The sequence below is a fragment of the Panicum virgatum genome, chromosome 6K (genome assembly GCF_016808335.1).
Source record: "Panicum virgatum strain AP13 chromosome 6K, P.virgatum_v5, whole genome shotgun sequence".
NCBI classification, from domain to species: domain Eukaryota; kingdom Viridiplantae; phylum Streptophyta; class Magnoliopsida; order Poales; family Poaceae; genus Panicum; species Panicum virgatum.
Genome location: NC_053141.1, coordinates 19,309,884 through 19,381,226, shown reverse-complemented (window position 1 = coordinate 19,381,226; position 71,343 = coordinate 19,309,884). Strand labels below are relative to the sequence as shown.

The window sequence follows — 71,343 nt, the reverse complement described above, 5'->3', positions numbered from 1 at the left end:
CACATATCACATAAAAAGATATAATAAAGCGAATACGAATATTATTTATTACAATAATGACAAAATGTCTGATACAGAGTATGCGGAAGCGTAAAACATATACGAAGTCTCTCGGAAGCTGGGCACCACAGGAACATCGACTGGGAGACGAACGCCTAGAAGTCCTCATACTCCTGGTAGCTCTGGGTGAACTCCCTCGCGTCGGCAGGAACTGAGCAGCAGTAGAGTATCCCCAAAAGAACAAGGGGAAAAGTGTAGAGGATGCAAGTGTGAGTACAAAACTCATACTCAGCAAGTATAACACAAACTATGAGGCTCTAAGGTTGGCTGACTCAACTGCATTAGCTTTTAATCTTGGTAAAATTTTATTAAAGCTAATTACTACAAGTGGATGAATTACCATAAACCCAGTTACATAGTAATTAATCAAAATTAATCATGAACTACAGAGAACCAAACCGAAACCACAAGGTAACCCCACTAATCAAAAGGAGGATCCGGGCCGCTCATGACCGTGAGCACGGCTACTATACCAGTTTTACACTCTGCAGAGGTTGCACATCTTTACCCACAAGTCGTGAGCTACGCTAGTTGTTCATCACACTTCCGTAGGTGAGATGGCTAGCAAACTCACTACGAGGCCGTTACAAAGAATCTCGTTGGTAAGGAATAACCGCGAGGGTTGGATCGGCGACTATGGAGCAGGTCAAGTGGGCGTCAAGACACAGAGCACAGACGAGGCCACTCAGTACGAGGGCCATAGAAGCTTACCACCCTTGCCCCACAGGTAAGTTACTCCAAACCAAAAAGACGTAAGCCAAGACCATCCCATTCCATTCTTGTGGTTGCGTGGTTGTCCCAGGTTGTCGCTCTAATGACGTACGGTTCTTATGGAGAGTAGCTAGCACAAAACACAGTGCGAGCCCCCTAAACCATGTTTCTAGAAAAACCAGTTTTTAACGAGACGTGAGCCACTCAAGCACAGATCACAGAGGGCCACTCCCATAATTAAGTTACATATACCATTAATCAAATTAATTAAAAAGGACCAAGTGTGTTATAGCACAGCAACCTAGCACAACTAACCAAAATGCAACCCAAGGGATATATATAAAGGATATAAAGTGGCTAGGAAAGTCCTTATAGTCATATAGTATTAAAATACAGTATGAAATTGTATTTAAAAGTGATAGGTGGTGTTCATGTTATACTTGCCTTCCTCAAAGTTCTCCTGCTACTCAAACTGCTCAAAGGAAGGTGGCTACTCCGGGTACTGGTGCTCCTCCGGTAGCTCAACGTCTACTCACGAACACATGGCCAAAAACAATGCAACAACATAAACATACATGCAAACAAGAGCAAACACTAAGAAACAATACAACAATATGTAAAAACAGCAAACAAAACTGGTCTAGAACTATTCTACGCGTTACAACGATCGCGTGGACATAAAGAACAACTAAAACAGAGCTAGAACGCGAAAACTATGCTTAAAATAAGATCCAGGGACCTGACTGCGAGAAAAACTGAGCTACAGGGGGGTTCTGGGCTAAACCCGGGACTTATACATAATTAACCCATAGACTCAGGGGCTAACGCGCAAAAAGTCTGGGGCTGGACTGCGGGTTCTATATCCGAGAAGCTCAGGGGGTTCCGTGCAAGATTTTGGGCAGATCTGAAAATACTATTGAACTAGAAAGGAGTGCGGGTTGATTTCAAAAGAAAACAGGGTCTCTTTAGCAAAGTTGCCAGGCCGAACCGTTATCTAAGGGTGTGGGCCATTGGATCACAATCGGGCGGATCAGATCGAATTGGCCCACGATCTAATCTGAGCCGTGGGCTCCGGATCGGGCGGTGCAGGGAGGAAGGGTGCGTGGGGCGGTGGCGCGACTCGCCGGAGCTCTGCTCCGTGGCGGCGCTTCATCGGATCAGGCCTAACTCGGCCTTCCCGGGGTCAAATCAACCCGCGCCTGGGTCTGGGGTGAACTACACGCCATGCGTGATTCATCTAGGCTCTAAACAGGGCTCGGGGAGGCCCGGGGCGGCGCTAGCAGCTGCGGCGCCGGGTCTGCACGGCGTGACTCACCGGCGTGCGTGTTCACGCGCTGCTCTGGGCTCGGGAACGGGGCAAAAGGTTGTGGGTGCATGCGCAGTGCAAGAACAAGTGGAACCAGGGTGCGCAGTGCAAGAACAAGTGGAACCAGGGTGGGTGCGGTGCTGCGCCGGTAACTGCTTAACCCTTTTGCCACATAGAGTAAGAAGTGAAAGATGATGATGATGATGAATATGGTTGGTTGGATGATGAAAGATAATTGTTTCCCACCATGTATGCTATTGGATAGATGCTCACCTAGAATGGTTAATTAAACTAGAATTTGGAAGCTAAAACCTGAAATTAAGGATATATTCTTTATTGCTTTTCGGCAAAACAAACCCCTCAAGCCAAAAGCCTTGCATGTCTAGATTAAGGGCTAAGTATACCCTTAGTCGGGTAAGCCTTGCTGAGTATTAGTATACTCAGCCTTGCTTGTGGCTTTGTTTTTCAGGTGGTACATCGGAGGTTATGGTTGACGTCATGTACGGGCTTCATCATGACGTCTGGTTTCGACGCTAGACTATCGTTCGTTTTTCGTCAAACTTGAACTTTGTTGTACTATTATAAATTCAAACTCGGTTTGTAATAATAACAATCAGTTTTCATACTCTGTACTGTAAAATTTGTGGAATGTTGCATTCTCTAGACTGTTTTGTCGATCCTGTTTCAAGTGGTTTAATCGGGATTTTACCCGACAGCACTGCCGGATTACTCCGTTTTAAGTGCGTGTTAACCCTAGTTACCGTTTCGGTGATGGTTAGCGCACTTAAGCCGGATTAATTTAGGCGGGACTGCCACAGCTGGTATCAGAGCTGCAAAGCATACTTCCGAGAGTGTGACAAACCTTAAAAACCTGTTTTCTTAAAACTTGATCACAAAAATCACAATTGCAAATACGTTGGTCCGTTAAGGATTGTGCATAGTTCGTAAAGCCCTAGGGGAATTATGGGAGTATTGTTAGGTGGCTACCTACTTATGGTTTAGTTATATCTGACTTCCAGCACTTTACATTTCTGTCAAACCTTACTTTTGTGCACAACCAACTCTTAAATTCTGTAACGACGCACCTACGCTAAGGTAAGAACGTAAGGATCCTCAGTCAGCTGAGGGAGTCTGACCTTCCCGTCGGTGATGCGAGCCGAACGCTGCTCTCGAGCAGTGGCTTACTTGAGGTACTGCCAATATACCAACTATCGGTTGACTATATTGGGAGTAAAGTATACTCAGTCAGCTGAGGGAGTCTGACCTTCCCGTCGGTGATGCGAACCGAACGCTGTGCTCAAGCAGTGGCCTACTTGAGCTGCTGCCAATATACCGACCATTAGTCTATTATATTGAGAGTAAAGAAACTCGTGAATACGCTATCTCGGTGGCGTATGTTAACGTTGGCCATGCGACGGAAAATTGTATGGTTGCCGTTTCTATAGTGAACGGTAATGTATGGGTGAATATGTGGGCAACTGCATATGCGTTACCCATGTGGCGTAGGACACATGGGAGCCGTTCATGAATGCTGCACGAAGGGTCCAGTCGTGAATATATATATATGCTGCCAATTCTCTGCAGGTACGCTAACCACGATTGCGATAGGTTAAAAATGAATAGAATTCGGCTAAATATATATAGAGAGAGACGTAATTTGTGCCATGCCACCAGCGCTAACCCCGTAAGTCCAAAGTTATTTGGCAGTTCTTTTGTTTTGTGAGGATGTATAGGACGTGCATGTATCATATCATATCATGTTTGATTTGAAAATTGGTTAATGGCAAACAATGTTATGTTTCTTATCAAATTTCCTTGTATGATTCCTACTTGTTTCGGATCATGCCATGGGTTGATAACACAAATTTAGGTGACTACCTGTGATTTGCACTAGGAAATGAAATGTCTTTATGCATGAGCATTTTTCAATATCAATGCATTTCACCATTCCATGACAGCATATCAGCATCATTGTTAGATAAAAAGCACATGATCTAACCATTACATGTGCATTTTGGAAAAAATATAATTTAGCTGTCTATAAGCATTTCTGATCTCCTATTTTTCTCCTTTGTATCTAGATGCGATATCCTTGATTTTGTAATTATTTTCTTTTGCAATGGGTCCCTGAGCGACAAACTAAGGTGCCATGATACAACCAAGGACCTCGTGTATCTATCTATTCTGTTTTGGTGCATGTGGACTTGTACTTGGACGGTCATCTGGTACCATGACAACTAGTACATCTCTACTTGTACTGAACAATGGAGGTTGCACGATTGTGTCATTTGGGATGCGTTGGTATCTTGGATTTATGTGAATACGGCCCTACTGTATTGATCTTCGTATCCCTATTCCACCTCCGCATTGCACCTCTAAGTTTTCGTAGTTGATACATTTTGTTATTATATACCAATTCAAAGGTACCACTTCATCGGAATCTCGGGACGAGATTCTTTTTAAAGGGGTAGGCTGTGACGGCTCTGGTTTTTAAATATCCACTTCAGGGTAATTAGCATCAAATCATGCATCATTAAATAGGAAACCTTGAATTAATGCATGTGTATGCATGAATGTCTATGTGTATGTGTGTCTGTGTGCATTTGAAAACAGGAGAAAAAATTAAATAATTTCTAAAATGATGCAAGTTTGCAAATGAAATTGCATTGGCATGTCACTAATGTCACGATAAACCAAAGTCTAGTTGAAGTCAAAGTGAGGAAGTAAAATTTTGTACATGAAATGACGAGTTCTTCAAATTACAGGCTCGAAACGTTTAAATTATCTTTCAAATTTTAACAAATAGGTTTTAAAAATAAATTTTAAACCATTGCTCAAATGGACTTTTTCCTAAAACTAAAGTTATGGGTTTTCAAAAGACGAACAAATTTCGTGTTCAAAGTTTTTCGAGTTGCCACACAAAAATGGGAGAAAATTTTGAATTTCGAAGCATATAGTACCTTTTCAAATGCACTCAAGTTTCAAATTTTATCTTTCAAACCATTGTTCAAATGAAAAAGTTCTTAAAACGAAAGTTGTAGATCTTGAAATTTTAAGCAAGTTTGGTATTCACAAGTTTTTCATTTGAGGTCAAGAAAATGGAGAAAATTGAGTTTACAAAATGAAGTTTTGGAACTTCGTTTTAATTACAAAACTGCCCTCAACTTTATCACTCTCTCTTCCTCACGGCGTTCGCACGCCGGCGAACGTCGGGAACGACGCCCGTCTCTGGCCGCCGGCCACGTGCCGTGCCCCGGCCAAAACCGCCTTCCGCACCCCCAGTTTTTCTCCAACCCGCTCCTCCCTGGCACCTCGCGCCGGCGACACGCGCCCCCAGCGCCCCTCCGCGCGCCACGCCGCCTGCGCCGTCGTCGATGGCCGTCGCCTCGCCGTCACTCTCCTTGGCCGCATAGCACTCCCCCAGGCAGCATACCCGTGCCCAGCTCGTCCTCCTCCTCCTCATGCCCGCGCCACGCGTCCTGGAAGCTGCCAGATCGCGGCCACCGCTTACTGCCGCCGCCCGCCATGGCGACGCCGCGAGCCATGGTCGCCGCCCCTTAGCAGCTCGCCGTGGAGCCCCCTCCTGCGCCCCTCCTCCCCCAAAACTGACCCTCTACCGAGCTTCCCCGGCCTTCACTGGTCCTCCCCGACCCCTCCACCCACCGCCCAGCCACAGCGGAGTGCCACCACCCGCCTCCATGAACGCCGGCGAGCCCCAGCTCGCCGTGGCGCCGTCCGTCCGCTCACCCATGGCCCAAATCGAGTACCCCAATACCTTCGTAGCCTCTTCGTGAAGCTTCTCAGCCCAGCCAAGCCGCATCCCCATCGCCGGAGTGGCGCCGCCGCGGCACAGGGCCGCCGGCGGCCGCCGGCGCCCGAGGACAGCCGCCACAGGCCACCCCAGCCCCCACTAAGACCATCTACAGGCGCGGCTCGAACTCCTCTCCATTTCCCCCAACCTAGCCCCCACCGCCGGTGCCTCTCCTCGCCGAAAACCGGGCCGGAATCCCTCCTCTATTCCCCAATGTCCGTCCAGGGACCCCAAGTTAAAATAAGCAAAGTTTTCAGGGGGCTAAACGCAAAAATGTAAATGGACTTCAAAACAGCAAATTTTGAAAATGTCTAGAAATTCGTAGAAAAATCATAAAAATACAAATCTAAATGTTTTGGAATCTTTGCAACAAGATGTACAAGTTTCATTACATGCAAATATTTATTTTCTGTCTATATTTTAATCTAGGAAAAAGATTAGATTACATAGGCTATAATTATTCTAGGAGTTCTACTCAGCATCTATGGGTGATGTTTGTCTGGTAGCTACTTCATGCCATGCTTAGCTTTGTGTAAAAATTTGAGCACCAGTTAACACATGTAACTAGATGAAACCCTAGTCTTGGCTAGATCTAGTAGAATAATTTACTTTTTATTTTTGGATGTTCTGTTATGGATACATGTATGAAATTTTTTGTGTACTTAGAATACTAGATGAACACCATTGTCCAAGTTTAGTTATTTTTAGATTTGTGTAGCTAGCTCTGTGATTTAATCCTTAAAAATGGTGCTATATTGTGATAAATAGTTGTTGCTTCTGGAAAAATCTAAAACTTTTACCATTGCTTAGTCTTCAGAAGATAAGCTAGAATACAAACTTTGAGGGCCAAAAATACTTTGTAACTCTATGTACTAATTAGTCTTGTTATATGTGAGTTAAATTTGTCAATTTTATTACTCTGGTATTATGTCTATAAAAATTCTAGTAAAATTACAGTGTGTTTATAATTGTAATTAGACACCTCTGTAAAAATGTGAGATTCAGAACTATTGTATTTTAATCTGTGTAAATTTATCTTGATTCTAGCATGTGCTAATTTTGAGTATTTTTCATGTATCCATATTTTATTGTTTTTGCCTGAAATTTTTACTGCAAGTTGCTGATCTGATGTGCTACCTTGTGTAAATTTTGTAGTTGCAGAAACTGTTCCTAACTTTTGAAGTAAAATAGTTAAATAACCTCAAGTATGTTAATCCGAAATAAAAGCCACCATCCCAATTCATTTTATGAAGTAAAGTAAATCTGAAAACTACTCTATAAATGACTGCCCAGTGAATAGAAAATGAAATGGTTATTTTCTTGACTTGAGTTTTATTGGCCTACAACTTTATCGTGAAGGAAAAATAATAACACCTAAATCGCTAAACAACTCGGTGCATTGCATTCATACATATGCATTGTTGCATTTCATTTAGGTACGATAGATGAATCACGTGAAGGATGTGACGTTGGAGCCGAGCTAGAAGACGGTGAATGGTGGACACATCTAGAAGATGGATGGATGGATCCCGATGTGCATGACCGAAGGAAGATGCTCGCCGAGCAGTTGTTCTCTAACTAACACTGACCTAGTGTTAATCCCAGGAAAGCCCCAAAACATGTCCTATATATTTTAAATTTATGCAACTTATTATTATTCCTATCTACTTGGGCATTTAAGTTTACAGGAGTTGCTTGGAACCTTAGCTGCATGATCCTAGGTATCTATGCTTGAACACTAGTATGTGTAGGTCGCTAGTTGGCTAGGCTAATGGTTCGGTAGAAGTCGAGTGATTTTCTGACACTCGCGAGAATTATAGGAGTTGAATGTTTACTACATGCTGCAACTATAAGGCCTACGGACGGGGTCAGGGCACTATATTTCTGGATGAGACCCCGTCTGTTTAGTGAAAAGTTGATAAGGTCGCAGTGTATGGTAGTGGTGGTTAAGCGTTTAAACGTACTAACCACATGCCGAGAAATATGGTAATCGGTAAGCTTAATTACTGGATTGCACCAAGGCCGGAACATACTCCCCACCATCTTTGAACGTTGTTCTCATGCGGCCACATGCGGGTGCAAGAAGGCTCACGACCCGGCGTCGTACCGTGGCGTGGATTCTTGTAGTCGAGGGCGGTGGGCCTGTTCCGTGCAGCGGGAATTAAAGGAAAAAGTCGTGTGGGCGAAGCGAGACGTCGATCCCCATGTGTGTGTGTTAGGTCTGCCTGGCCAGGTTAACAAATTCGATTCGAATCGTCCGCTTCTCACGGTTTGGGACTGCTTAACCCTTTTGCCACATAGAGTAAGAAGTGAAAGATGATGATGATGATGAATATGGTTGGTTGGATGATGAAAGATAATTGTTTCCCACCATGTATGCTATTAGATAGATGCTCACCTAGAATGGATAATTGAACTAGAATTTGGAAGCTAAAACCTGAAATTAAGGATTTACTCTTTACTGCTTTTCGGCAAAACAAACCCTCAAGCCAAAAGCCTTGCATGTTTAGATTAAGGGTTAAGTATACCCTTAGTCGGGTAAGTCTTGCTGAGTATTAGTATACTCAGCCTTACTTGTGGCTTTGTTTTTCAGGTGGTACATCGGAGGTTACGGTTGACGTCATGTACAGGCTTCATCATGACGTCTGGTTTCGACTTTCGACGCTAGACTATCGTTCGTTTTTCGTCAAACTTGAACTCTGTTGTAGTTTTATAAATTCAAACTCGGTTTGTAATAATAACAATCAGTTTTCATACTCTGTACTGTAAAATTTGTGGAATGTTGCATTCTCTGGACTGCTTTGTCGATCCTGTTTCAAGTGGTTTAATCGGGATTTTACCCGACAGCACTGCCGGATTACTCCGTTTTAAGTGCGTGTTAACCCTAGTTACCGTTTCGGTGATGGTTAATGCATTTAAGCCGGATTAATTTAGGCGGGACTGCCACAGTATGCATCTCATGGATAGAGACATGCATGAAGTTGGTCCGAATTTAGGTGATATGCCTAATTCAGAGAAGAGAGAAATAGTAATAAATACTTATTAGTTGTCTTCCTTCTCTGTAAATCAACCGATTAGAGCATGAACGATCATGACACTTTTCCAAGAACACGCTGTTGATCTCATATAACTTCGACATGGATGACAGGATGAAGTCCACAGCCGCTTTTCATCCCGTCACTTGCCCTCAGTTGTCGCTGTCTCTTGAGTGTAAACACCCCTTCTCCTTGTGTTCCTCTTCCCACTGTTGCTACCTCCTGCTAGTGCCTGCTCTCGTGGCAGTTTATTAACTGCTTGTGAGTGGCAACATTGGAGCATGTAGTGGGTTGGAAGGCCAACAATCCAATTAAAATGACTCTAAACTTTTGAGTAATGGTTGCCGTCTTTCAACAATCAATGGGGGCAAAAGTGGGTGTTTCACGCTGCCATTTTTTTGGATGCTCGCAACAATGACTTGAGTGGGAAATTAACTGGAGAAACAACATCCAACGGCCCAAATGAAGACACCATGTTACATCCAACGCACCAAACAATTGAGGTGATGTGGCTGCATGAGGATTGAGAGAAATAGCATTTAATGCTTTGTAGTGGGGACCAACTATATATGTTTTATAGACTAAGTAATTATGCCCGTGCGTTGCTACGGATAAAGTTGGTATAAATATCAGATACGTATTGGTGCCCGTGGTCCAATTCGCATACGAGATGGACTAAGGCCCACCTGTTAATGATATAGACGGACCAAACCACGTACTAAACCAAAAAATTGGGTGGAAACCTTACTCGCTTTAGTAATAGGTATATAGATTAGACAGAATGCACCACATTACTGAAAAAAGCACAACTATTTGCTCCTTTTGCTAGAGTACTTGACTAAACAGAAGCGAGATCTCGAACCTCAGGATCAAAACAGCACAAGGACAACAGACTGTCACAAAGAAAATGGAGCTGCTACTACCTCAAGTTCAAAACTTAACAGAGTTGATACTCTACAAACTATAATATTTAGCCGATATATCTCCATTTATGCACCTCCTTATAAGCAACCAGAGTCCAGATCGAGACCAGAAACCAGAGTAATCAGGCAATCATACCTATTAATATTCTTAATTACTTGGCTTTGCTTGCTTGTAAAACGAAAGGTGACCCATCATGATTGTTCGACCTTGTACTCGACCAGAATTGTATGCAGAGCATCTCAACTCGTAAGGGTCTGACATTGCCGTCTCATGAGTTACTAGACAAACATTGTAATAACAGACTTAAAAATCCAAATTCCCCCAGTATGCAAAATAACCCAAACTTCACTCAAAAAATCATACTCAGATCCCAATTGTCAGACAGTTTACCTACTGCAAGTGCTAGTAGGTGAGATACCAAATATTTGTCATGCAAGAACAAACATGATTAACACGTTTTTACCAAAAACATTGACTTGGATGACACACGATCATTGTATCACACAAAGTAAGTTCAAAGGTAATATTATTCCAGAAGCAGCAACACAAGCAAATGCTGTGTTAGATTCACACAAACATTAATATATGCGCAATAGTCAGGGTTCAAGCACAGGTCAAATAAACGTACCTCACACTGGTCAAAATTCTACTTTGTTGTAATTAAGTCCCCCATATCAGAAAACACAGTATAACTAAATTCGATTGAACACATTTGTTATTGCATTCTTGACCGCATTGTAAAATGTTTGCTCCGTTGGGGAATGATATTGTATTTGCCAGGTCCTCTCCAGTGGTCTCTGTTGGCCAAAAGAAAGGTTTCGAATTCCTTGTCAAGTTGTGTATCAGAAGCAAAACCCTTTTCTTTCATTTCATCATAGTACTCTAAAGCTCTTGGTATACATCCATGCTTTACTAAACCTTGGACCACGGTCATATAGTGTGAACAAGCAGGGTTAATGTCATATTTTCTCATTTCATTCCATACTCTGAGAGCATTTCTAGACTCGTTCAGTAGAAAAAATTTATCTATAAGCATGAGAAATGTATCACCCTTAGGGCCACAACCATCTTCCTTCATTTTTTGCAAGAGCTTCAGTGATTCGTCAATGCCTTCTTGCTTCAAAAATGCATGGTACGTCGAAATGGTTGGAACAATGCCCTTATGTATCATGCTTTCCATCACCATTCGTGCTTCATCAAGCTTAGAACTTTCACAAAGTGGAACTATCATACTATTGTATGTTTCAACATCCGGTTGGATACCTTCATCTATAAGTTTGCTGAATATATTTTGTGCATCCTTCATGCAATTCTCTCTTGTCAGAACATAGACAAGTGAATTGTAAACACCTATACCAGGAGTCCAGCCCCTCCTTTTCATTTCATCATAAATCCTCAATGTATCAAAAAGGTTTCCTACTTTTGAGAAACAACTGACCATGAGAGTATAGGATATATTATCAGGAGTAATACAGTAATTGGACATTTCTCTCCAAACTCTCTTTGCTTCAGCCACATCAGTGATCACATTACACCAACCATCTAGAATTATATTGAAACCTTCTGCAGTAAGTGGGAAGAATTTCTTTCTCAGAAGAAGCAACTCCTCAGCATCCTCTATGTTTTTGCTTTTGCAAAGAGCACGGAGAAGGGAGTAAAATGCAGTTGGATCTACTTCGACTTTAAACTTCTCCATCACATCAAATGTTTTGATTGCTTTATTCACTTCATTGGCAGCTGCATACCTAAAATTTCATATCCAAATCATTCCAATGTAAAGTACATGATGGGAAAATAAAAGATAGATGAACAAAGTCCAATTACTGCATTATGACAGCCAAAACGGCAGAAACGCTCTGCTCAACAAAGCAAGATGCTAGTTAGGCACTTGTGACAGCTTTATATTCTGGAATATCAATCTAATATTTGATCTAAGCATTCGTACTATCGACCATAATTGATTAGCAATTATACAATAACCACAGAAATCCCGACAATTGGACCAATATTATCTATCATCTCCAACTATACTATCATCAGTATGATTTGTTAACACTTACAATGCAGAAGCCACAAAATGAAGACATATTCCGTTCAAGAGACCGCACCTCTCCATCAGGATGACCATGGCGCGGCGAGTGAGCACCCCGCGGCGCCGCATGCGCCGCACGACCGCCCACGCGAGGTCGAACCGCCGCGCCTTTCCCGCGGCCCACACGGCCAGGTGCCACGCCTCGGCCGCCGGCGGCCCTGCGCCCGCCCCATCGGCCCCAGCCACGGCGCCGCACTCGTCTCCGTAGCGAACCGCGAGCGCGGCGGCGTCCGGGTCGCAGCGCAGCTCCCAGACCGTGCGGACGAGGAGAGCGGGGGATGCTGGGGCTGGCGATGAGCCCGTGGTAGGAGAGTTGGAAAGGAGGAGAGAGAGCGCGTCCTTCGGGGAGGAAGCGGAGGAGGCCGCGCTGGAGATGCGTTGGACGAAGGAGGCGAGCTCGCCGTCGTCGTCGGTGGCGGCAGGCAGTGGGAGGGGGTGGTCGGGGTCTGGCTCGAAGTCGCTTTGGTCGGAGGGGGAGTGGGAGGAGCAGAGGCGTAGGTGGTGGGACGACAGGAGGTGGCGGAGGTTGGAAAGGGGAAGGCGGTGGATGGCGGCGGCGAGAGGCGGCGCCATGAGAGAAGGGCGAGTGTTTGGAGTGGTAGCCTGGTTGGAGGCTGAGACCGGTTTGAGGAAGTTTGGTACGTTGATGTGAACTCGCCGGTGCCACATGCCGCCATCCTGTCCGTTCGTTTGTCCTATCTGTTTCTTAAGCCTTTCCCTTCTCTCGGACTCTCTCCTCCCTGCTCTTCCTTCCCTGGCGGCGCCGCCTGGGCGAGCGGTGGCGCCATTTTTTCACGTCTTCGCCCAGCCCTTTGCCGGCGACGAGCATCCTCCAGGTATGCCCGCCCCTTCTCTTTCCTTCTGCTGCGCGAGACGGAGCACCCAAACCCTAACAAAACTATTTTGTATTCGGATCTGAATCCAGTTACAATATATTACCTACTAACTTCGATTGCGTTTGCGAAAATCATCGGGTGTACATGTGTACACCCATGTCCTATGCTGGGTCCGCCCCTGTTGTGGTCCTGGTCAGATGCCGGGTTACTACGACATCGATGACATCCTCATGGAGGATGACGTGATTTCGGATGCCTGTATTTTATCTTCTCTTCCTGCATGATGCTTGTGTGTATATATGTGCTGAGTAAATGTTTCTGCTCTCCCTGCAGCCTATTTCAGTTGTTTTCCATGTAACTGCAAATGGTGTCGGCCTGCTAGATCCTGGCGCTGAAAGTAACTGTGTAAGTGTCTGCCTGTTGAATTTTATTTGTGGCTGCCTCTAGTGCTAGGGTATATAAACCTGCTTAGATATGTCGAGCGGTCCTCTTATGTCCTATGCAGTTGTTTAATAATGGTTAGCTGAGAGGCTTCTTCTGTAGTCTTTGACTTGGTTAAACTGATTTGGAATACTGGGTATTTTTCTTCATTCTTCCTGGCTTCAGTATTTGTCATGAGCCCCAACTGGGAATCGGATGCTTTGCATTGTGGACGAATTTTACAAAAATACTACTAGGGATGATCATCTTCTATAAAATAGGATCTTAGTCATTCCCTTTCTGTATCCAGGTAGAGAAGGGTGCCAAGGTGGAGCTCCCATTTTGGCTTGCGCATGGGCTGCTGTCTTTGGAACAAGCAATGTCAATAAATCCGCCTCCATGCTTCACACAGAAGTAGGTTCTTCGGTCTCTGTTGTTGCATTACTGCGTACAGAAAATTTATTAGAGCAGCAGCAAAGTACGAAAGCGCATGGAATATTCTTTTTTTTTCTTTTGATAAGCATTCATGAAATTTCATGTCAAACAACTAAATGTTAGGATCATTTTTTTTCTTGCCTCTATTGCAGCCTACTGTAGTTTTCCACAGTAATCAGTAATACTAGAAAGTAGGCGCGCCTTTGGCACACCAGCAGTAGGACCAGTGAAATAAAATGATACCGTACCATTAGGAGTTTGTTTCAGTCAAGAAATATAGTATATTAAGATTAGAAGTTAGATATATCTGAAGTAATGAAAATATTTTAATTTTATTGTATACCCATGCTTGCATTTGTTAACCGCTTAGATTTATCGATGCTTAAATGGATTTATTTATCGATAACGATGAAACGATGAGCCATATAGTGAAGGAGTCAATAGGAACTGTTGATCCATGGAAGAAGCTACTTTTGTTCTGGTTCAAGAGTACATGGCAATATCATTATTTTGGGAAATGACTTTTAGTTGTGATTCAGGGGTGCACACAATATTTTTCTAAAGTCCATATAGCTTTACTCACTTATTCTAGTTCCACAATGTAATACAATTTAAACATTTTGATTCACCAACTGTTGTAACGTAAAATTACTGTTTTTTTAATTTAGTGCCGTCGTACCTGCTAATGATTTCTTATAAATTCAAGAATTAAATAGAGTCTCAGATTGTTGTGGGTTGATTCTATAAAATGTGGAGGTTCCTTTTCGAAGAATAACGTGCCATGAGGTGGAGCATTGGTTGATTTTAGGCAAATATGAGATTACTTTTGTGAAGTATTGAAGAAAAACGGATTGTGGATTCATTGCTTTAGTAAATGTGGTCTATTTTGTAAGTTAACGAGTGGTTTGCGGGTTTGTTTTGTAGACATTTGAGGTTCCTTTTGTGAAATAACTAAAGATGAAATGCGGGTCGATTTCAGAAAAATCTGTGGGGGTGTTCGCAAACAATATTGAGAGGGGACCTTGGACTACGGGTTGATTTAAGTGAAAGTCGAGGGGGTTTGTGAAAAAAGATATGAACTGCCCTGGACTGTGTGTTGATTTTTAGTAAATAGAAGAGCATTTTTGTAAGAAAACCTAAGATTTGTATGATCTGGGACGGCTGCCCGGCCGATCCAACGGTTGGGAAAAGCAGACAACGTGGCCTGCTTCACTGATCATCTTTTGGTTTGTGAATCGTATTAAGAGATTTGCAAACCTTTCTTTTATAACATAATTAACAAATTTATTAAAGATATGAATCAATCGAAGGGGAAACTATTTTCAATTACACTGAATGTTCAAACGATTCCCAAGAATTATATTTTTGCTGAATGGATGAGTTTTAGCAATTGAAAATTAGAGTATGGAACACAATTTCTGCAGTATTCTCTTTGAAAACTTGAATGCTTCTGTCTCAATATCTTATCTAATACTACAGAACTCGAAAAGAGATCCAAGCTGATGCGGCCTGTGTGGACTTGAGGGTTCGTTGCCCCTACTTTTATGAGCTAGGGTGCAAGATTGTTCCTTTGTGAGTTTCCTCATCACTTCAGTAATGCATACCATCAGATTTCATGGTTATCTAAGTTTATTTGCATGTTCTTTTGACTAGACATAATTTTCTTCTTAGAATACCGATTCATTTGCTTTACATAATTAGACATAAGTCAATTGAATTGCTACCTTTTGTTATCGCCTAGGTCAGTCGGTACTGCAGGGCTCTGAACAAATGTGATTTCAGTATCTGTGCTCCCAATTTTTAATGTTCTTAGTGTTCATTTATAAATTCCTTAGGAATCTGTGGAAATGTGATGACCTGTTTTATTCAAGTAGCATTGTTCATGTGACATGTCTCAGAAAAATATTGCTCTATGGCTTCAAGCTCAAGTGTGATGCTTCTATTTTTTTCTAGCCACAAAAGCACCTAAATTCCCCTTTATCAAGGAAAAAAAAACAGCTGTCGACAACGTACTTTGACACGTTTCATTAAGAGAAATGGGGGAAAGAGTCACGCACTCCAGAACTGTTCAAGTGTTTCATTAAGGTAAAAAGGATAACTGAGATGCCATGATGGAGGGATCACTGAAGAAAGTGGCTTTGAGGATTGAATCAGATTGGGTAGTGAAATATTAACAGTGATGAATCACCCTCCTGACAATGGTGGTGTTCGTACCCAGCCATGGCAGGAAGTCAGGAGGCTTTGACCTAACTGAAACTTTTGGGAGTTCTTTGGTGCTGCAAAGTTAGCACACTGGAAACCTCTATGCATTGAGAACTAACAAGTGAATCAAATCCCTTACCTTATGAAACATATCAATCTACTTAACTCATTATTTCTGACTAATGCTCATGTGTCTGACTGGGGAAAATAATTAGGAAATGGGTGTTGTCAGATTGTTTCAATAATTACATCAATCTATTTCCAAAGAAAGAACATGTTCACTTGTATATTCTTACAACACAATGGTACTTTTTGTGTTGGAAATGAAAAGCAGTTAATTCATGAGTAGGACAATGCAGTCATAGGGTCTACTTTTCCAAAGTTGATGACTTTTTTTTTGACATCCAAAGTTGAGGACTAACAGATAATGCGTCTTAAAAAAAAGTGAAAAAAGGGGGGTCGGTGGGGGGGGGGGATTACTTTAGTGTACTCTGTTCAGAACTGGATGTAACCTAATTAGTTTTGAAATAGAAATGATTAATTTCCAAGCAATGATTTTTGTGTTGTCTAATTGGATTATTTGCTTTCTTTATGTGTACCAACTGCCATATGAGGAACGGTATGGACAAGGTAAGCTAACTGTAAAAGTTGGCAGTCTTGTGGTTTAGGATCACCCTTTGGGTACTGACCATGATCTAGTTTGGGGTCAGCTTACCTTTGACTATTTTATATGTCAGCATACTACAATTTTGTTATGTTTGACTGTTTAATTGATTATATAAATCTATTTGAACGGACATGTTCGCTTGCATTTTAAAAAAAGCATGGTCCTTTCGTCTTGTTCTTTCTTTCATGTTTATTTGAGACTATACTATGTTTTGTAGAAATATGACAGTACTAGCATTTTGTTATGTTCCCTATATGTTGGACCGCTCGAAACGATTGTATCAATCTATTCCCCAAAAAGGACATGCTCGCTTGTATTCTTACAAAAACAATGTCCTTTGGTCCTGGAATTGAAAAGCAATTAATTTGTAGTTGAATATCTATTTCACTTACCTAGCAGTCTGCCACATTTCCCTTCAGAGATAGTATATTGTCAGTTCAATTCTATATGATGGGATTTTATCATTGTTACCTCCAGTCCTTCTGTACTGTTGGTTCTATGTGGTGCAAACTAGTTCACTGCTGGTTCTATGATTGATACCACACTGGTCCACTGGCCCATTGCTCAACTGCCGTTGTACAGAATTTTGTCGTAACCTGACAAACATGCCTTGATGCCATGAGTTATTACTAGTAACTTACAGTTTTGAAATACACCGTATGCATACTTCTCAACAAATTCTGGCAGTCTAAAACCTCAAGCAATTGTAGTTGTTCTTCATTCCCATGATGTAATGTAGCTTTTTACAGACACGTGTTAGTTATGTTATCATAATCTGGCATTCATGACCTCTAGTCAGTTTGCCCTTGGTGTTTTCCATCAAATTTTATGGATGCTAAAATTGTTATGGAATGTTGAAACCATGGATTCAAACTTAATACCAGTGCGGACGCCTGGATAGTAAATATTTGGCTGTCAAATGAAAATGGGTAGTTTATCCCCTCCATGAGCCATTTGAATTGGGATATCAGTGCCTTATTTTGGTTCAGGAGATTTTGTTAGGCAACCAAAAAAAGGGTCTCAAGATTTTCTTTTGCCTACTTTCCTCTGATTTCACATTTTCAGGGTGAGTGACAAGAGCATTGGCCTCAGTGTTTTAAAGGCGGTAAGGCGAGGCGAGGCGAGCTGGGTACGCCTGGACGCCTAGGCGGCGCCTAGGCGACGCCTAGGCGACAAGGCGCCACTGTAACCCAAGGCGAGCTGGGTGCTCCTGGACGCCTAGGCGTTGCCTAGGCGACGCCTTTAAAACACTGATTGGCCTGTTCTTGCGCTATGCATTCACCAGTCGGTACAAAGAGGTTCTAAGCAAGTCTCACAGTTCTTCCATGATGACAGTGCCCAAGTTCGTCCCACGCCTTACCAAAGAAGAAGCTTGTGGTAAGCAAGCATCTCATCTTGTACTTGCCCATGTGCTACTGCCAACAGACTAGAAAACCAACTATTTTGCTGCAATACACTGACAGACTAGTTATATTTTTTGTGAAGTATTTGAATCTGCTAGGGAATCTATGGCTGCTTTCAAGAAATGGCGTGCTGGTGGTGTGAGGTTACGAAAGGCTTCCATCCTTGGCAGGAAGAGGAAGACGAAGCTGCCTGATGGAACTTGTACTCCTTGAAACTGCAGGTTTATGGTCTCCAGGGAATGGAATGCTTGAGCAGTCTACCTTATATGTTCATGTATGTTCGCAGATTTGAGCTGTTAGAATGAGAAGCATTGCAACAATTTAATACTTATCCTATCACACATCTTTCTTGTATTCTGGTGCACCTACGAAGTGCATCTCTTTAGACAGGCAGGACAGGTGACTGCAGCTCTGATAAAAGGAAAAATAGTCAGTCTAATTACTCAGTTGTAGATACTTCTTGAATAGTTGCTCCAGAGCCAGGGTTGGCCTCTCTTCATGGAACTGGCATTTTGTCTTCCTTTCCAGCTACAGTAACTAGAAGGGGGGGGAGGGGGGGGGGGGGGCTTTTCTGATGAGTTGAGGATTAGATCAATCTGAACTTTCATTTTTTCCATGCGCAGTAATCGTTGGTTTTGTCCAATTCCTTCAATCATCACTGTTTTGTTCTGCAATACCATTCCATTTTTATCTATTTTCTTCTTCCATTGATGTGCTTTTCTATTGGAGTCATTAATTCCTATTCAATCTTTTCCATACTACAGGTACTGGTCTCAATGGGAAAGAGCCTTAATTTGTTCATGCTTAGTTAGAAAACTGAATGCTGCTACATCGCCATGTCCTTTTGGAATTTCAGGATTTCGTTTGGAGGGAGCAAATCTGTAGGAGTCTTCACTATCTAGCAGGCTTTGCAGTTTCAACTTTTAGTATGAATGGAGACAGTTTGGATAAGTTTGATATGTTTAAAGTGAAGGAGACCGGGATGAAAAATGAGTCAATAATGATACGGCAACTTGTTTAAAGAAACAGTCAAGTGTTGCTGCTGGGTGAGTTACGAGCTCTGGAGCATGGTTGATTTTAAGCTTTGCATACATGATACCTTTGCAAAATACATCAAGTGTTGCTGCAGGATGAGGGTTACGAGCTCTGGAGCATGGTTGATTTTAAGCTAGTGCACTATGTATTGTACCTGCTATGGCTCTATGCCTGCGAGCTTGTATGATGCATGGTAGCTGATTGGTAGCTGATGTGACTTTTAGTTGTGGTTGTCTTTGTTATATTGGACAGTATGTTCTTGCATTGATGCCCATGCATATGCCTGTATCATTCATGCCTGGGAACTATGATTATTGGTTAATCAAATATATGTTTTTTCCCAAAGAAAATGCCACTAGTGTCATAAACACGTCACTAAAGTGTAACAAACTGGGTCTTCCATGCCTACATTTGTAACGTTGGCTTCCAAATCGCGTTACTTATGTCAAAATTGTGACAGGGATTAATAGGTGTCATTGATATTGTTAGAGTATATTAGAGATATCTCTATATTAGATAAATTAGGACGGTATCCTACCATATCTGTGGGAGAGGCTTCTTGTTCTAAGTCATGCACCTCTATATATTCAGCTTCTAGACTCGCTCGCATCTTTATTCCTCATACAAGGTGTTGACGATCAAAATTGGCACTAGATAGCACCGACCGGTTTGACCGGTGCGCTCTAGCGGTCTGACCGGTCAGATGTTGTAGTTGATCCGACAGCAGCCGACCGGTCTGACCGATAGGGTTGACTGGTTTGACCGGTCTATGAGGAGTCCGAGTGTAATTAGATTATTTTATAGGTTTTCATCTGTAAAAAGGATTCCTTGCGGGATAAGTCCACCCCACCCTATAAATATAAAAGGTCACGACCGATTAGAGTATTCAATCGATCAAATACAAAAAACTTTTATCTTTTACTTTTTCTTGCCCTAACTTTTTCCCATCTACTATCTGCTGTTTTTTCTTCGTCTCTACGTCAATTGAGGGCGTTCTAGGTGGCCTGCCAACCCTAGAACAACCTTGTGTGCGCCTGCCTCGACGGGTCCTTCCCGGGCGACGTTCGTTGGTTTCACTGCCGGCTTGTCCGGCGACAACCGGTCTGACTGGTCTGAGCATCGGCGCAGCGTCGTGCCGTCGCTCGCTGTGCGTTCTAGCGTTTTCGAGTGTTGGCCTTGATTCTGCGCAAACATATTTTGGCGACTCCGCTGGGGAATAGAAAAAATAAATCGGCTGCCATGGCCGGTATTCCTAAACCTAGCGAAGTTGATGCTGCCAACATCAAGAGGCCGACTCTTCAGCAACTTCCAGCCGAGCATCAGAAGGTTTTTGATGATATCCAAAAGAAGATCAGAGAAGAAAAGGAGAAGGAGATCCAGAGGCTGGAAGAAGAAGCCATGAACCAGTACATCTCGCACTTCTCCATCGACCGTCAAGGGAAGGTCACAACGGATGCCCCCTTCGATGCTTCACAATTTGAGGTAAAATTTGATGAAGATAAATAGCCTGCTCTTGATTCAGAAGTAACTAATATGATAGATAGTGCTGTTGCTTCTCATGTGAATAATAGATTGGAATTTATTGGTCAAAATATACATGATATGTTTGATGATCGCTTTAGCCGAATTGAGATACATCTTGGTATGAAGTCTGTCGGTAATGATGTGTCTACGTCTAATACCGATAAGACAACGGGTGGTTCGGCAATTCCAACTAATAATGCTATTGTGACTAATTCGGCTAATCAGTGTAGCTGAATTAATTATAATGCATCACCTAATGCCAATGTGCCATATGGGGCAGCGAGTTCGTTGCGACATTCTACACCGCCGAACTTTGCTCAACCTAATAATACACCGATCACAAATCAGCTTAACGCCGATAATGTTGGATCAGGTAGTATTAAAGAGGAGGTGATTAAGATATTTCGGCAAACTTTTGGTATAGAACCCAAAGCCAAATGCCGATCTTATCAAAGACCATACCCTGAGAATTACGATTATGTTGCATATCCGGAAGGGTTTAAAATTCCTGAATTTGTTAAATTTACTGGTGATGATAGTAGAACTACATTGGAGCATATTGGTCAATTTATTATACAATGTGGTGAAGCTAGCACTAATGACATTTACAAATTGAGGTTATTTCATTTATCTCTATTGGGTGCTGCATTTACTTGGTTTATTGCATTCTCACCCAATTCAGTTTTCACTTTTGCTGATTTAGAGCAGAAATTCCATGAATATTTCTTTATTGGTGAAACTGAATTGAGATTGTCACATCTTTCATCGGTTAAACAAAAAATATATGAAGGTGTTTCTGAATATATTAGAAGATTTAGAGATACTAGAAACTGATGCTATAGTTTGACAATTTCTGATAGAGATTTAGCTGATATAGCTTTTGCTAGTTTACTTGATTTTCATAAAGCAAAGCTAGAGGGACAAGAATTTTTAGATGTTAGTCAAGTCTTGCAAAAAACTCTGGCTAATGAAAGCCGAGCTAAAGAGACTAGAGATTCTGAAAAGTCAATTGAAAAAACTAATCGTCCTGTTTTATGTGCTTGGGTGTGATTCCAATTGTTCAGACGATGAAGGTAAAGATATTGATACTGCTGAATTTGTTTGGCCCTCTAAGGATAAACTTTGCGTTTGTGATTCTCTTAAGCCGATTCACAAAGATCGACAAGAAAGATTTACTTTTGATGTGTCCAAATGCGAGAGGATATTTGATGAATTATATAAGAATGGATACATCAAGATGTCTCATGTCATACCGCCGCTTGAGGAATTAAAGTGGCGAGCTTATTGCAAGTTTCATAATACTTTCTCTCATGCCACTAATGATTGTAATGTGTTTCGGAGGCAAATTCAATCGGCTATTAATGAAAGCTGAATAATTGTTTCACAAATGAAGTTGGATCAGAATCCTTTTCCTGCACATATACATATGCTTGAATTGAATAATCCAAAAGTGTTAATTCGGCCAAGTCAAGTCGAATTAGCAAAAGAGAAAAATATAATTGTTGGTGAAGAGAGATCTGAGCTTTCGAAATTTCACCAGGAAGCTCCAGCAAAGAAGGTCACTGAAGATTCATTAGAGAATTCAACGCTCGGGGGGCAGAAACAGAAAAAGGGATTCGAGTATGCAAAGACTGGTCTGAACAGTCAGGAAACCGGTCTGACCGGTCACTCTGGGAATTTTGGAAACAATTCCAGAAACAAAAAGGAAAAAGAAAGGCCGAATTTTAAAGAACTTTAGGCCAAATATAAGAAGAAAGTAGTCGTCCAGAAGCAAAGGGGACGGCCAAACAAGGTTTAGGATACAAAGCCATCATCATCTCAAGAGCAATCGAGTTTGAGCCAAGGTAATTCATTTAATGGACCGATTGCTCCATGGTTGTAGCAGATCCGCCCAAATTAAACCGATTTAAGTGCGCTAACTATCATCTTAACAAATAATCAAGTTACCACGCACTTAATGCGCTGTAATCCGGCAGTCCGTCGGGTAATTCCCGATTAAACTACTATACTCCAGGATCACATTTTCACTAGAAGTCTCGCTCGAAGACGAGCACAGGTGATACAAGCATGCAAAGATTCTCAAATTAATTTACAACACAGGTTTTACATAAACGTTTTGAATACAAACGACAGAGTTCAAACACACAGCGAAAGTTTAAACCAGAGTTCGAAATACAATACGATAACTACGAACGATGATACAAGGTGAGCTCCACATCCTGCCCACCGATGTGATGCCAACCTGCCCGAGCTTCACGGGGAAGATGGGGCCCACTCGACGGTCCACCCAGGAGGAAGCGGTTGTCCAATCCAGGACGCACAGACCTCCTCGAAGTCAGTGGGGACACAACCTACTCAGAAGGGTTACAACAACAACCCTGAGCATACTAATACTCAGCAAGGCTTACCCGACAATGGGTATACTTAGTCCATTACCTAGACATGCAAGCTTTTTGGCTCTAGGAGGGTTTATCTTGCCGAAAAGGGCTACTAATGCCGTGTCCTTACTTTCCAAATTTTTAGCCCCGCTTAGTTTATTAAGTAACAACTAGATTTGCCTAAATAGCTAAGCAAACATGGTTGATCACATTATCTTTTCAGAAAACCACCACCACAACTCGTATGCTGATTTTCCATTCTCATCTCAAATCTTTACTACGATGTGACAAAGTGACCAAGGTTCTCTTAACCGAGAGAGACGGCGAATCGATCCGATTTAACCTTGCAAGGTGGACCTAACTCACACGACACGTGCAACCCCGTCGGGCCACACACGTCAACTGTTTCCATCATCACCCCGACTTCTGAATCACGACTACCAAAACCCGGGTGAGGAGCCCCACACGGCGAACACCCAGTGGACCCGAGGGCAACTACAACACCTGCCATCATCCCACTCCCAGAGTAGCAAGTCGCGATTCAAAGTATCGTTGTGAATCAAGTAATGAGCTTACCGGTTTCGACTACCTCCTACTCCCGGCATGTGGTTAGTACTGTTCAAACTTAATCAACACTGCCAACAACGGTACGGTCCTCAATCGACACAGGCGGAAATTTCTTTTCATCCATTCCATATCCATAATCCAACTCGTTCCCGCCTGGTCTCCATTTCTCTTTTCCTCCTTGGTTCCTTCTCAAGTAACTTGACCATTAGAACAAAGACCTATAACACGCGAGTGACAGGAATCACTCGACCTCTACCGAATCCTAGTTAAGCATTGCAGTACTAACGACCTGCACACTAGTAGAGACTCATATGTACCTATAGAAAAACATGCATACTAGGGTTTCATACAACTCCTATAAACATAAATGCACAAATACTTAGATACACATTTAATACTGAAAGTAAGAGTTATGCTCCGGGGCTTGCCTTACAGGTCAGCGGGGTTAGCGATTTCTTTGGGGCGTGCTCAACTGCGTCCCCCTGCTGCTATCCTGCTTGTGGCTCCTGGATCAGCTCAGCGACCAACTCGTAGACGGCTTTGTTCGTGGCGTCTACAATATGAAAAAGATGCCATGCAATATTTAAAACGGTGCATCAAATGATACAAGTGTTCATGATGCAATGCAAGCGATTAAAAGGAGATAAAACTGGGCAAGCAAAACCAACTAGAGATTTTATTTATTGGCAAGCAAAATAGAATCAATTATTTTCAAGTGCAACCTATTTTGATTCTAATGCAAGAACACAAGGTTCAACTGACACCAAGCCATTATTAAAAAGATATACTGCATAAAATAATTTATTTAGCGGCCACTAAAAAGAACGCTGCAGCTAGGAACAAAATAAATGCAAAAACATAGCTTGCAGACCTATTCGAGCCACCCAAAAAAATACCAGCATGACAAGCTACTGATAATTCAGGCAACAAAAATTTACCAACATTTATTGGCGACAGAAAATATTTATTTTAGCCCTAGCAATATAAACAGAACAACAACATATCCACAAACATGCACAAAGGTTATGCACCTGAAAATTTTTCAGTGAAAAACAAATGCAAAGAGTAGGCTACCACAAAATTTTCAAGATTTTTAGACAAACAGAACAACAGATACAAAATAAACTAGCTTAAACACAAACCAAAATTTTAGCTGGGGTAAAATTGAAATTTCAAATGCATGAATATTTTTTCTCTGCAGATCTTGATTTAAGAAACCTAACAAAATTTAGTTTGCATTTTTAGCATTTTTCTGTGATTTGTTATGCATTTCTAAACATTTCAGCCGAAATAAATAAATGATTTTGGAAAAAATAAACCAAAATAGGGGCTGACAGCTTGGCCCCACTGGTCAGTGAGAGGCCCAGCCTCCAGCCCCTCTCCTGCTCGCGCGCCATGGCCATGGCCGACGCAGCCAGGCAGGCTCGCGGCGGCGCAGCTCTCCCGCCGGCCCGCGGCTCGCCGGCGGCGCGGCCTGGCCCGCCCGCGGCCAGGGTAGCCCGGCAGGGCCGGCGCACGCGGCGGCGCAGGGCAGGGGCGGCAGCGGCGCGCGGCGTTCTAACAGGTGCGGCGAAGGACAGCGGGCAGGCGAGGCAGGCTCGTGCCCAGGGAGCCCAGGCAGCCCTGGGGCACGCGGCGGAGCTGCACGAGCTCGCGCAGGAGCAGCCCGCGGCAGCGAGCGCGGCAGCGCAAGGCGGCCACGGCGGCGCGGCGGCGCTCCGGCGCTGGCGGCGCGGGATTTGAGCGGGGAAAGGGGCCGGGAAGGATGACGGGCTCGCGGGAAGCTCACCACGGGCTCAAATTGGGCAGAGGACAACCGGAGAAGGGAGTTCGACGAAGGGGGCGGAGCTCGACGTGGAGCTTCAATGGTGGCCGGTGGTGGCGGGCTCGATTCGGCCAGGAAATGGCTCTCGTTGAGGGGCGGCGTGGGTGCAGGGCAAGGCGAGGGAGGTCGGGGCGCGAAGACTAGAGCGGGGGCGGCGGGGTTTGGCCAGAGAAACGCTGGCGGTGGGCTCTGCTCATGCGAGCTCGAGGAAGGAGAAGAAGGGGAGGGGAAAACGAAGTTGGGCACCGGGAGGCGATAAGAGCGACGCGGAGGGCGAGGATCGCCAGCGCGCGACGCGTGGAATCGCTGGCGGTCGGTCGCGGTATGGGCGCCGAGCACAGTGGAGAACATGGAAGCACAGTGATTCATTTTGACCGATTTTGACTCAATTTTGACCGGTTGAAACTCAAAATTTCCTATAGGAACTTGAAATTTGGCCAAAATAGAAGTTGTTGAGGAATAGAAGGTCTACAACTTTTGTTTTGGGCGAAAGTTGATTCGAGACCCGGATCATGGTGAAAAACAGGGTCGAACATGGCTAAGTCAATGTTTACTATACGACTTGATTAGCACTAATGAATGTGATTAACCTTAGTTAGCGATTGAGCACGATATTAGCATCAAGATTAACACCCGGGGTGTTACAATGGTATTGCTGGTATCCTTGTTATATGACTTTGGATTATAGTAGGATGCATATGCAGTCGTATTATATTCGTTATCCTCCTATATATCCGAGTTATGCTTCACAGAGACCGATTAGCGATAATCGGTCAAAAAAGACATTGATTGCAGCAAAGAGTGTGAGAAGGGCATAAAACAAGATTCAAAATATCTACAGCAGAGGTGGTGTCCCTCAGGCTTGTCTCACACACAAAAAAGAAGGCTGCAACGGATACGCAAGAAGGAGTCCATGGAACAGTAAGCGGAGGTTGTACTAGCAAGGTCGATGACCATGAAGGAGGTATGGAGGCCTAAACGAGTTGTTTCGTCATCAGCTTGAAGAAAAAGCAAGATACGGCCGATAAATTATTATCGCCTTTAGCTCAAAAAATGGCCGATGTATTCATCGCCCTTAGACAATTTTGATCTAGAAAAGTGTTCTTTGGTACGCAAGTTTTGCCAAAGAACAGGGGGACATATGTTGACGACCAAAATTGGCACTCGATAGTACCGACCAGTCTGACCGGTGCGCCCTAGCGGTCTGACCGGTCAGATGTTGTAGTTGATCCGGTACCAGCCGACCGGTCTGACCAGTCTATGAGGAGTCCGAGTGTAATTAGATTCTTTCGTAGGTTTTCATCTGTAAAAAGGATACCTTGCGGGATAAGTCCACCCCCACCCTATAAATATAAAGGGTCACGGCCGATTAGGGTATCCAATCAATCAAATACAAAAAAAACTTTTATCTTTTACTTTTTCTTGCCCTAGCTTTTTTCCATCTACTATCTGCTGTTCCTCCTTCGTCTCTACGTCGATTGAGGGCGTTCTAGGTGGTTTGCCGACCGTAGAACAACCCTGCGTGCGCCTGCCCCAACGGGTCCTTCCCGGGCAACGTTCGTTGGTTTCACTGCCGGCTTGCCCGGCGACAACCGGTCTGACCGGTATACCGGACCAATTTGACCGGTCTGAGCATTGGCGCTGCGTCGTGCCATCGCTCGCTGCGCATTATAGCATTTTCGTGTGTTGGCCTTGATTCTGCGCCAACACAAGGTATCACGAGATTAGGGTTTGGGATCCTAGGCTAAACCTTCGGTTGCCGCCACCTGTGCCCTACCCTTCCTCGTGTCGCCAGTCATCCTACCTCCAGCCCGCCGCGTCGCCGGCCTCCTAGAATGCCCCCAGGGAGGTCGCTCATGATCTCCGCTGGGGGTAGTGCCCCTCTTCGCGGTGAATCCAGTTGGCCATCCATCATCCAACGTCCAGCAGCAGTAGATTGGGTCGTACCTCGTCACCTGCCACAGAAGCCATCAACGGCAACTCCGTTCTGCACTGCCGTGGTGGCATCCACGGTCTCTTGTAGCACCGGTGTCCTATCCCGTGCTGTCGTGGTGGCAATAGGGGCTGCCGAGTGTTGCTTTCACCCGTCAACGACGAACCCTCCTGGCCGCATCCTACTTCACCTCGTCCCTCTACCGTCGGGCGCCATGACCTCGGCGGGATCAGCAGCCCCCCTCGAGCCGCGGCTCGTGCCCGCCCTAGGGGGATCCGCCGTTGGGCGCCGCCGCCTCCGGGCGAGATCCGCTGCCCCCCTTATGCTACGGCTCACTGCCTGCCCTGACGGGATCTGCCGCCGGGCGCCGCCGACTTCGGGCGGTATCCGCTGCCGCTCCAACAGGGAACCACCCGATCCTGCGGGATCCGCCACTGCATGGGGGAGCCGCCCGATCAATGCATGCAGTGGCGGATCTAGAAGGGGCTATGGGGGCTCAAGCCCCCTACCCTTAAAGATGAATGGATACCCCTAAGCCCCCTCTATTTTTGGGAAGAACCAATGAAGAAAAAAGGGAGCAAGAAGAAAAGAAGGGAGATAAGCCCTGTTAGTATGTAGGCTAGATTCGCCACGCACGTACAAACATGTATGTACCTATCCTACAAAAGAAGAGTGAAGCTCCAATGCTAACAGCGTGACGTGCAATATCAGTGCTACCATCAACATATACCCTTCCAGCAACTTGCATCCATGTCCCATCCTTATCACCAAACTTCCTTTGTGGCATCATATATCAGAAATGTTGTTGCCCGATGACGACAACTTGTACGATACCCTTGCGACTGCCACTACCGGAATCTAGATGTTTGCCGTGTGCCAAGGACACACGGCAAAAGCCCAAAATGCACACGGCGAAATTTTCGCCGTCGCCGCCCACGGCGAAGCCCCGACGGCGAACAAGCTGACGGCAAACCCCATCTTTGTCGTGTGCCGTTTATCAGGCTCACGGCAAAAAAGATTGCCGTGTGTATTCCTTGACACACGGCGAATTAAACTTACTTGACGCCGTCCTCCACGGCAACGGAGCTGACAGGCACTTAGCCGTGTGCCCTATGGGCGGCACACGGCAAAGAGAGGGTTTTCGCCATGTGCCTATTCTAACACTCGGCAAATTATTTTTGGGAAAATAAAAAAAATCCCTCATGGCCCACAGCTGCCGCGCCGCTGCCGGCGCCGGAGCACGCACCCTAGCCGCGTCGCCCCCCGCGCAGCCACCGTTGCCGCTGCCCCGTCCGACGCGCCGCCGTCGGCTCCGCGCCCGCCGCCATCGGCTCCGTGCCCGCCGCGCCGCTGCCCCCGTCCGACGCGCTGCCGCCGCCCGGACCCCGGCTTGTGCGCCGCCGGCAGCTCCGGGCCCGCTGCGCCGCCCGGTCGGTGCGCAGCCACTGCTGGGCCAACCGCCGCCGCCCAGACCCCAGCTTGCACGCAGTCGCCGGCCCCGCGTCCGACACGCCGCAGAGCCCCCGGCCGGCGTACTACTGCCGCTGCGCAGCCCGGCTGCTCGCTCCGCACCCGCTGCTCAGCTTGGCCCTTGGCCACTGGCTCGCACCCGAAAGAGTGAAGGAGAGAGACGGTGAGAAAAAATGAGAGAGAGATGAGGCCGGCAATTTGATTTGAGAGAGAGAGGGGATCCGGCTCATATTCTTTGGACCAATATGAGAGCTCCATTTCTATGCTTTGGATTGATGATGTGGCATGCATGTTTCTTTAACTATCTTCCAATGCATTTTAATACAGTCAAATAAGCTCAAATAAAAAAATTGTAAACTAGAACATTTTAGATCTCATCGAGCACTAGAACTTTCATATATAACTTATTTACATCCGAAGTAATTTGAATATTTTAAAATTTAAAATTGGAAATTGGAAAGATTATAATGATATTTTAAAGGACAAAACAATTTCAAATAGAAAATTTTATAACTCCAAAGTTTAAATTCTTGTCGATCTCTACAACTTTGGTATGGAGCTTATTTACATCCGAAGTCAATTGAACGTATATAGCTCAATTTCACCGTATATTACTTTATACGGTTTTGTTTAAAAAAAGTTAAAATTTTCAAAAAGTTACAAAAAATTAACTCAAATTTGGGATAGAACAATTCTGGTTATCTGGTGCACATACAAAAAAAATTGATGTACAGTTTAAATTATAGTATAAATTCAACTAGAAATGTGAAGGACTCATTCTCAACTCTACTGATCTTCTCCGGAGATTCTTCAGTTTGTAAGCAGCCTGCGTGACAATTTGTGTGAAACATTCTCAAATTTTTACCACAACATCCACGTTTGAAATCAAGATATCATGACAAAAATTATAATTTTCAGACTTCATTTGCTTTTTCTAGAATTTTAAAATGATTAGAACACCCGGTCATGTTCACGGTCCCTGACTAAGATATTCAAAATTGCTTACTATTTCCTTGAAACAAACTCACTAACATAAATATTATTTTTTAATTTATTTTATTTCACTATTCGAAACACTTACAGTTCAAATTTGCCTTATCGGTAAAAAATTTGTTTAACGAAATAAAATGACTAAATATACTAAGCGGATAGAGTAAAATACGAAAACTTGATACGAAACAGCTATAATAGTGTATGTGTAGAAAAAAATATTAGGAATGGTAGAATTGAAGTTTTGTGCAAAAGTTTGCCGTGTGTCCACCATATTACACACAACAAAATGTCATGTTTTGCCGTGTGCCTTCCTTGGCACACGGCAAAGCACCACCTTTGCCGTGTGCTAGTAGGGGCACACGGCAAACCATGATGGTTGACCAACGTCCGTCGGGTTGTCAGCTGTTTGTCGTGTGCTTGGGGTTAGTCACACGGCAAATAAGACTTTTTTGCCGTGTGTGAGTGTATGATGTGTGTTTTATTTCTTAGCACATGGCAAAAAAGTTTTTTTACCGTGTGTTTGTAGTGCGCCGTGTGTACCACGTTTGGCACACGGTAAAGAGTAGATTTGCCGTGTGCCCGTGAATTCGCACACGGCAAAATCGCAGGCACACGGCAAACTATCGATTTCCGGTAGTGTGCCTTGCCCATAACTATCTGTCCGAGCATGGCGGTGCTGAGAACCTGCATATAGATACATAAATATAGTTTTTTAATTAATTAGTGGTAATTCTTATTTATATGTTGCATGCAACGCAAAATAAACAAACAAAAAATTGGGGAGCTGGTAGTGTTTACTTCGGCCACATAGTAGATCCCCTCAATTACCGTGAGCCCAGCGAGTGCAAGGCTCCAAAATTCAATGTTAAGTTTCCTCCTTCATGCATGCCCAAAAGCAGTACGTCGCCAGGGAAAGAAGCACAATGGCAGATAATATCGTCCCTCGAAGTGCAACATGGTCTAATAATAACCACGGCAGGCACAATGCAATTAATTGATTGATAAAAAAGAGACTGAAAAGAGTGCATTATATATTGCAAGAAGATATATAAGCAAGTCGATCAAGTTTAATTTTTCAAGTCAAATTGAACAACATAAAGAAAGATAAGCAAGCATCAATAGCTAGTTGATTCAAATTGCAACAACATGGTATCTGCATTCGTCAACTAGATTCGATCAGCACTAACTTTTTCTCTAAAAATAAAGTGCAAACAACCAGTGATCAGTTGTAATTATCAACACCTCAAGGCAGTGGCGGTTCTAAGGGGATTTAGGGGGCTCAAGCCCCCCTACCTTCCCAAGATCAATGGATACCCTTCTAAACACCCCTCCATTTTTGAGAAGAATGAATGAATAGGGGGAGGAAGAATAAGAGAAGAAAGATATTGTTGACAATCAAAATTGGCATTCGACAATACCGACCGGTCTGACCGGTACGCCCTAGCGGTCTGACCGGTCAGACGCTGTAGTCCGTCCGGCAACAGCCGACCGGTCTGACCGGTAGGGTCGACCGGTCTGACCGGTCCAAGTGGAATCCGAGTACAACTAGGGATTTTAATAGATTTAGATCTTGTAATATGATTTTTTGCGGGATAAGTCCACCCCACCCTATAAATATAAAGGGTCACGGCCGATTAGGTATCCAATCGATCAAATCAATACAACTTTTATCTTTTTACTTTTCTCTTGCCCTAACTTTTCCAATCTACTATTTGCTGTTCCTCCGTCGTCTCTACGTCGATTGAGGGCGTTCTAGGTGGCCTGCCGACCCTAGAACAACCCTACGTGCGCCTGCCCCGACGGGTCTTCCCGGGCTAACGTTCGTAGGCTTCGTCACCGTTCTGCCGGCGGCGACCGGTCTGACCGCTCCAAGGGACCGGTCTGACCGGTCTACGCAGGAGGCGCTGCAGCGAGCTGCCTCTTCGCGCCGCACGTTCGAGTGTGTTTGTGTGTTGATCCTGAAAGGCGTCAACATACTTTTTGGCGACTCCGCTGGGGAAAAGAATCAATCGGCTGCCATGGCCGGTAAAATTCCTAAACCTAGCGATGTTGATGCCGCCAACATCCAAAGGCCGACTGTTCAGCAACTTTTGGCCGAACAACAGAAGGCTCTCGATGACATCCAGAAGAAGATCAGAGAGGAGAAGGAGAAGGAGATCCAGAAGCTGGAGGAAGAAGCCATGAAGCAGTACATCTCGCACTTCTCCATCGACCGACAAGGGAAGGTCACGACGGATGCCGGCTTCGATGCTTCACAGTTTGAGGTAAATTTCGATGAGAACAAGCAGCCTGTCCTTAATTCTGAAATAGCTAATGCTATAGATGATGCTGTTTCTTCTCATGTGAATAATAAGTTGGAATTTATTGGTCAAAATATGCATGATATGTTTGATGACCGTTTTAGCCGAATTGAAATACATCTTGGTATGAAGTCTATCGGTAATAATGCGTCTACATCTAATACTGATAAGATAATTCGTGGTTCGGCAATTCCAACTAATAATGCTATTGTGACTAATTCGGCTAATCAGCAAAGCCAAATTAATTATAATGCATCACCTCATGCCAATGTGCCATATGGGGCAGTAAGTTCGTTGCGACATTCCACACCGCCGAACTTTGCTCAACCTAATAGTACACCGATCACAAATCGGCTTAACGCCGATGATGTTGGATCAGGTAGTATCAAAGAGGAGGTGATTAAGATATTTCGGCAAACTTTTGGTATAGAGCCTAAAGCCAAATGCCGATCTTATCAAAGGCCATACCCTGAGAATTATGATTAAGTTGCATATCCTCAAGGGTTTAAAATTCCTGAATTTGTTAAATTCACTGGTGATGATAGTAGAACTACATTGGAGCATATAGGTCAATTTATTATACATGTGGTGAAGCTAGCACTAATGATATTTACAAATTGAGGTTATTTCCTTTGTCTCTATCGGGTGCTGCATTTACATGGTTTATTTCATTGCCACCCAATTCAGTTTTCACTTTTGCTGATTTAGAGCAAAAATTTCATGATTATTTCTTTAGTGGTGAAACTGAATTGAAATTGTCACATCTCACATCGGTTAAGCAAAAGATACATGAAGGTGTTTATGAGTATATTAGAAGATTTAGAGATACTAGAAACCGATGTTATAGTTTGACAATTTCTGATAGAGATTTAGCTGATCTAGCTTTTGCTGGTTTACTTGATTTTTATAAAGCAAAGCTAGAGGGACAAGAATTTCTAGATGTTAGTCAAGTCTTACAAAAGGCTCTGGCTAATGAAAGCCGAGCTAAAGAAGCTAGAGATTCTCATAAGTCCAATGAAAAACCTAATCGTCCTGTTTATGTGCTCGGGTGTGATTCCAATTGTTCGGACGATGAAGGTAAAGATGTTTATACCGCTAAATTTGTTTTGTCCTCTAATGATAAACCTTGCGCTTGCGGTTCTCTTAAGCCGATTCCTAAAGATCGGCAAGAAAGATTTACTTTTGATGTATCCAAATGTGAGAGGATATTTGATGAATTAAATAAGAATGGTTACATCAAGATGTCGCATGTCATACCGCCGCTTGAAGAATTAAAGCGGCGAGCTTATTGCAAATTTCATAATACTTTCTCTCATGCGACTAATGATTGTAATGTGCTTCAGAGACAGATTCAATCGGCTGTTAATGAGGGCCGAATAATTGTTCCACAAATGAAGGTGGACCAGAATCCTTTCCCTGCACATACACATGTGCTTGAATTGAGTAATCCTAAAGTGTTAATTCGGCCAAATCAAGCCGAATCAACAAAAGAAAAAAATATAATCATTGGTGAAGAAAGGTCTGAGCCTTCGAAATCTCATCAGGAAGCTCCAGCAAAGAAGGTCCCTGAAGATTCATTGAAGAATTGGGGGCAAAAACAGAAGAAGGGCGCCAAGTCTGCTCAGACCGGTCTGACCGGTCGATCTGGAATTTCTGGAAAGAATTCCAGAAACAAGAAAGATAAAGAAAGGCTGAGTTTTAAAGAACTCTTGGCCAAATATGAGAAGAAAGGAGACGTCCAGAGGTAGAGGGAACGGCTGGATAAAGTCAAGGATACAAATCCGTCATCGTCTCAAGAGCAATCGAGTTTGAGCCAAGGTAATTCATTTAATGGACCGATTGCTCCATGGTATTGCTGGTATCCTTGTTATATGTCTTTGGATTATAGTAGGATGCACATGCAGTCATATTATATTTATTATCCTCCTATATATCCAAGCTTTGCTTCACAAAGACCGATTAGCAATAATCTGGTCAAAAGGAACATTGATTGCAGCAAGGAGTGTGAGAAGAACATAAAACAAGATTCAAAATATCTACAGCCGAAGTGGTGTCCTTCGGGTTTGTCTCACACCCAAAAGAGGAGGCTGCAAAGAATGCGCAAGAAAGAGTCCATGGAACAGCAAGCAGAGGTTATACCAACAAGGTCGGTGACCATGAAGCAGGTATGGAAGCCCAAGCAAGTTGTTTCATCATCAACTTGAGGAAGAAGCAAGATACGGCCGATAAATCGTTATCGCCCTTAGACTTTTTTGGTTCAGAAGAGTGTTTTTTGGCACGCAAGCTTTGTCAAAGAACAGGGGGGCATATGTTGACAACCAAAATTGGCATTCAACAATACCGACCGGTCTGACCGGTACGCCCTAGCGGTCTGACCGGTCAGACGCTGTAGTCCGTCTGGCAACAGCCGACCGGTCTGACCGGTAGGGTCGACCGGTCTGACCGGTCCAAGTGGAATCCGAGTACAACTAGAGATTTTAATAGATTTAGATCTTGTAATAGGATTTCTTGCGGGATAAGTCCACCCCACCCTATAAATATAAATGGTCACGGCCGATTAGGTATCCAATCGATCAAATCAATACAACTTTTATCTTTTTACTTTTCTCTTGCCCTAGCTTTTCCAATCTACTATTTGCTATTCCTCCGTCGTCTCTACGTCGATTGAGGGCGTTCTAGGTGGCCTGCCGACCCTAGAACAACCCTACGTGCGCCTGCCCCGACGGGTCTTCCCGGGCTAACGTTCGTAGGCTTCGTCACCGTTCTGCCGGCGGCGACCGGTCTGACCGCTCCAAGGGACCGGTCTAGGCAGGAGGTGCTGCAGCGAGCTGCCTCTTCGCGCCGCACGTTCGAGTGCGTTTGTGCGTTGATCCTGAAAGGCGTCAACAGATATACTAGGGGATCCTTCCTGCTACCAACTTATTCCTACAAGCAGAGTGGAGACAACTTGAGAGAAATTTAGGCCCTCTTTGGCAGGGCTCGTCCACTGGTTCCTTAAGGAGCCCTGCCAAACGAGTCTCCATGGAATAGCTCCAGCGTCGAAGCTCCTCAAATCCCACTCTCTCTGGAGCCATTCGGGGATGTGGGAGCCAAAAAAAACTGCAGCCCGCTCCTCCCACGTCGGCTGCCAGTCTTGTCCCCACGAGGAAGCCACGAGTGCAAAGGCGCGAAGGAGCTGGGCGCGAGCCGGGACGGGTGTGAGTGACAGAGGGCATGGAGGCAGGGAAGTGCGGAGGCGTGAACGACATCAGCGGCACAGAGGACGCAGCGTGCCGTCGGGGCAGAGACAGCTGGAAGTGAGGAGGGCAACGACGGAACGAAGGCAGCCGGCGCCGAGGAGCTTGCGCCTGGGGGTGGAGGCGGCCAGTGGCGGGAGGATGATGCCGGCACAGAGGAAGCCGACGGCGAGGAGCACGCGGCCGGGTGGAGGCAGTCAGTGCTGGGGAGCTCACGGCTGGGAAGGAGGCAGACGGCGGCGGAAGGGCGAGGCTTGCACGAAGGAGGCCAGGAGCGCGAAAGTCCAGACCAGCAAGAGTGGCCGGATGCGGGAGAGTGAGGCAGGGGCAGCCGGTGGTAGAGCGTGATGAGGGAGTGTAGAGCTTTTGCGGGAAGATGGTGGGCAGTGGACGGAGCTTGATGGAGCCAGATGCAGGAGAGCGGCATGTGCGAGAAGGGATAGGGTGGGCAGAGAGAAAATAAGGGGAAAAAATAGAAGAATAAAGGTAATATGGACATTTCATCACAATACGGAGAGAAGCCGTTTACCAATCATTTTGCCAAGTAGACAATCTAGAGCAAAAAAACCGCTCCACTAAAGGAGCAACAACCGGAGCTGTTTTAGCCAAAGCCAAAGTCCTACCAAAAACGAATTTGTTTTGAGATATATCAATCACTACACTCCACCCGCAAGTTGTTTCTAACTAAAAGTAAATCTATCAGACCCTCTAAATAAGACCCCTACTCTAAATGTGGAGACCAAGATGTAAAATAAAATTCCCGCAAATCCTCTACTAAAGGCTCCATTTTGAGAAGGTCTTCAAATTCTTATCCACACGCCCTAGGCTGGGGGCTCTCAACGGCCCCCATCCGTCTGCTTTTTTTTTTTTTCGGGCAGGCGCGCTTCTTCCCTTCCCCCGCCGCTGCCCGCACGAAAACTGGCCGGTGGCCACCACCGTCTTCCCTTATCCTTCTGGTCGCACATGGACGCGTATTTGCGGTCTCCATCTCACGGCCACGCTGGTGGCTGCGGTTCAAGCACCTGCGCACGCAAAGCACCTGCGGCCACTGGTTGCCTGCACCAGCAGGCTCGTGGTGGGCCACGAACTCATCTGGCGTACGTCCTCTCCTGGTTCCTCCAGCGCCAGTCGCAAGGTTCTGCACCATCGGCTGCTAAGGTAATTGTTTATTTTTCAATTTCATTTGTACTTTTGTAGGATGATGAACGTCAATCTAGCTGTCGTTTTTTTTTGCGAGGAGTTAAATCTAGCTGTCGATGTCGATATAGGTGATACCAGTTAGCTAGGCTAGGCTAGTTGTTAGTTCAGTCTCAGTGGAAGTTTTATTGACACAGATATCTAGACTGGAAACTAGGTAACCGTGCTAGATCTCATATCCCATGAAACTCCATCCTTCTCTTATCTTGCCATGTCAGCAAAGTTGATGATATTTAAAATCATGAAACCCTCACTGAGACTGGCATTACAAACTTCCCAAGCAACCCGTAGAGAACGAAGATAAATTAAAGGACGTGACATTATTTGGCACGAAGCATACATACGGCAGCACCTTCTTCACCCTAGGATAGCTAGGCCTAGTAGCGTACGATCATGATGGCTGAAAAATAGAAAGCACAACTTGTCAATCGATCGGTAGTATTTTTATTTTATAAAAAATTCACGGGTGTTTTGCAAGTTGTAAGGAGAAGAGTTGCACTGCACGCACCTGACCACGGAGCCACAATACCCGTGAGATGCATAATCCAAATGTTCTTGTTTCGATAGTGTTGAAAGGGGGTGTACAGGGCCGCTGCCCCAGCTACTAGCCGCCGTCAAAGTGTGGGCGATCCAAAGCACACCCACAAGTTAAAAAGGAAACTAGGTATGACAGCTTCCGGCGTATTTAGGAAGCGACTTTGGCTTTCTAGCTAAGAAAACTCTCAAACCTTACTTCTCTAGCCAGCAAGAAGGATTTTTTAGCCAGCCGAGGAGTGCTGCCGGAGCCATCTAGTCAAATTAGCTAGAGGCCCTATAAGACACAAGTTTGCAAATGAAAAAACCTCTCATCTTCAAATCTTCCTGCACATGTGTGTAGAGACAAGCAAGCAGACCACGTTGCAAGTCAGAGGCTAATATCTAAAACTACCTCGCTCAAAATATAGCAGGTCGCGTTTTCTTTAGCTTGGATGTTAGACGATCGACTTAAAGCTGCAGACCATTTAAGCATGTACACGTGGATTTCTAGGCGTGGCACAAATAAAGCGCGTCATGCTAAGTGTTTCCAATAAACTAGCTAGTGTAGAACAGCAGCAAGCTAGGATCCATACATGTCATCAAGACAGTGGCGGATCTAGAATTGGATGGGGTCCTGATTTTCTTCTCCCATCTCTCTTACTCCCTTTCTTCCTCCTCTCTCCTAAAAAATGGAGGGGAGGGGGGGCTCCATTGTTTGTGGGGGTCTAGTGGGGCTGGAGCCCCCTAAACCCACTGCTAGCTCCGCTGCTGCATCAGGATTAACTACTACTTGTGCCTTAAAGTGGCTCAAGGATTTCTTAAACTGTAGTGAAGAAAGAATTGCAACAAATTAAACACAGGAACACACGTCTCCAACATCTTGTTGCCATATCGTCGTATACCATGTTCGGCTCCTCAGCCACCTGGATGACAACGACAATATCGTGGTTTCCCCCACTTGGAGCTATCGCAGGCGACACGACTGTACCGCTCCTGCCTCGGGCGGGGCGGCTGCGGGATCGCTGCAGCAACTCCGTCCTTCTCCCTGATGATCTCGAGAACGATAGACACCTGATCACCGGCAAGGCCGCCGCCATGGCTCCTGCCACGCCGCCGCTCTTGGCTGCGGCGACGTCGGAGCCAAGAGTCGCGGTTGTTAGCAGGTAATGAAAAACAAGATCGGACACGATACACACGATTTTTACGTAGAAAACCCTTGCAGAAAAAACTAAAGACGCCAACTGGCGATCTTCACTATAATCAGAAAGTTACACCACGGGTGTCAACTCTTTCTGTGCGGCTTATAAGATGTATATGATGGACTAGACTGACTGCAGTCAAACACAGAACAAATCCGCTAATCACATAACCCAAACCATGCCCCTCCAAACGTCCCACAAGACACACGTTATAATTCAGATCATATTCAACAAACTCCAAATTGAGACGAATTCCATCTTGTAGCAAATGAAGTATCATTAATAGACTTACTTCAATAATAAATAATCGTCGACGCCAAAAGTCACTAGGACTTAAACATTAACTCCAACTAAGCTTCAACATAATTCAAACTTAGCTACAGGAACATACTTAGTCATCATATCAGCAGGATGGTCATGAGTACTTATCTTGTATACTTTAACATCACCTTCAACAACAATGGCTCGAATAAAATGATATCTCACGTCAATGTGCTTTGTTCTTTCATAAAACATCTGATCTTTAGTAACACAATAGCACTTTGACTATTACAATAAATAGTAATGCACGAAGAAACCCCACAAAATTCAGTGTATAAACCTCTCAACAAAATAGCTTCTTTACAAGCTTCAGAAATAGCCATATATTCAGCTTCAGTAGTTGACAAAGTAACAGTAGCCTGTTAGCTTGCTTTCCAACTAACAGCACAACTACCAATGGTGAAAACATACCCCGTGAGAGACTTCCTCTTATCCAAATCACCAGCATAATCAGAATCAACGTAACCAACAAGTCCATGTCTATATTTCCAAAACTGCAGACAAGCACTATACCTTGCAAATTTCTAAAGATTTACTGAACTGCATTCCAATGTTGTTTGCCAAGATTAGCCATGTATCTACTGACTACACTCAATGCATGAGATAAATCAGGATGAAAATATACCATGACATACATAAGCTAACCAACTTCACTCGAATATGGAACTCTAGATATGTACTCAATATCATCATCTGACACTGGACATAAAGCTGAAGATAATCTGAACTGTGCAGCTAATGGAGTACTCACTGGTTTTGCATCATGCATATTAAAACGACGAAGAACCTTTTCAATATAACCTCATTGACTGAGGTATAGCATACCAAATTTTCTATCTCTCACAATTTGCACACCAAGAATTTTTTTAGCTGCACCCAAGTCCTTCATCTCAAATTCTTTATTCAATTGCGCTTTTAGTTTAACTATTTCTAATTTATCTTTTGCAGCAATCAACATATCATCAACATAAAAAAGCAAATAAATAGCTGAACCACCAACTGTCTTGAAAAAGACACAGCTATTATAATCAGACCGCTTAAAATCATGAGAAAGCATAAATGAGTCAAATCTCTTGTACCATTGCCTAAGAGATTGTTTCAAGCCATAAAGAGATTTCCTTAATCTACAAACAAAGTTTTCTTTGCCAAGAACAACAAAACCTTCAGGTTGGCACACAAACAAGCACACAATAAAAGAATTTGGGTTCAAGCTTGCACGTAATCGGCTCAGTGGGTTTTGTTGTCTGCGTGTCGCTGCTGGGCTGCGGCCAATGTCTCATCGGCTAGGCCGAAGAAAATGGAAACAAGGAGGGGGGTTACGGGAAAGGAACAGGGAGGGGGCTAAGGGGGCGCGATTACATGTCGCGGCATGTGATGATTCTTTAAACCATCGCCTGAAGCACAGCGCTTTTTTCATTTTTATATTTAAAAAAAACAAAATTTCGAAAATATATGCGAAAATTTTCAAAAATGGGTGCCTGTCGCCCATCCAGTGGGCGACAGGACCTAAATGTAAAAAAAATTTACATTTAGGTCCTGGCGCCTAGGGCGCATTAAATAGTAAACTTGTAAAATTGATATAAAATCATAGAAAAAAATACAAACTCAACTGTTCTAGATTCTATGAAACAAGATCTACAACTTTTGTTACATAAAGTTTTTCATTTGATCAATGTATCTTACTCTATTTTAAATATCATTTGAATGCACTTTTATTTAAATCTCAAGATTCATCCTTTGGATGCATGTCATCTTTTGCCAGAGTGTTGCATATGGTGAGAGTAGGCTTGTACAAAATTGGTAGGCTCAGAAAACATTTCTAGAATAAGTTTTTAAATTAGATCTTGCAATATGTCTAGTTTAAATGGGTTATTTATCCATGCTGCTATACTGAGTATTAGAAGTCATAACTTTTATCGTACCATTATTTTATTTTCTAAGAGCTATAAAAAAAGTTTGGTAAATTTTAGATAAGCACAACTAGACCAAATGAATTATTTCAGATTTTTTAAGTACAAGAACTATTTTTCTTGATTTAGATAGATTGATCAAATGAAAAACTTTATGTAATAAAAGTTGTAGATCTTATTTCATAGAATCCAGAACAGTTGAGTTTGTATTTTTTTTCGATTTTTCTACGATTTTATATCGATTTTACAAGTTCACTGTTTAATGCGCCCTGGGCGCCCGGACCTAAATGTAATTTTTTTTACATTTAGGTCCTGTCGCCCATCCAGTGGGCGACAGGCACCCTGTCGCCCCTCTCCCTGTCGCCCATTAGAGGGGCGACAGGCACCCATTTTTGAAAATTTTCCTATTTGGCATATATTTTTGAATTTTTTTTTAAATATAAAAATAAAAAAGGTGCTGAAGCACATGAATTGATAGTTGGGCCGGCCTATTTAATTGTTTGAAAGTTACGGTGCCAAAAAAAATCTAAATACAAGAGAGATTGTTTGTATGCATGCAGAAAAAGACAATAAAGATGATGTCATCCACTTACATGTAAATTCAAAACTAAAAAAACAATAACTATTAAACCGAGTATCAAAATTAAATTTAAGTTACACCATTATCTTTCTTATAACAAGATCTTCAAAACAAGATCACACTTGCCTATGTTTGAATGATATTTTTTTTTAAAACATTTTCTATAATAATAATTAATTAATTTTGAATCCTAGGAACAAATAATTTAACAACACTAACAAATAATTATTTCTATGAACAAAAAAACTAAACACAGCGAACAAATAATAATGTACAATAAACAAAATATTACACATCGCGAATATTTGATTGTAGGACGAAAACATATTACGTATGAATGAGTCAACATTACGGAACAATTTAATCTACAAAATGAATAAATATTTTGACGTTGCGAACAAATTATTTAGACACAGATAAATAATTCTACATCAATACAGAGTAATAGAAAAATTAAAAGTAAAGTGAAACTAATTTAAAATAATATATAGAAAGAATCAATAGAAACAATAAAAGAAAAGGTAAAAAAATAAAAAAAATAATAAGATAGTGAACGAATAGAAAACTAGTTGGAATAAAGAATAGAAAAGGAACCGCCAACGGGAGAAGCATAGAGTAGTTATAGTCAAAAACTATAATTTATATTAAGAAATCTATATAAATGAATAGAAAAATAAAAACAGAAGAGAGGAAAATAAATTTATAACAAGAATAGTCCGTATATAATCTAACAAGGAGTTAAAGTATAAAGTAAACTGTTAGAAAAGAAAGAAATAGAAAAAAACTATCGTAGCACAGGGAAGGAAAGAATGTACACAAGAAAAAGAATCAAGTCAACAAGAGAAGAATGGAAAAAAAGAAGAATACAAGGTATGAAAAGATAGAAGAAGAGAAGCTATCTTACTAGAAGAAGAAATAAAATTTAAAAATACGAATGCATGTGTGACAGTGTAGCCTAGCTAGTAGTTAAGCTAGTACGTAGTCTGTCATATTTTATAACTCACAGCAGTAGTAGAAATATCACTTGCACTTTCACAAGGATCCCCACGTAGCTATCTTACACAATCTCACATGCATAGATATAATGTATTAATTGCTACACTTACCTATGGGAGTAATTTGTTGCTACGGCCCATTTAAAGTTGTCCTCAGGCTATCGCGCGAGTGATATATAGCCTTGGCGGGCTAAGGGCAAAACACCCTTTCTTCTTCCTTGAGATAGAAATAGGGGAGGGGGAGGGGGAGGGGCGCCGGCGGCGGCGCCGATTCCGGGCGCCCCGGGGCGTGGCGGCGGCCAGGAGGAGGGGGAAAAGGGAGAGGAGAGCGAGGGGGTCCGATTCCCCTCCTCACCTCGGGGCTAGGGGGGAGGACGTGAGGAGGTGGGGCCACGAGGGCCGGAGGCTGCAGGTGGAGGAGCTCTGGGCGGTGGCGTTGCGGCGCAGGGGTGGAGGCTAGCGGCGGTGGAGTTGTGTAAGTGGAGGGCGCGGTGGAGGGCCTATTTATATTCGGGGCGAGGCGAGGAGGAGGGGGTAACGGCAGTGGTGCCGGCCGGCAAGTTCTGCAGCGTGTTAATGGAGGTGGGCGCCGGCCTGGCGTCGCGGTGGCGCTCAGAGGCGACGGCGAGGGGACGGCTGCGCAGAGAGGACGGCGAGGGGACGGCCGCACAGAGAGGACGCGCAAATGGGGAGGGGGCGGCGCAAGTGGAGGGGCGGCGGCCAATGGCGGGACGACGTGCAACACCTGTGCGAGCTCTGTTCGCGGCGAGCGCGAGCGACGAGGCGGGCAAGGGGGTACGGCAGCACAGCAAGACGGGACAGGCGAGCAGGGGGCGGCCGCAGGTGGAGGGCTGGAGGTGGTGGCCAGGCGCTCGGCATCGAACTGCTCTGCTCGTGCAGCGCGAGGGAAGAGAGGGGACCGAAGAAGGATGGAGAAGGGAGAAAAAGAAAAGGAGAAAAGGAAAGAGAAAAATAGAAAAGAGAGGAAAGAGAGAGAGATAGAGGCAGTCGACGGGAAGCGACGCACGTGGAACGAGGAAAAGAAGGAGATGAGATGGCGATTGATACTGGTGTCGGGACGGCAGATCGCCGAGAAATAATTTCGGGAGGTTGGGAGCTCGGACGAAAAAAGATTTTGAAACGATTTGAGCTCAACGATGAAAAAGATTTTGAAAATAATTTTTAGCGAGTGGTTTATTTCAGTAAATTTTTGGGATGTTACACTAGGTGGGCTCACCGAATGCAACCCTTCTCTCACTCCAATGTAGGAGAGGCTGAAGCTGAGCCACGACAGCACCGCGGAATAGGTTGACACCATGGAGTACCAATGTCCTGTGGGGAGCCTTCACTACCTCACCCACATGTGACCGGACTTGGCATTCACCATTGGCTACATCAGTCGATTCATGCAGCGACCGACGACGGAGCATCTGCAAGCCTTCAAGAGGATCATTTGCTACGTTGTGGGCACCCTTGACTACGGCCTGCCTGCACTACCCATGCTGTCCTGGCACGACATACTTCATCGGCTATAGCGACAGAGACCACGCCGGCGACATTGACAAGAGCAAGAGTACGAGCGGGACAATGTTCTTCCTCAACTAGTGTCTTGTTAGCTAGTAGTCAGTCAAGCAACATGTGGTGGCTCTATCCAGCTGTGAGGCAGACTACATCGCCGCTACTTTTGCTTCGATGCAGGCGATCTGACTAGCTCGATTGCTTTGGTGATCTCCTTGGTGGAGATGCTGAAGCTGTGGAGCTTCGGGTGGACAGCAAGCCCACTCTAGACCTGGCGAAAACCCCCGCATTCAATAAGCGCAGCAAGCACATCAGGGTGAAGTATTACTTCATAAGAGCATCTCCAAGAGTTTGGTATTTTTAATTTGGCAAATCTTGTGATTTGCCAACTCTAAAAAAATTTACCAAGCTGAAAAAAGTACTCCTCTCCAAAAGTTTGCTATTTTTAGCTTGCCAAATTAAAAAAGGAGGCCCACGAGGCCTTTTTCCCCACGGACGATTTGTTGGGCGTCGCGCGTGTTGCCCGCCGCCGCGTCGCAGGTCATCTCTTCCTCCCTGCCGGCCATCTCTTCCTCCCTGCTGGACCTGTCCTCGAAGCATCTTCCAAGCAGCATATATAGTTGTTCATGCATCATGAAATTGTTGCCGCGCGTGCCCCCCGTATCATCATCCGCCATCATCATGCATATGGCGGGTGTCAGCGCAGGGGTGTCAGCGCCGGATTCAAGAGGTGAGCTGAGCTGCTGCTGCCGCCTCCACATGCATGCATGGCGGCGACCCGGCAGATGCTGATTTTTCAGCGCGGGGAGAAGACGCGCCAACGCTACGCGCGGCGGAGAAGAGGCGGCGGCGCGGCAAAAATCGCGATATCAAGCCGAGTAGGCGCGCGTATATTTGCGCGTGCGGAGGGGAGATATGTCAAGTCGTTATTTTTGCCAAGTTTGTTTGCCAAACTATTGGAGTTTTTTTCTTCTTATTTTTCTAAAAGTAGATGGATGTCAAGTTGAGATAGCAAACTCTTGGAGATGCTCTAAGGGGCTGCTTGGAGGATGAGAGCGTCAAGGCCAACTACATCACCGCGCATGACCAGCTCGCTGACTTCCTCACCAAATCTTTTGGGAGAGTCAAGTTTCAGGAGCTGCGGTAAGATTGGGATGACCAAAACCCCTTTGAAGACTCCACAAGACTTGGAGTCATGCACAAGACTTAGGAGGAGAATTGATAGAAGAAAACTGGTGCCCATGTTAAAGCACCATTTTTCTGTTTAAATTTTTGTGTCGTCTTATAGCATATCCACTAGAATATGCTTGTATCAATATCTCTTAAGGTGTTAAGAGTCTATTAAAATGTTTTAAGAGTCTAGTAGTATATTCTCTAGAATATGGTATCTTGAAGTCTTTATATGTATCAAGACTACCTATTGAGCCTCTTTGAGTGAAATGAAAAATTTATTTGGGCCAACATATCTATCTTCCTCCGAAGACGTTTGAAGAGGGGCATCCACGTACACTTTCACAATCATATGAACAGATGTTTGACGCCCGTGCCACTGATGTCCATAACAGTAGATGGAAAATATATTCTTTTATAGAAACGTTACATACTTTAGAAATAGCCAGATAGAGAATTAGTATCCTCGTCTCCTCCAAACTCAAAGTGGACTTTTCTGCGAGATGAGGATGAACAAAATTTTCCTCTAGATCGTTAGGCACGCCGCCCATGTTTAGGCTTCACGCGTCCGTTCCGATCACTGCCACGCCAGTGCATTAATCTTCGTCCACCTGCGATCCCAAATCTCCCCCCACACCTATCGTTTTCCACGCTCCCTCCGTCTCGGTCCCTTTAACCTCGCAAAACCCAAAAACCCCCGTATCTCTCTCCCTCTCTTCACCTCGCGGAATCGACATGACATGGAGTTCCAATACCGCGCCGGCGACGAGCGCAGCAGCCGGTCCCCGCCTCCTCCCACGCCCTCGCCACCAGCGGCGCCGAGTACTTCCGGCTCGGAGTCGGCAGGTGAGATCTCCTATCCGGCCCGGTCCAGGGCGATTCTATACGTCGGTTGGTTCGTGATACAGATGTTTGTGCGATTCCAGATGCCCACGGCGGCGAGGACGGCCCGGCAGAGCGCGTGAGGGATGCGGCCCTGGTGCCGTGGCAGGCCCCTCCGCTCCCGCCGCCGGATGTGGCGGCGGCCGACTCCGCCGACGAGCTGCGGCGCCAGGCGGAGAAGGCGAGGATCAGGGAGCGGATCCTGCGGGAGGAGGCGGAGCACTTGGGTCTGGAGCTGGAGGTGCGGCGCGAGATCAGGGAGGACCTTCTCCGCCTCTCGTGGCCCGCGTTCGGGCGCTCGGCGGGGGGATCCTCGGGCCCGCCGGCGAGGATCGTCTCCGGCAACGCGACGCTGCCGGTTGCCACGCATGATGAGGTCCGCTGCCCTTCCGCTTTTTTCGTGTTTGATCACGCTTTCCGTTTGAACATCATCTCGGCCTCACGATTCTCACGTCGCATCAAATTCTTTTTGATGGGTGCTGTAGTGGACTAGTGGTTGCTGCATCTAACATCTTGCATCATTCAGTCATTTGTTGATTTGGTAGGCTAATTGTGTCATGGGAGACTCCTTATATATGTTTGATCCCACACAAATAATGCTGTCCAAAAGGTCGACTGGCAGTATACGACAACATACATACAAGGCATGATATGAATAGTCCAAGTAGCAAAAACAACTTTTTTGTAGCGCTGGCTGAACTCCAATTATTTTTGTTTACTAAGAAAAAACCACGCCAGTAACGAAAACAAATCAAACAAGGACATGGAGAGTTGGAGACCCTGCACGCTGTCGCAGTTGTAAAGGTGGCATGCTTTTATATGGTATAAAGGCCGGAATCTTTTTTTGCAATCATGCCATTCGTGTATGAAGTGCGTTAATTACAGCGCCATGGGCCCCATGCGCGTATTGAGCACATTATTAGCAGCATCTTTTTTTTGCATACTTTTTAAGGCTTCTGTTCATTCATGATGGCCATCACTGACAAAGCCCTGTAGCTGCAATAATTTGTTTTGTATGGGGCTTTGTCACTGGAAATTCTCACTTTCTTATTATATGCAATGTTCAAAAAGTGGAAGGAAATAGTGTATACCATGCATTTTGTGCACTAATGACGCTTGAAGATATTCCAGCTAATCAAACACCTTGCGTGGTCAAGGGAATTTTTTTCTGATATTAGAATTTTTCATTGTTTTCTTCCATAATATTTGGAAACTGCAACCATGGTTTAAACAAAAAATTTTAGATAACCAATCCAAAACGATGCTGTCAGACATAGTAGTATGCTGCAGGTTTTGCCATTGGCTAGCAATAGCATAAAAGCAAAGCCTTCCAAGCATCTGACCAAATTGACATCTGCAGTATTGAATTTTTAAAATAAACTAGACAGGATTCTATCTGTGATAAGAATGCCCACGTCATGTATGTCCGACTTTTATAGCTCTCCCAGAAGGACAGAAAAACCTGAGTAGTGTCTTCCACAATATTATCGTTCTGTCCTTTTAAGTTGTCTGATCTGAAAAAGCTAATCTGTTGTACAGTTAGACAAAAAAGCTAATCAAATTTAATGTGTTATTATATATTCATAACACTATATCTTGCAATTTTCATGCATTCTTAACATATAATAATCGTGATATTGATGATCCAGACACTATATCTTGCTGTAAACATGATGATGATTTGACTTTGGTAGCTACGTCTGTTTTTTGCTCATTGATTAATCTGCTGAAGAAATTGATTACCATAATCTCATATGCAGGTCCACCCCAGAGCAAACGGACTGGTGGCCTCACCGGCCAAGCGGAAAAGCCCAGATCATGTGGCCGCAGCATCCATAGTATCAGCAGGGACAAGCAGCAAGAAACAGAAGATCACATTAACCTGCATGGTATGTGACATCTCGACAAACAGTGAGAAGGGCATGCAAGACCACCTCAACGGGAAGGTGCACAAGAAGAAGGCCACAGCCCTTCTGGAGCTGCCAAAGCCAATGACAGAACCAGAGTCAGAGACAGGGGAGGAGGTGTTGGTGCCATCGGGTGACTACACGCCGACTAAGATCACGATGCTAACGAATGCTGGAGCGCTGAATGAGGTGGTGCAGATGGACGGGTACCTTCTCTGTGAGGTGTGCAACGTGAGGACGGCAGACCGCGTTACCATGATGTGCCACCTTGAAGGGAGCAAACACGTCTCCAAGAGACAGAAGTATGGCCAAGCCTGCAGCAAGCCACCGGATGAGGCTGCAAAGATGGTCGTGAAAGGTGTGTCTGTGCCAGAAGCTCCCACAACTGCTGTTGGCAGCGCTGATCCTGAAACGCTGGTTCTGGAATTGCACGGTGTGCCACACACCGTGCGGCGGTTGAAAGGTTTGCTGCTATGTGAACTGTGCAATGTGAGGACCCCATCGATGAATGGCATGAAGAATCATCTGTCGGGGAAGAAGCACAAGAATAAGGCAAAAGCTAGCTCTGATGTCTCTGCCAACGTCTCTAAAGGTGGAGAGGAAGCACCCAAAGCACAACCGATGGAAATAGACACAGCTGCTGTCGCTGGCATGTCGGTTCAGGTGGAAGTGCCACTGGCAATGTCCTTGGAAGCAAAGGTTGGTGATGACAGTGAGCAGCAAGAAACAACTAAGGCTTCCACAAAAGAAGACACCACTGGGGACAGTACCAAGGCTCTTGGAAAAAATGTCATGAAGGCCAGTGGAAGTACTGCTGCAGCCCAGGACCATAATGTCTGTGACCCTGACTCGCTGACCATGGAAGTAGATAGTTTGCACCATCCTCTACAGCGGGTAAATGGCTTCCTCGTCTGCCCTTACTGCGGTGTTAAGACACCATCTGAGATCATCATGCGGTCTCACCTTGCTGGGAAGAAGCACAGGCGCAATAGGACACTCGCTGCAGGAATAAACAAGGACGCCTCTGTTCTTGCCGAAGGGGCTGATGAGGTGCCAGGCAACAGCTCAAAGTCTACGGAAGTCAATGTAGATGTAGATTCAGCACCATCACCAGTGACGCGAGCAAAAAACGATGCCACCATGGCGCCCATGGTAGTTGATAGATTGGCAGATGATAAACCTGTTACTTGCATTGAACATGCAGAGCAAGGTGAGATTACTGGGGAGCAAAGCGAGAGCTCAAAGTTGGTGAAAGCTGACGAAGAGGCAGAATCAGTGCTGTCATTGACAGCTCCACAAATGAAAAACGATGCCGCCATGGCACCCATGGAAGTAGATGGGACGGCAGAGGTTGAACCTGCTATACACATGGAGCCTGTGGTGAATGGCGGGATTGGTGAAGAGGTAGAACCAGCACCACAAGCGGCAGATGCTGCTGCGATGGCTCCCATAGAAGGAGATGGACCTGCAAAGGTTCAACCTGCTACTGGCATTGAACCTGCAGAGGATGGAGAGCACGCATCGGCCCGAGCCAACGGCTCTGTGACCCAAGAGGAGGAATCCATGAAGAAGGCCGAAACTACTGCGCCTGGCAAACCAATGAGGATCCAGGTGGAGGGCAAGGTGTTCCCCGTGCTGCAGCAGGAGAATGGTGGGCTCTCGTGCGAGACCTGTGGCGTGCACGGCTGCAACAAGGACAGCATAATTCTGCATCTCTACACTAGGACGCACTGGGACAGAGCCAATGTTGCAGAGGAGAAAGAGCGAGAGGCTGCGGCCGCATCCTGCGGTGGTGGATAATGACAGGAATTGGAGCACAGTGCAGCTGGAGATGGCTCAGGTGGAGCACCGACGACTATATTGGTGTATATGTCTGAGATCAAATTATCTGGATGTCGCAAATAGACTAATCTAGTACTATTCCTTGAGACACCACCCCGGCATGTGGCTATATTGTTACTAGCGCTGGTAAACATGGAACTGGCAAAATTTACCCTGTTCATCCGTACACAGTCATAGGTCACCCCTTTGCTTTTGGTTTTTTGTTATATATTTCTTGTTTGATGAGCGCAATCTCCGGGTCACAAATGCTCGACGTTTTGGGCAATAGCTTTTCCTTGGAATCATAGATTTGCCAATTATTTTCTATTACAATATATCCATAAAATGCACATATTATATTTTGAAAAATAATTCTACACATAATTTTCACATTTGCTCATAAAAAACACCTTGGAAATTAGGCCAGCATAGACAGGGAGAGATATAAGACGTGCTGTCAATATTAACTACTATTATGTCACAATCACATTTGCCCCAGTCCCATGCGGTATGTCTTTTGTACCAATTTTTATTCGAAATACTCCATCCATATAGGAAATAAATGACGTTTACGATAGCAACACGGTCTTCAAAGCATAACTTTGACCGCTTATTTTTATAAAAATATTTGTTAAAAAGTGATATATGTATATTTTTACGAAAGTGTTTCTTAAGACAAATCTATTCATATAATTTTCACTTTTTCAAACTCAATAACTTAAAAGTTATTCATGATTTATATTCCCAATGTTTGACTCAAATCTTGTCCAAAATGTCATCTAAATCCTATATGGAGGGAGTATGTTCAATGCCTGTGATCAAATGTGGGGCTTAATCCTGGTTGGTGACTCCAATCGGGACTAAAGGGTCCTATTCTGCCCCGATTTGAGTCTGTGACCGGGACAAAATTCCTTCACCATGCGGGCTCCCGTGGATAAATCCAGCAATCTCTCATCCTTAGCCACTATAATTCCTTCGATCCCCCTCCCTCCCTGGACGGGGGTGGTTGGGGTTGGGGTTGGGGTTGAGTAGTTGTCGTCGTGTGCCGCGCAGCTGGCGAGCCAAGTAGGGATAGGCGCGGGTCGGGCACTGTTGCGGGCCAGCTATCAGCCACCGCCACCGCATGGCCAGGCGAGCCAGGCGGGGATGGGCGTGGGCGCCGGCCAGCGAGCCGCAGCCATCGCCACCGCCGCATCCAGGCTCAGGGGTAGGGACACCCGCCACCATGGGCTGGCGAGCCATCGCCGCCACGCTGCTAGGGATAGGGCTTGTGGTGATGCTCGCCATCATGGTCCGGCGAGGGCAAGAACAAAGCCAGACGCGTGCTTTGTTTGTGATTTTTTTTGTTTGCGATTATGCAGGTGGATCTTAGTGTGATGTGAATCAAACAATCTCATGTGTTGTGAATTAGATTTGTGCTTTCTTATTTGTGTACGTGTGATGGTCATGTGAGATGAGTATGTATCTAGCTTGAGTATAAAGTTTCTTCTAGGTGTTGCATCTTTGTAAGGGAGTTGGAGCATTTTGTGATGGAGTTAGAGCTTGAAGGAGTGGTGGTCGAGGCGGAGCTGTGGTGTTGCGAGTAGGACGAGCAGAAATGACTTTTTTTCCATCTTTTATCCCGGTCGGGAACCCCCAACTAGGATATAGAGTTATTTTTATCCTGATTGTGCCACCCGGGACTAAAGTCTGCAATCTTTAGTCCTGAAAGTGTAGTCCCGGTTGGGAAACCAGGATTAAAGCTAGTTTCCAATCGGAACAACATGTGTGTTCGATAGTAGTGTCCGTGTGAACTACGGATCAAAAAGTACAACCTTTGCCCCTCCTTGAAACACCAGGTCAGCATGTACACCTTTTACTCTTTCTAACATATAAAACATATTTTGCTCAAAAGCTTAATCTATTAGTTCATCGACAACCAGTCATCATAATATCAATCCAAATATTTCATGAAGTATACGCGATTACTGACACTTTAATTTCAATAGCATTATAGACAGAGAAAAAAGATTAGCCACTTGACAGGTAAATCCCATGTCGATGGGGGGTTGGGGGGGGGGCAAAAAAAGAAGGAAAAGATGACATGCCGCAGCACCTCTTCCCATTGTATCCTTAAATTGTACTGTAGAAGGGAAATGGGGGAAGAGAACCTATTGGACTTGCTCTAATAGGCTATACAGCCATCTTCATGTTAGGTTTTATTTCTAACAAAGCACATATACTGTTAGGTTGCATTTGCCCATTAGCACAAGTGATCAATTAATTAAGAAAATAGACAGGGCGTAGACTTAATTTATCATTATGTACATATCAAACATGTTGTACAGTTTACATTAATAAACATGGGACCTTGTGCAACAAATTATAGAGAATAAGAATGGGCCATATATACATGAAAAGACAAAGAAGCATCCATGTTTATTCGATCTATGTGGATATGTTGTACGAATCTGAGGCATAGAAGATAATCCTACTTGGTGGGGTAGGAGGGCTCCATGGCAAGGCCACACATGCCCCTCTTGTCTGAAATATCCTTTTCCATTCTCAGGTAACCATTCTCTCCCCATGTCGTGCCCCAAGAGTTCTTCATCAGCCAATATTTGATGCCATCACTTGTCTTTCCATAACCGATTGCTGCAATCCCATGATCCAAGTCAGTGCCACAAGAGCCGGTCATGACACCACCGGAGTAGAACTGGAACGTCATGTCTCCTCCATCCACAGCCACCGAAACTGGCTGGTTGGCCACTGCCTTCATGAGGGCAGCCTCATTGTTGGCCGGCACATCCTCGTAGCCCTTGATGGTTGCGGCACTGTTTGATCCGCTCTTGCACGTGCCGTCAGCGGCTGTGTACGGGTAGCTGGACTCGGTGGTCAGGCCGCCGTTCTTGATGATGAATTTGAAGGCATCGTCCATCAAACCACCCTCGCAGCCCTGGTCCTCACCATGGATGTCGCAGTCGACCAACTCTTGCTCCGAGAGGGAGATGAGCTTGCCGGTGCTGATCTTGACGATGCCCTCCGTTGCAGCCACAGCTGAGAATGCCCAGCAACAGCCTGCAAATAATCATGCACGGTACATTAGATACTATGGGTGTGTTTAGTTGGTGAAAAAAGTTTGGTTTTTGGTACTGTAGCACATTTCGTTGTTACTTACCAAATAATATCCAATCATGGACTAATTAGGCCTAAAAGATCCATCTCGTGCTAATCAGTTAGACTGCATAATTAGTTATTTTTTCAACTCCATTTAATGCTTCATGAATGTGTCAAAAAATTCGATGTGACGGGTACTGTAGGAAATTTTTTGGGAACTAAACAGGATATATAGTAAGGCACCGATCTGAGGAAAAAAAAAGCTTTGACATGTGCATTATATAAAGTTATTTTTCATACCACATTGGCCTTGATCCTTGATGGGTGTAACAGCACCTTTGGTCCTCCAGTCGATGCTAGCCGGAAGGGCATCAATGCTAACATTCTCGTATCTAAATCCGGTAGGAACCTTCACTGGGCTAGGTTTGAAGCCCTTGTTAGTCTTGGTCGCCCTGAACTCATCATTAGTGAGGTCGGCGAACTGGTTGATGCCAAGCCAGAACTTGCGATTCCCAGCGGCGTTGAATGACTCAATGAATTTGACGTTGGCCTTGAACACCTCGAAACGCTGCGCCTTCTCGGCATCGTCCTTGTAGAAGCGGCCGTACTGGCTCATCCACTGCTCGTGCCTCGCTGCCATCGCCGAGTCGTCAGTCAGCTCACGAGCCGTGAGGGCGCTGCAGACGAAGGAGCAGCCAAGGATGGCGAAGAGCAAAGCCTTGCTGCAGGTGGCCATGGTTGTTCTTGTTTGCTGCTGTTTTTGCACGCTGTGCTTTGGTTTAATTTGGTGACTGGAAGTGTGGGTGGCATGGGTATATATAGCTACCGCTATGCTGTGTGAAAGTAGTCAAAGAAACGGTGCTTTTACGATGTATTATTATGTGGCTTAAGCTTTGTGGAAAGGGACACCTCCGTAGCCGTGAAAGTAGGGTTGCCACATCTATAAAATACTTGTGCTTGAGACGTGTGTTTTGCTGCACAGCTGAGAATGACAATTTTATTTGTTATGGTTATAGTTGTCATCTGGTATTTCTCTGAAACATATATAAAAAATTAAGCTCCATATTACCATGCACTCCGCATACCATTATAAAAAGTGCACATTTCTTATAGCCGTACCAATGGTATTCCAGAGAAAATTTTATGCCAAACAAGACTGGTTTAATGTGACACCGTAGCGTAACAGAGCCTGTCTCCATGACAAGTGACTGATAACCTTATCCATCAATTACATTTCCCACCCATTAGATGCTAATCCAGCAGCTCACAATTTTCTTACCAAATTTCTATTCGTTCCCAAAACATTTTTCTTGTGGCGAAATAACATTTTTGAACATTCACAAAATTCAACCAACAACACATTTTTTCAGTTGTGCAGCATACTTTTTTTTCCATGTGGGAATGCTTTTTCTTAGACAGAATATTCACAAATTTGACCTGTATCAGTCAGAATCTGTGGTACAAATATGTTGCAGACGTACAAGCTACGGCCTACATGATCTTTATTTGGAGTTCACATGGTGTGAACGTCTGAAAATATTATTAATCACTACGCTGGGTGGCAACGCATACCGCCGCCACCCAGAAAAACAAATAAGACATTGGCGCTTATTAGTGGTATGCAAAGATTTATTTTGGTTGAGACTAATAACGTGTTGTTTTTTTTGTTCCTGTATATTATCTTGGTATATGTCCTTTTAAACTTATGTGATAGAAACCTTTTCGAACGTTTGGTTTATTAGCAGACAAAAATATCCCGCGCAAAAGAAAAGGGTGATGATACTCCCATCCCTCCAATGGACTTTTCATTGATTTTTCATGCCCTGTTTTCCTTCTAGAACTTATATAAACTAAGTTTTAGTTTGACATAATCCCAGATGAAAAGATGTGCCACTCGAATTTGCAGAAATTTTATATTACCTCAGATTTTAGAATAGTTATTAGGTAACATTGGTATATAGTCCCAGTCAAGTTGCCAATGGTTTGAGCCAAAACTGGCCTTTGTAGCTTGGTTTTTGTTTGAGCCGGCCTGGTTTGGTGGTAACTGGGGTGAGATGTATATTGGGCTGTTTCGGTTGGGATTCACGATTAAGTGGTCGATATGGTCTCACCTGGTCTGCTTGTGGATCCTATCATCTCATCTCCGTCACCCTTATCGTCAATAGGAGTGGTCGGGGCAGCGACAGCATGACAACAGCCATTCACTCACGGTGTGACCGTGTGGGATTGGCGCGGCTGCAGCAGGTCAGCCCAGATATGGTACCGGCAGCGGCGGCGGCTGCGTGCACGTTGCATGCGCAAGCATGCATGCATGCCGGCCGGCCGCCATCGCTTTTCCTTCATGCGGTGCGGTGTCGGGAGCTGAAAGCTGCCGGGTCGTGTATCACCGGAAGGCACCCGAATAATCACTAGCACCACCACCCGGAGGATCACACCGCTGGCCAAGGCCTCTCCGAGTGGTGGTTTCAGGGGAGCTGCTGCTGCGTGTGCCTAGCCGACAGTTGCAGATAGGGGCAGGGCTGCCGCTATGGAACATGTGATGGAACCGCCAAATTAAAACTCTAAATTAAGCGTAATGACCGTCATTTGAACACATCGGGCGCATTAGCTTAATAGTTTAATTTGACGGTCCTTTCTCAACCCACAGCCCGATCGAAACAATACCGGTAGTCCCACGCGAAGGCGGGCGCAGATGGTACATGCACGACAAAAACTTGAAAATACAAGGAGGTGACATACGATAATAATCAACGAGTTTTACAAATTGGGTTCGAATACACAAAAAGTTTACATAATTTACATAAATCACACCATTTTCAACTTTACAATAGGGAGGCCCAGTTCAAACAGAAACGAACCTACACTACACTAGTGCTCAGCCTTTACACAACCGGTCAGACCAGTTCTCCCAACCGGTCAGACTGGTCTGCATGGAGATTCCCACGTAGACACCGGTCAGACCGGTCCACCCGACCGGTCAGACCGGTCCTAGCAAAATAGAGGGGCTACACACTCAGCCCACGGGTGTGCAACTCGCCAACCCTCTAGCCTAGGGGTCTCGCTCCACCATCTCCCACCCCTCTGCATCCCGGCGGATGAACTTGATACAGCAGGGGCAGAAGTCGACGTCTGGGTGCCCTGAAATACATTTTTGGGTGGCAACAACCCTGAGCAACTAATACTCCGCAAGACTTACCCGACCAGTGGGTATACTTAGCCCACATACCTAGGCATGCAAGGCATTTAGCTGGTGGTTCTTTTGCAGAAAAAGCTTCTACAGTGAATCCTTATTTTTTCCCCCACTTTTAGCTCCAAATTCTATATATTTAAATCATCAAAGTGTTTGCATTCTCTAAGCAACCATAGCAATATTGAATATTAATTCAAGATAATCAGTTCCAACCATCGCTTAAATTCCATAAAACATTACTATGATGCGGTGCTGCGATCAAGGTGCTCATAACCGAGAGCGACTGATGGCGAATCGATCTGATTTAACCTTGCAAGGTGGACCTAACCAACACGGCATGCATTTGCCCCGTCGGACTATACATGCCAACCATTCCCCTCCCCACCTTGAACTACAGAACCGCCCCACATGCATATAGTCAGCCGAGCCCTACGAGAGACCACCAAAAGTAAACTCATGCATCCCAATTCTCCGCGGCAACTCGACTCGCCCTAAGGGGTGGGTAGAAGTTCTGTACTTTCGAAACAAGGCAGTACTCGGCTTACTGGTTTCGACTACCTCCTACTCCCGGCATGCAGTTAGTACAATTCAACTCGATCATAGGGCCAGACAACGAATGGTCCTTAACCGACACAGACGGGGCGAACCTTTCCCGCCCGGTCTCCAAATTCTTTTCCTTTCCTACATACTTCAATATTCCATATATTCAAAATAATGAGATTTCCTATATCTCGCGAGTGATCAGAAATCACCCGACTTCTACCAAGATCTATTAAGTATAGCATTTCTATCATCCTATACATACTAGTATAACTCAAGGGAACATAGGTATCATGCAACTAGGGTTCCAAACAGTTCCTAAATCTAATGCACAAGTAATAGAGACATATATAGGTGTCATAATTTGAAATAATAGGACATGCACCGGGGCTTGCCTTGAGTTTGCTTCTCGGCACTAGGGTCGGCTGGGCCTTGGGCCGCCTCCTCGCGAACCTCCTGCTGCGGGGCTTGTCCCTGCGACTCCTGTGGCTCCGCGACCACCTCGTATACCACCTCCTCCGCGGCGGATGCTACACGTGTGCATATGCATATGACATGAGAATGCAGGTATGATTTATAAAAATTACAAGTAACCTGTATCCGAATTAATTTCTAACTAATTGCACCAACAATCACCTATTTAACCCTCTCAGCCACTGCCCTACCGGTCAGACCGGTACCCCATACCGGTCAGACGGATCCTATTTTACTTAACCACGACACCGGTCAGACCGGTCCCTCCGACCGGTCAGACCGGTCCTACCCAGACCAAAAGCTAGAACTCTTGGCGTGGCGAAAATTGCCCACCAATTCCATAACTCTCCTAGGAACTAGTTAAGGGGTGCATTTGGACGTGTTTGACTAGAGGAAATCGCCTAAAATCATCTAAAATGAGAGATCGACCCACACAAGCCTTAATACCTTGAGTGAGCTCCTTCTTGCACTAAGAACTCGAATCCCAGGCACCCCTGGGAGGGAATCGTGGGGAGGAAGCTTTCCCGCGCCGATTTGACCCGTCCTAGGCCTTGGAATCAAATGGAAATGATGGAATGGGGATGTAGGGCTTGAGGAGAGGAACAGCTCGGGAGAGGGCGAGCTGAGCACGGTGAGGGCGAACGAGTTGGTGAGGAAGAGAGAGAGAGAGAGAGCAGGATTTAAATACTATGGGCCCCCAAAAACGGTTGACCCAGGTTCAACCGGTCAGACCGGTTGCTCTGACCGGTCAGACCGGTCCGGCCCAACTGACAGGAAAAGTTTTGGTCTAGCGATTTGTCGTGTGAGTTTGAACTAATGGCCATGATTAATTTTTAACTACAATGGATTAACACCTGAGTGTTACAGAACACCCAGCCCTAGGGCTCCTCCCCTGACTCTACAGTCACATATCGTTCCCCGATTATATTCAAATAGATTTTTCTTCAAACCAATGGTTGGATTCGAAGAAGATTTGATTCAAAATACCTGCAGCCCGGACAAACATGATCAGGAATTTATTCGTGTGAAACAGGTTGGCCGGCTCTGTCCATGACCTGACCTTGTACTTATAAACTTGTCCTATATGCAACACCCAAAATAAAATTTATTTGACTTTGAAATGATTTTATTTTCAAATGATCTTGTTCTTTTCTTTCCCTTTTGTTTAAAGTTTTTCTTTCTCTTTTCTTTTGTCCAACCCAGCTTTTCTCTCCCTCTCTCTGGCAGCCCAAAACCTCTCCCTTTTCTAGCTCGCCCTCCCCTTCCCCTCTCCTTCTCTCCCGCTCAGCCCTGCCGGCCACCAGCCTGCCCCGGCTCCCATTCTTTCTTTTTTTTCTCCCACACGGCCCGAACCCAGGCCCAACTCCTCTCCCTGGCCTGCCCCGCCTCCCTCCTCTCCCCCTCTCACTGACAAGCAGGCTTCGCCCATCAGGTCTTCTTCCACCTCCAGCCATCCGTTTCCCCTCGGCACTGCGCACAGGCCGGTCCCCAAGGGTGTACGAATGGTGCGACCGCATAGGGCCTCTAAATTTTATCTCTAGGACAATGAACTATGTAGATGAGTTTGACTTGGGCTGGGATGAAAATGGTTGGAAACGATCGGTGAAAGGCTCCACCATTTTCACTTTAACATTTTTTTCATCGGAAACGAAAATGATACGATATTATTGGAAATGAAAACGGCGTCGGTAATGCGGTAATTTCGGAAACAACACTGATTATACGATTTGACATATTTTATATACAAGTAGTAATGGTTAAGATATTAGTCCAAGTATCAGTCCATTCATGATATGTATCTCATTTCATAATACTAAAATTTTAGACAGTAATCCCGCCATCCATGAAACTATACATAGTCCCATGAATTCATGTCACTAGGTTGTGATTTAGAATTAGGATAAATGAGTCATGACTCTCTAAAAATATGGTAGAATACCGCAAAAATACGATATTTCTCAAAAACGGTCGGAAGATGCTCAAATCACTTTCGTTTTCATTTTCATATTTTTTTACCATTTTCGTTTTCATTTTTTGATAATTGTTTTCATTTTCGTTCAGCCTTAAAAATTGGTAAATCTCAAAAATGATCGTCGGAAATCAGAAACTACCATTTTCGTTTTCATCCCTAGACTTGGGTAGTGATTCTTGCCTCCATCTGCCGATCAATGCTTGCCATTCATCTTTTGTCGTCTGTCATGTCTATTCCCTAACTGTGTATACAATGATCGAATAACCATCCCAGATATGTTAAAAAAATTGATGAAGAAAATCATGCCAAGGCTACCGTCGCAGCCAACACATCAAGCAAACAAATTGGTGAAGAAACAAACATCAAATTTGATAGCCTACTATGCCACAATCACATTTGCCCCACTCCCATGTGGCATGTCTTTTTTACCAATTTTTATTCGATATGTTCAATGCCTGTGATCAAATGTGAGGCTTAATCTTTAATCTTTTATTACAGTTTGAGAACGCTAGCCATAAACAAAGATGATCGTACTTCACGGCCACGGACATGTCCCTTTCCACCCAATACATCGAATAAGCACCGTATCTTCTTGCTTACAAAAATACAGACTGAGACCGGTAGCTATATATGCCCTGAAACTCTTCCATATCCAATCACCAAATCAATAGGACGACAGTGCACAATTGCAGCAGTAGAAACCAACTGAAAGGCCTGATCGACCATGGCCATCCCAAAGGCTTTGCTCCTCACAATCCTCGGCTGTGCCTTCTTCTGCAGTGCTGCCCTCGCTGCTCGTGTCCTGAGCGACGACTCAGCCATGGTGGCAAGGCACGAGCAGTGGATGGCCCAGTATAGCCGTGTCTACAAAGATGCCGCCGAGAAGGCTCGGCACCGAGAAGGCTCGGCGGTTCAAGGTGTTCAAGGCCAATGTAAAGTTCATTGAGTCATTCAACGCCGCTGGGAACCGCAAGTTCTGGCTCGGCGTCAACCAGTTCGCAGACCTCACCAACGACGAGTTCAGGGCCACCAAGACTAACAAGGGCTTCAGACCTAGCCCGGTGAAAGTCCCTACTGGATTTAGGTACGATAATGTAAGTATTGATGCGCTACCGGCGACCATCGACTGGAGAACCAAGGGCGCTGTTACTCCCATCAAGGATCAGGGCCAATGTGGTAAGTACACATTTACTAGGATGATAAATTACTTGTGCCAACACAATCTACCCAAACTATTTTATATAATAATATTATCAAATGCAGGCTGCTGCTAGGCATTCTCTGCTGTGGCTGCCACAGAGGGCATTGCGAAAATCAACACCAGCAAACTCATCTCACTCTCCGAGCAAGAGTTGGTTGATTGCGATGTCCATGGTGAGGATCAGGGATGCGCGGGTGGTTTGATGGATGATGCCTTCAAGTTCATCATCAAGAATGGTGGCCTGACCACTGAATCCAGCTATCCTTACACAGCTATGGATGGTAAGTGCAAGAGTGGATCCAACAGTGCTGCGACCATCAAGGGCTATGAAGATGTGGCTGCCAACGATTAGGCTGCACTAATGAAGGCAGTGGTGAACCAGCCCATGTCGGTGGCAGTGGATGGCGGAGACATGACATTTCAGTTCTACTCTGGTGGTATGATGACCGGCTCCTGTGGTACTGACTTGGACCATAGAATCGCAGCCATTGGTTATGGAAAGACCAGCGATGGGACCAAGTATTGGCTGATGAAGAACTCATGGGGAACGACATGGGGTGAGAATGGTTACCTGAGGATGGAGAAGGATATTTCAGACAAGAAGGGCATGTGTGGTCTTGCCATGGAGCCTTCCTACCCCACTGCGTAGGCATGCAGCTAGACCTTCATAAGCCTCGAGTTCGATCAAACAAAAACACTTATGTAGAGCCATGCATAATGCTTCCATGTCTCGTGATGTATAGCTGGTTCATATGTGTCTGTAAATTGTGTTTGAAATAATCTTTATGTATATTCTGCAGTTCAATACTTATTAATGATTGCTGAATACATGCTGGTTATTTTCATGGAGGCTCTGCGGTGGCACGAGCCGAGTGGGGCGAATATGGCGGGCGGGGGGTGAGCGAGAGGCATGAGGGCCCCTGCGGCGGCACGCGGAGCGTGCGGGGCTACGGTGGCACTAGTGAGTAACTGACGGTGATGGATGATCCTATTACCATCAACCCTAATCCAACGGGAGGCTGAACCGGCGGTGACGAGAGTATGTGCAGTAGTGAAAGTACCAACCTCTAGTATCAGTTACACTAGGAGTTCAACGTGCTGATGGTTTGAGATCCGGATCATAACCACATCAAATTAGTTACTAATTTTCACTCTAATGAAACCTCAGCAAACCAAACTGCATACCTCAAAAACTGAGCCAAACCAATCGGTTTGCCATTCCAAACCAAACCCAAACGGAACCATATATATTAGCTAGTTTGTACAGTGCCAGTAAACCAACGCTACACTACCAGCGTTGCCGGTATACTGAATCAGCTACTAGCATTATGGACAGTAGTTGTCACGACCCAAAAATTTAAAATATGATTAAAACTTAACCAACATCATCATGAGCATCATTAAGGCATAATGGAGCATCATGTGCATGTGCATGTTGTAATTTAATTTTGTGTATGTTTGAATTTGTGCTTGTTATGGAAATTCAAAAATTGTTATGCAACTTTGCCTCCAAAAATTTTATTCAAATACTAGATTTCAAATGTTGATTTTAAATTTTTTTTGTGGAATTTTATAGCCTTTGAACCGAAGCAAAAAATTCTTGAAATATTCAAAAACTGCTACTTTGTTCTTTTTTCTGTGACCAATTTACAAGAGCTTTTCGAGTGATTCTTGTTGAATTGTGTTCTTGGTGATTTTAGTTAGCATTAGTTAAAATTTAAAGATTTTTAGATCTAGGGAAGACCTTGCTTTCAATTTTTGAACTTGAACCAGTGTTTTCCTTTTTTCCTTCCTCCCCGGGCTCACCCATCAGCGGCGCCCTCCTTCCCCGCTGCCCCCTCGTGCGCTTGTTGGTCACCATGGGTGGCGCCAACACGCCGGTGTCTGCCCGTTGGCCATCGTGGCAAGGGGGCATCTGAAATGCCGCCCCTACCTGAAAGGACCTAGGATGTCACCTAGAGGGGGGGGGGGGGTGAATAAGCGTTTCAAAAAATTCTGCAAATTACAACACTTAAACCAAACTGTTAGCACACTGACCGGTTAGACCGGTCTAACACTTAGACACTGAGCAGAATAGGAAACCAGTCAGACCGGTCCTATGCAGAAACTGCACAAATATCAGAGTTTCTCCCCTCCTCGAGCTCTAGCACAAATACAACTTGATGTAGTGTTCCTATAGGTGATTATAAATGTATTGCATGTCCCTGCACATACATAAACAACACACCAAAGTAGATCGATGCGGAATTAATAAAACAAATGCTAGAACTCAAAGTAGTGAGGCAAACCACAAAGAAGACACAAGGATTTGTTTCCCGAAGTTCAGATTCACCACTGTGAATCCTACGTCTCCGTTGATGAACTCGTTGGGTGTGAGACTCTTTCAACTCGATCCCTTAAGTTGGGTCTCTTTCAGCCACTTCTCTGATTCCACTATCTTGATCCTTTCCACCAAGGGGGCAAGATCACGCCCGCACAGACTTGCTGCTGCCCACCACAACGTTGGGAGCTAGCCAGCGACGCCTAGCCGTCTAGGAGGCAAACCTCCAAGAGTAACAAATGTGAACTTTGAAAGCTTTGGCAAATCTCGAGTGCTCAAGCTATGGTTGCTCACTTGCTGCTCAAATTGTAGCTCTCACAATGCTCACCAATCTCACACTTGCTCAATCTCTCAACCCAATCTAAATATATGCAATCTAGTTAACACAACTCACAAAGAGTGTTGGGGAGAGCTAGCTGGTCAAGAAATTGCTCAAAGAAGCTCAAGAAAAGTCAGGGAACTAGCAGCCCACGCAAGAGGGGGCTGAGGGGTATAAATACCCTACTTCTAAAAACTAATTGTTGTAACTGTAATGTGCAGACCGGTCAGACCGGTCCCCCAGACCAGTCAGACCGGTCTGTTCAAATTACTAGCCGTTATACCCAGACCGGTCAGGTCGGTCCCCAGACTGGTCAGACCAGTCTGGGCCAGAGAAGCCCAAACCCAGGTTTAAGTGCTCCACTTGGTCCACCAATTCAACACTTGATCATCCAAGTAGCACAAAGTTAGTTTACAGGGTTTTCTCTCAGGATTCTCACTTGGGGTGACCTATGAGCACTTTTGACCATGTCAATCAATCAATGTTGCATCCCTCTTGATAGTACGGCATACGTACACTCAAGATTAAATATGAACCACATTTCAACCACTTGAGCCTTAAATTGCTTCAGCTTTGCCATACTTTGTTTTTTCTTCAACTTTGGGATTCCAACATTTCATAACATCTTTTTGAGCAAATCCATACTTGAGCTAGTGACTTCGAGTTCCAAATCATCTTGCAAAATTGTCCTTGAATACTCAAGTCACTCCAGTAAAAATATTTGATGCATTGCATTGCTTCTCCCAACAAGACTTGGATATGATACTTCGAACACCCCACGGATACTAGCACTTCACCTTAGCACTTGCACACATGGCAAGCCGTCGCTTCACCAAAGCTTGCTTAGTCCCTCGCACTAGTCATCTCGGTTGGTTTCTTCATCACTTGCCCTTACCATGTTCAGCTAAACTTTGCACATCAACAATGAATTCCATATGTCATTCACATATCTTCATTTTTTTGTCTTACTTTGTAATCATGAGCTTTCGATCCTTTAGACAAGACATGCTTTATTTTGACAAGCCATATTTAGAAACCACCAAGTAATACATGAGCACTCGTTTCTATCTTTCCTCATAATGTACTTGTCTTTGCTTTGTAGTCATGAATGATATCCATATTCCATGCATTGCAAGCTTCCATGTATAAGACCAATATGTAGCACATTAGTGTATGTCTTCTCTTTTTGCTTAACTCCATGAAGCCTTGCAATAATACTTTCAACAATTTTATATCTCAAATATTCTTCAAATTTGTCAAGCCATGAATAGAAACCATATATCAACATTTCATGAATACTTGTTTCTCATTTCTTGTCACAACATGCTTGACTTTCAACAATGAATTCTCTTTTATTTGATTCCTTGATACATGAGTCAATACATAAATTGATACACAAATAAATCCCTGCTCATGATATCTCAAATAAAACATTAGTTCTTTAATCATGTTGTCATTCAATTCACCAAAACCCATTAGGGGCCTAGATGCACTTTCAATCTCCCCCTTTTTGGTGATTGATGACAACCCTGATTAAAGCTTACAAATGAATCAAATAAAAGTTTCAAATTCTCAGATATAATCATGAGCTCCCCCTAAATTTGAATAGGAGCTCCCCCTATATATCAGAATACATGGGGTGCAAAAAGTGTATGTGTGCCTGCAAAAATACTACACGTGATGCATATGACAAGATAGATCAAATTAATCACAACAGAAAAGAACTTGGCTCTGTCTGGGGCCGACCGATCAGACCGGTCCAGGAGACCGGTCAGACCGGTCTGTCCCAGACAGCCAGCCAAAAATACATTTCATCATCCAAATATGCATCACACTAACACAAGTTCATTTAAATAGCACAAATAAGTCTATTATACACAGTAGCACACATTACCAATTCTCAAGTCCACAAACGATAGATAAAGCAATTTATTACAGACTTGCGGAGTTTACAGAAAAGGAGACCGGTCAGACCGGCCAGGCTAAAACTGAAGCTCCAACTCTGAAATCTGTCCTCCTTCTCTCACTTTTGAAGCTTTAATCCATCTTCTTCTCCCCCTTTGTCATCTATCACCAGAAAGGGCCTGGGAGAAGCAGCTTCAACTCATCTTCTACTGTCCATTGCCACCACTATTGCCATTTCCACCCGAAGGAGATTGTCCATCCCATTCATTAGAATCTAACCATAGATTTGAAAGCAGATATGCATTTTTAGGCAAAGTAGTGGTTTCTCGAGAATTTGGACTCATGTCTAGCGAAGGTTTAGAGAAAGATGACATAGAGCTAAACATACCAAAAGATGGTCCAAAGAGAGTGTCAGAGAATCTAGCAGCAGCCATATCTGCTGCTGAAGAGGTATGCTAAGGTCCAGACTGAATACCATACAAAGGTGCCATCGTCGAGGTAGAAGCTGACCCAAAGGTACTGCCACCAAAGTATGGTGGAGGTGGTGCAAAGATAGGTGCAGCTGCAGTAGATGCCCCTAGTCCATAAGAATCTGGTGGTGGAGGCGGAGGAGCATAAGATGAGCTACCAACATCTGGATAGAAGATATGGCCAAATTGCTCAAAGTAGACGGAATCTGCATATCCCTGCACCATTTCTTCCACAGATGGAATCACTGGATCTGGTGGTGTAGGAGAGATAGGTCATCGGGGTGGCTGAAGATTCATCACATTGTGCATCATTTTGACTGAATCTCTCTCCTTTTTGCTGGCCCTCCATTGCCTCTGCTGCTCAACTTCAATGTCCCTTTGACTCTTGCACATACCAACAAATAAATTTATCAATTTCTTGATCGGGGAGGATGAGCGGCGCCTATGATTGTGCTGCCTCAGTGGTGACCGGTCAGACCGGTCCTGGGAACCGGTCAGGCCGGCCCCAATCGGGGTAGCAGGGGAATGCTGCTGATACTGGTCCTCTTCTCCAATCTCATGCTCCTCTTCTTCTGGTCTTCTGGAGATGGTAATCTATGTGTCCTGTTCATAGGTGGCCACAGGGGCTTATGCTTTACATCATTTGGAAATTTTATCCCTGTCACTTTTTAGATCATAAACATAATGTAAGGACTATAACTGTAGATTTTTTGAGGTTTTTCAGATACATTCTTGATCTCTTGCCAGATGAAATCCCCCACACTGAACTGAGGTGCCCCTGGTCTCATTGCAGCCATCTAGTTCCTCTGGAAAAGTGTAACATCAGAGGTGTTTCCATCTCTGGGGGTCGAGGTCTTTCTAAACAATCTATTCAGAAGCCCATAGTATGAGTAAAGACCATTCACTTTCTCCCAGCTACCTCTCATGTTCCTTGGATACATGAAGTGCATTTCCCTAGTTTCAAGCACACCAGCATCATGAAGCTTTGGAAGATCAATGTCAGCTGTACCGAGGCGAAGTAGAGACACGAAATTTGAAAAAGTGATATGATACTTTTGCTCCTCAGTCATCCAGAACATGGCTCTATCACTCTCATGGTGCCCAAAGAACACTGTAGCATAGAACTGAGCAATAATCTCCTTGTTCCAACCATGTCTGAAACCCATGATATGTCTAATTCTCTTCTCCTCACATTTAGCCAAGACCTCATTAAATATGACATTATTCTTCCTTCTGATGTACTCCCAATCAACAAACTGAGCCTCATGAGTGATTTTGGATTTCTTCATAATGACAGTGGTGTAGAAGTCCTACTGGAACTGACTCCAGAATCTGAGATCCCTAGCAATCCTATCCCCAGCATATGGGTTCTCTCCCCTAAGCCTCTTCACTGTCTCCATCGTCCCATCACCAAAATAATTTGTCAGTACTGTGCCATAAGCATATCGGAGCCTAAGAACCACGGTCATAGTCGCTTTGGCTGATTTCTCCTCATTTCCATCATCCTCTTCCTCATCACCTTCATCTTCTTTTTCTTCTTCACTATCCTCCTGAGCAAGGCCCTTTTCATGCCTTCGCTCAAACCTATAGGCCTCATCCTCAACATCATCATCACTACTTGTGCTATCATCTTCCCCTTCAACTATATCCTATGCTGCTGCTCTTTTTTGTCCTCTGGGCCTCAAAACTCTGCCGCTGACCACATTTGCCTGGATAGAGCCACCCTCATCTGCATCGGCCATGTGAATATCAGTAGGATCCTGCCGATGCTTTGTTCCACTCTCATGACCCCCTGTCATCTTGCAGCTTGTCCTGAGTCCAAGAAAATGTACAACAGATATATAAGGACACATGAACAAATTGGCTTTAGATAGAGAAAGAATAGGAACAAATGGAAGCAATTGAGTCTGTTCTGGGTAGACCGGTCACCACCAGAGCAGAGCCAATGGCTCCAATACCAATCTGAGAGCTAGGATTTGATCAAGAGTGAATTCCATGAGGTCCATAGCATTCCTTGGGTAAGATGTGTCAAGTATTTTGCACAAAATCATGACTTAGGGTTCCACTGGGCAGACCGGTCGGATCGATCAAGCCAGTCCAATCCTAAGTTGTGGGATCTTCCAATATACCCAACAAAAGTGTTTGATCTCCTAGATATAGGTTCTATAGGGTTGCAGAAGATGTTCTACCAGAGGCATTTTGAATCTATGGCTTAGATAAGTAGATCGAGACAAAACAAGCCATAGGGTACATTTTGAACGGGATTTCGAAGGGGAAAATGAAGGACCGGCTTGGGAAAGCGGTTAGGCCGGTGGAGTGATCCAAATCCCCAAAGGAATCGCCTTCTCCTTGGTTGAAACTCCAAATTTCCAATGTGGGCGCCTTGTGCGCGAGGGAGAGAGAGCTGGGGAAGGGGTGTCAGTGGAGGGTGAATGAGATAAGATTTTTACTGTGTGGCCCATGAGGGGGGTAAATGGTAACTGCCAGGGCCGATTAGTCAGACCGGTCGGGCAGACTGGTCTGATCGGTTGCCCCCTGGCAGCCAGGAGTTAAGTCCAATTGCTATTTTCTCTTAGAGGAATTTTTGAGATGAGATCTAGGCTATGAAATTTGATAGATATAGAAGATTAATCCAATGTTTCAAGCTTTTCTTGATACTTCCAAGAGAGAATGAGAGAGATAAATTTTGAAATTTTATGGACTTGAGAAAATTGCACCACTTGTGACTAGCCAACAAGCAATCAAGTATAACAATAGTCACAAATGGCTCAATTGGGTCACAAAGACCAAAATCCAAATTCTATCCTATACACTCACACTTCCTATCATGCTAGTGGAATTTTGAAAGAAACTATCCTATGCCACCCAAAGCATGAAAATGCACACACTAGCAAGATAGTATGGCCTAGATGCACAAAGGTAAAACATGTGTTCAAGAAAACATACCTTTGTCATTTAGCCAAGAGTCATGTGCAATTTTAAATATTAAATCCAACTTTCTTTTTCATGAATTTTCAAGTTGATCATAACACAAGAAAGCAAACGAGGTTAATTGCACGAGAACCTAGTTTCACTTTAGTGATCCTTTGATGTAGGAAGAATTAGGGTCACAAAATATGAAACCTCACAATACAGGCTAAATTCCTCAATTCTTAGTGCACATGTATGAATATATGGTAGGCAAGTTCATATGCACCAATTTGGTCAATTAAATCCAACTCGAGGAATTTAAACTATATTATGGAGAGTAGCTATGCAAGAGTTAGTAACATATAAATTGAATTGATGTGAACAAGTTACCACTTTCTCTTTTGAGCACATCATAGCATACTCCACGTTGAGAGCTTTTGACTCTCTTGCATGAGACTTCAAATTCACTAGAAGAAATTGTTAGTCCCAAAATGACACAAATTGAGAATAAGATCCCCCTTAATTAGTGCTTAAGATTTTGAATATCTTAGATGCAAAGCACTTTTATCCAATTAAGGACATGAGAAGACTTATTCACAAATTTGGTCAAAGCACACACACAAATAATATTCAATGAAAATTGTGCTTGAGATGCTGTCACTTTTAATATACCCAAAAATATGCCAAGGATGAAACTATACTTGAATAGATTCTTGATAAGCGTTTTCATCGCATCCACAACACCACAGCACTGCCCTGGGCCAGACCGGTCTGTCAGACCGGTCTGTTCAGAGACAGATACTAAGTCCCCAAGGCTAGATTATTCGACATGAGACCAGATCATTCGACATGTTCCAGAGACAAACTGGCACATGGACCGGATCATCCGACCTAGAATCAGATCATCCGACCCTGTACAATATCATCTCCAAAAATGTGTTGTTCCAAATATTTTGTCTTGGTGAATTTCATGATATGATCTTTATTTCCTACACATTCAAGACAAATTCTCTACTTGAGAGACATTAAAAGCATCATATGGCACATAGGGATTTAACACTCATGGAAATGAACCTAAGTCACTTTCAAATGTCTCACAACTACTAAAATTGTGAAACACACTTGTTTACCAAGGATTGATAGTGACAAAGGTGTGACAGTTAGCACATGATACTGAGATGTCATTGGAGAAGGATTTCATCAATTTTGCTTTGCACTTGGTTGTATCTTGAGTCATGTCATTTCTTTCCTCAACCGAGTCTCCAATGCATCTTCATTGCCCTACAAACTCAGCAAGTGCCTTTTGGTACCCAAACCTTGTTGGGTCCGTCCAAGTTAGTTAAGAGATGCTTAGGAACCCAAACAGCTCTTATGCTAGTTCGAGGAGATTTAATCACTCTAATAGCACAAGTATCTGCTTTGTCATTCCTAAGCTTAGTGAAATCATATTGGACAAGATTTGAGGTTTGTGGGTTACCTTTTGGACAATCCTTACCTAGATGCCTTTTTTCTCTACATGTGTAGCAAGTGCGATGTTTTGCTTTCCTTGACTGAACATTATGTCCATTGCTCAGCACTTGCTTCATTTTTGGCATCACATTTGTATCCTTGACTTGCTTGCTCTTATAGGGATGAGGTTGAGTTGTCTGGGCACCAACCGGTCTGACCGGTCTAGGGTGACCGCTCTGACCGGTCGGGTCAGACCTGACCTCACTTTCTAAAATGGGACATGCTGCAATGAGATGACCTTTTTCTTTGCATTTGAAGCATGCCCTAGTTCTTGCACGTTGCTTTTCCTTTCTTGAAGGCTTTGTCTTGTTCTTGGGTTGCATGGGACATGTGAACTCCTTTTGTCCCATATTTGGCTTCTTGACTTGTACAAGACTTTTTCTTTTTGATTGACCTTGCTGAGGAGCAGAGGTAGTGAGATTTGAACCCTTCTCAAGCTTCTTCACTATGTCATCACAGTTATCTTGAGAAGGTTGCACTTGACCTTTGTTCTTCAACTTGATCATTTCAATCTTTAGCTCTTCGACCTCTCGCTTGAGTTGATCGTTTTCTTCCGCGATAAGGTCATCACATGATTCTGCAATCACATGCTCAACACAAGTATTTGTTGCATGGGAGCAACACAATTTATCACAAGATAACATAATTGAAGGTTGTGAGTATGTGCATGTGTGGGAGAGAGGTTGATAGGATTTTACCGATGTTATTACAACCTCATGAGCAATTTCTAGCTTAGTATGTGAATCCGCAAGCTTCTCATTGGAATATTCAAGTTCATTATGAGTTCCTTGCAAAGTCACACACTTGCTAGTGAGACTCTCAACTTGAGCCTTGAGCATTTGATTCTCTTTCTCCAATGATGCTACATGAATAACTGAGTTATTGGCATTAGCATAATCATTGGACAATTCATGATACCTTTGTGCCAAAGAAGCTTGTTCTTGTTTGATCTTTTCAAGCACTTGATTTAGAGCTTTGATAGCTTCAATTTGAACTTCATCTTCCTTAGTATTTTCATCAGTTCTGGCCATCAAGCACTTGTGATCAACATCACTGGAAGATGTTGACTTTGCGGAAGCTCTTGCTTGTCTTGATCGTCTTCGGGAGCACTTCTTGCTCTTTTTCCTCTGGTTCCTGGTCAGACCGGTCTGACTGGTTCCACCAGGGAACCATCGGACTTGATTGATTCTGCTTCTTGGTCTTTGGGAGGAGTCACAAGAGGATGAGTGTGTGTTTCTGTGGTAGTACACTCCTCCAATGACTCCTCATCTTCTTCTTGATCCTCATCGTCGCTATCTTCTTCACATATTGACTTAATAAATTTCCAAAGACGATGAGCATCAATTCGTGTCTCTTTCAATTTGTCCTCATTATTTATGAGATCTGAGAGCTCTCTGTCAGTGTTCCTAAACAAGAGGTTAATGACACGACGATTGCAAATCGAGCGCTTCAACTCCTCAATTGACAATTCGAACAAATTGTCAAAGTCATCGGGAAGAATGCTCGACTCAACAATTTGCTCAAAGGAAGGACCCATGGTCCTTAGAACATTAAGTATATGAGCTGACCAAGAAGAGTAGTTTGAGCCATCTAGAGATAGCGGCTCAAACGGTACCTCCCAAGTAGTCGACATCGTGATTCTCCAAGCGGTAAAGCTTTAATTCGGAGACCAAAGCTCTGATACCAATTGAAAGGACATAGGATGTCACCTAAGGGGGGGAGGGGTTGAATAGGCATTTCAACAAATTCTACAAATTACAACACTTAAACCAAACTGTCAGCACACTGACCTGTCAGACCGGTCAGGCAGACCGGTCAGACCAGTCTAACACTTAGACGCTGAGCAGAATAGGAAACAGGTCAGACCGGTTGGAGTGACCAGTCAGACCGGTCCTACGCAGAACCTGCACAAATACCAGAGTTTCTCCCCTCCTCGAGCTCTAGCACTAATACAACTTGATGTAGTGTTCCTGCAGGTGATTATAAATATATTGCAAGTCCCTGCACACACAGAAACAACACACCAAAGTAGATCGATGAGGAATTAATAAAACAAATGCTAGAACTCAAAGTAGTGAGGCAAACCACAAAGGAGACACAAGGATTTGTTTCCCGAAGTTCAGATTCACCACCGTGAATCCTATGTCTCCGTTGAGAAACTCGTTGGGTGTGAGACTCTTTCAACTCGATCCCTTGAGTTGGGTCTCTTTCAACCACTTCTTTGATTCCACTATCTTGATCCTTTCCACCAAGGGGGT

The 71,343-nt window shown here is 44.4% G+C and overlaps 4 protein-coding genes and 1 pseudogene across 7 annotated transcripts; 3 read left to right on the top strand and 2 right to left on the bottom strand.

Moving 5' to 3' along the window:
• Nucleotides 1-10,356: 10,356 nt before the first annotated feature.
• LOC120711992 (pentatricopeptide repeat-containing protein At1g80880, mitochondrial-like) lies at nt 10,357-12,633 on the bottom strand. 2 transcript variants are annotated; one of them, XM_039997676.1, is made up of 2 exons: nt 11,908-12,633; nt 10,357-11,592 (listed from the first exon to the last, which is right to left on the bottom strand). In XM_039997676.1, the coding sequence occupies exons 1-2, from the start codon at nt 12,606-12,608 to the stop codon at nt 10,563-10,565; spliced, it is 1,731 nt and encodes a 576-aa protein (XP_039853610.1). In that variant the 5' UTR covers nt 12,609-12,633; the 3' UTR covers nt 10,357-10,562. The 2 variants fall into 2 exon arrangements, with proteins under 2 accessions (XP_039853610.1, XP_039853611.1); XM_039997677.1 differs by having other exon boundaries at nt 11,956-12,633.
• LOC120711993 (DNA replication complex GINS protein PSF3-like) lies at nt 12,629-19,287 on the top strand. Of its 3 annotated transcripts, none has more exons than XR_005690577.1 (7): nt 12,629-12,775; nt 13,109-13,180; nt 13,506-13,609; nt 15,110-15,202; nt 17,565-17,876; nt 17,985-18,176; nt 18,667-19,287. XR_005690577.1 is itself a non-coding variant. In XM_039997678.1 (7 exons), the coding sequence occupies exons 3-7, from the start codon at nt 13,575-13,577 to the stop codon at nt 18,113-18,115; spliced, it is 399 nt and encodes a 132-aa protein (XP_039853612.1). In that variant the 5' UTR covers nt 12,629-12,775; nt 13,109-13,180; nt 13,506-13,574; the 3' UTR covers nt 18,116-19,287. The 3 variants fall into 3 exon arrangements, 1 of the variants encoding a protein (XP_039853612.1); XM_039997678.1 differs by having other exon boundaries at nt 17,565-17,580; nt 17,753-17,876; nt 17,985-19,287; XR_005690578.1 differs by having other exon boundaries at nt 17,565-18,176; nt 18,759-19,287.
• A 25,603-nt stretch (nt 19,288-44,890) lies between these two features.
• LOC120711991 lies at nt 44,891-49,425 on the top strand. The gene is made up of 3 exons (XM_039997675.1): nt 44,891-45,415; nt 45,496-45,827; nt 47,212-49,425. The coding sequence occupies exons 1-3, from the start codon at nt 45,310-45,312 to the stop codon at nt 49,156-49,158; spliced, it is 2,385 nt and encodes a 794-aa protein (XP_039853609.1). The 5' UTR covers nt 44,891-45,309; the 3' UTR covers nt 49,159-49,425.
• Nucleotides 49,426-51,649: 2,224 nt separating this feature from the next.
• Nucleotides 51,650-53,008, bottom strand: LOC120639127 (senescence-specific cysteine protease SAG39). Its single transcript, XM_039915160.1, has 2 exons — nt 52,576-53,008; nt 51,650-52,236 (listed from the first exon to the last, which is right to left on the bottom strand). The coding sequence occupies exons 1-2, from the start codon at nt 52,913-52,915 to the stop codon at nt 51,650-51,652; spliced, it is 927 nt and encodes a 308-aa protein (XP_039771094.1). The 5' UTR covers nt 52,916-53,008.
• Nucleotides 53,009-59,175: 6,167 nt separating this feature from the next.
• LOC120639126 lies at nt 59,176-60,301 on the top strand (annotated as a pseudogene).
• Nucleotides 60,302-71,343: the final 11,042 nt, after the last annotated feature.

Excerpts from the sequence above, each read along its gene's own strand:
- LOC120711992 (XM_039997676.1), bottom strand. The coding sequence starts at position 12,608 with ATGTGGCACCGGCGAGTTCACATCAACGTACCAAACTTCCTCAAACCG. Across the intron at positions 11,593-11,907 it reads CATTTTGTGGCTTCTGCATT|GTATGCAGCTGCCAATGAAG; the intron begins GTAAGTGTTAAC and ends ATGAAATTTTAG.
- LOC120711993 (XM_039997678.1), top strand. The coding sequence starts at position 13,575 with ATGTCAATAAATCCGCCTCCATGCTTCACACAGAA. Across the intron at positions 13,610-15,109 it reads CCTCCATGCTTCACACAGAA|AACTCGAAAAGAGATCCAAG; the intron begins GTAGGTTCTTCG and ends CTAATACTACAG. Across the intron at positions 17,877-17,984 it reads TACCAAAGAAGAAGCTTGTG|TATTTGAATCTGCTAGGGAA; the intron begins GTAAGCAAGCAT and ends TTTTTTGTGAAG.
- LOC120711991 (XM_039997675.1), top strand. The coding sequence starts at position 45,310 with ATGGAGTTCCAATACCGCGCCGGCGACGAGCGCAGCAGCCGGTCCCCG. Across the intron at positions 45,416-45,495 it reads TTCCGGCTCGGAGTCGGCAG|ATGCCCACGGCGGCGAGGAC; the intron begins GTGAGATCTCCT and ends GTGCGATTCCAG. Across the intron at positions 45,828-47,211 it reads CGGTTGCCACGCATGATGAG|GTCCACCCCAGAGCAAACGG; the intron begins GTCCGCTGCCCT and ends TCTCATATGCAG.
- LOC120639127 (XM_039915160.1), bottom strand. The coding sequence starts at position 52,915 with ATGGCAGCGAGGCACGAGCAGTGGATGAGCCAGTACGGCCGCTTCTAC. Across the intron at positions 52,237-52,575 it reads CAAGGATCAAGGCCAATGTG|GCTGTTGCTGGGCATTCTCA; the intron begins GTATGAAAAATA and ends GATTATTTGCAG.